General features: G+C 48.0%; 1 long non-coding RNA gene across 1 annotated transcript; it reads left to right on the top strand.

Annotated features, from left to right (window-relative positions):
* The first annotated feature begins 15,435 nt into the window (after window positions 1–15,435).
* Window positions 15,436–41,803, top strand: LOC109459886 (uncharacterized). Its single transcript, XR_016021528.1, has 3 exons — window positions 15,436–20,271; window positions 27,581–27,681; window positions 33,808–41,803. It is a non-coding gene; the product is annotated as an uncharacterized LOC109459886 (long non-coding RNA).
* Window positions 41,804–71,549: the final 29,746 nt, after the last annotated feature.

Genomic DNA, 71,549 nt, shown 5'->3' with positions numbered 1-71,549 from the left:
ACAGGGAGAGATAAAAAGGTTAATATTTGGTAAACAAATGTTTGTGGGCCGTCTAGCAACCAAGAGTGACAAGGACTTTGACCAAATGGCCCTGCTAGGTGCCTCCCTGAATGCCACACCTAGTTCAGATTACACTGCGTCCCTGCTGACAGTTCTTCCGGAACAGACCCAGGTCTGCTGTGGTGAGGTCTTTCAGGCAGTTTGGGGGAAGGTCAAAGGTTCTCTCTGAACCTCTGCACAGTGACTGTTCTCAGCTCAAAATAATCGCCCGCCCTGAACCCCACACCCACTTGCCCTGTTCTGTTCTTTAGAGGCAAGTAAGTACCTTCTGGCCACATGTGGGGGGCGGGCAATGAAGCCCCAGGTCTTGAAGGGAGGGGTCACTCTGGAAGGCCTCACAGCCCCGTCAGAGCCCCCCCCACCCCGCCTTGCTCCAGTCTCTCTCCCATTTGCTCTTCCTTCTCACAAGTCAGCTGCCTTTCTAACAAGTTTACTGATTTTAAAGGGAGTTGTAACCTTGCCGTGGATGCTTTCAGGCCCAGGAACCCTGAGATCTATTCTCCCCCTTAACTCAGTGTCTTTGAGGCAGGTGTCCTGAGCATGTCGGTGTAATTCATGCTGAAGTAGCTCATGGTGTCCAAGCATGTGGCATATTTAAAAAGGGACCAAGAGATCATCACTCTAGAGAGCAAGTCTAACCGTAGGGACAGACGGCTGGCAGCTTTACATGGACACTGCCTGAGGCAGAGCCAGGCCAGTCTCGCAGGCCACACGGTGCTTCGGCAAGGGGACAAGGCCTGAGAAGAAGAGGGACTCACTCCGCCCTGCTGGCCAAAGCGGGAGCTCTCTCTGTCTTTCTGTTTCTTGCTTTGTCTCACTTTGTCCCTTTATCTCCATCTGCCAGTCCCCACCCCATCCCCACTTCAGTGTGTGTGCGTGTGTGTGTCTTTGTGCCTTAAAATGGCATTCTGAAGTCCCTTTTACACTGTTGACACCTCTTCTGATTCTTAGAAGCTCTTTTCTCTCTTTCCTTCCCTAACTTGTTTCATTTAAACAAAAAAAGAAACAAAACCTGCACCTGCAATAATGTAGCAGGGGACTTCACTCAAACAAAGTTTATTTTAAACTTGGTATAACACAAAATGTTACTTAAATAAAACTTACTTTCCTGATTATGAAAGCAGGATATATTCATTCCAGAGAATTTGGATTTTATAGAGAACACAAAAAAGAAAAGGACAGTTATTTCTTATTTTACGTCCTTTAGTCTTTTACATACTAAACACACATGCACACACTGTTGAGATATACTGTATGTATTGTTTCATAATCTGCTAACTTCTTTCACATTAACATTATATGACAAGCATTTTCCCATGCTAGTTTTTTTCTATAAAACTAGTTTAAACTACTACATAGTACTGGACATTTAGGGTCACCACCCCTTTTTGCTGTTAGCAACAACGGTGTGTTGACCCCTCTGGTACTTGTCTACACCCACCTCCATGGTTATTTCTCCAGCATAATGCTTACAAATGGAACAGCTGGATTATAGGGGTGCACAGGGGTGCAATGGTCTTGAGGGCAGTTCTGAGGTACGCTCCATGGCTCTCTGTTCAGTCTTATGGGAAAGTAGCCAGGGTGTTGTTCTACCTGAGGGCTCAGGAGCTGAAACGTAACTTAGGTCAAGGTGTTAGCTGTAGCTGCCAGAGGTCCGGACCATGTGGCCATCGGTCAGGTCCGGGCCACTGCCTTCTGCTGCCTTGGGGGCTGCTGATTATCTGGGGAGAGCCTGGCTCTCTGAGGGCTGTACAGAGAGGGGGATGTGGTTTCTAGAGCTAGGATTTAAAACTAAACTTAATCAAAGTCATAGGGACCCTCCGTTTCCTAAGTGTCAGTTAGATCAGATGGGTCAAGAGTGTCGAAATCTTCCAGTTCCTTTCTGTCTACTTGTTCTATCAGTTACTAAGAGAGTGTTGGAATATCCCACTCTAACTTTGCATTTGTCTGTTTTTCTTTTCTCTCAGCTTTTACTTCCTGTGTTTGGAAGCCCTGTTATTAGGGGAACACATATTTGGCCTTGTTATGTCTTCTTGAAGAATCGACCCATCTGTCATAAGGTGATGTTCATCTTTATCCCCGACAATCTTTGTTGTCCTGAAGTCCACTCTGCCTGCTATAAATAGAGCCTCTACAGCTTTTCAAAATTAGTGGTGTCTGTATGGCATCTCTTGCACCAGCATCTTACTTTTAACCTATTTATGTCTTTATATTTAAAGCACATTTCTTGTAGACAGTATAGATTGAGACTTGCTTTGTTAAAAAAAAAAAAAATCTACCTGACAATCTCTGCTTTTTAATTAGAGTGTTTAGACCATCTATGTGATGTAATTCTTGATGTTATTGGTTGCAACCTATTATCTTGCATTTTTGCCCCATTTGTTCCATCTGTCTTTTGTTGCTTCTTTCCTTTTTTCTGTTTTATTTTGAATTACCTGAATGCTTTTTATAAGTTTACTTTATCTCTGCTCTTGGCTTATTAGATACATCTCTGTATTTTAGTATGATTTTTTAGCAGTCACTCCATCTTTTACTTACCAGTCTCCCTTCATGCATCGTGCAAGAACTGTACAACAGTACACTTCCATTTCTGCCTCTCATCCTCTGTGCTGTCACTGGTGTATATTTTATGTCTATATATGCTACAAATCCCACAATACTTTGAAGTCTTTTGCTTTAGATCAGGGATTGGCAAACGTTCTCTGTGAAGAGCTGGATAGTAAATATTTTACACTTTGAGGACCACCAATCTCTGTTGCAACTACTTAACCCTGTCATTGCAGCCCAAAGCAGCCATGGAAAATCAGTAACTAAATGAGCATGACTGTGTTTCAATAAAACTTTATTTACAAAAACAGGCAGCAGGTAGGATTTCACCTGTGGGCTATAGTTGACAACCCCTGCTTTAAATAGTCAAAAATTGTGTCTTACAGAACAAGATGTTTTTTACTATTTACCCTATTTGTCACCCCCCCCCTTTATTATGAGATTACAAATTCCATTTGGCATAATTTTCCTTCTGCTTGAGAAAATTTAACATTTCTTATAGAGTAGGTATGCCAGCAATACATCATCTCAGCTAGAGTTTCTGGGCGGGAATTCCCGCCCATTCTTGTCAATTTTTTTTGCTTTCCCGTTCATGAATCCCGAGAAAAGTTGGTCGGAAAACCCAGGTGGTTGGTAGTATCGGCCTTTGTGGAAACGATTCATCATGGAGAACAGAAAACAGTTTATATCTCGGGATTCGGGAATGGGAAAGCAAAAAACATTCCTGAGAATGGGTGGGAATTCCCTACCGGAAACCCTAATCTCAGCTTTTGCTGGTTTGAAAAATCCTTATATTGCCTTCATTTTTGAAAACTGTTCTTGCTCAGGTATGTTTTTATTTTTGTTGATCCCGCACAGAGTTCTCTGAACTTCTTGGATTTGTGGTTTTTCATTATCTTAGAAATTCTTGGACGTTATGCCTTCATATATTTCTTCTGCCCGATTTTTTCTTTTTGTTCCTGCTGGGACTCCAATTGCATGCTTGTTATTTGGTTTGAAATTGTTCTATGGGGTTTGGATTTTCCAATCGTTACCACCCCCACTCCCACCCCCTTATCCACACCCCACCCCACCCCCACTCCAATCCCCTCCACCACCAGCATCTCTGCTTATACAATGTTTACTACGGGGCTGTTATTATTCTAAGCACTTTACATATATCAGCTCTTTTAATCACTACATCAAGTCTATAATCTAATGGTATATGTATTACTATTACTCTACTTTTACAGGACCTGGGAGAGGTAGCTGGACTAACGTGGAGAACCACAGTACAAGTAGCCCTCGGAAGCCCTGGTCTACCCCTGCCAACGCTGTTCCGATATGAACTTAGTAACTCTTGCTTACCTTTGTTTCAGGAAAACACATTCAACCAGCCATTCATTCATCAAGCATTCATAGACTGTTCCCGTGTGACCAGAATGGACAAGAACGAACAGCCAACAAAGGCTGGTAACAACCCCGCCCCCCATCCCTTTCTTCCTCTCTCTGCCATTGGAAGGGTCAGTTGCCACCACCCCACCCGCTAATCTAAGGATACAGGCTCTCAGCTTCAAGACGGCCCCCGGGAGGTCAGGATTGCCTGTGATTTGAGGGCCTTGGGCTGCAGGGACTGCTTCCCTGCCTCCACATGCTTCCCTCCTCAGTGGCTTCCTGCTTCGGAAGTCTGAATGACAGGTTGACGGGCTAGTCGGTTTGTGGCCCCAGGAGCTGGGCAGCTCAGTCCCTCCCAGGATTCTGCGTTTCTGAGATTTCTGAACAACAAACTCTTTTCTTCTTTTTCTACATTCCAAAGTCCCAAGAAATAAGTTTGGTGGCATTTGATTTGCTGAAAAATCATATAAACGGAAGTTTCCTCTTTCCAGTTTCTCTCTGGGATAGTTTCCAATGACAGAATTAATGGATACAATTTGTATTGTATTTTATTTTATTTCCCGCCCCCAACTCTGGTTCAAGTCGTTCTCAGTCTAGTTGTGGAGGATGCAGCTTCCGGCCCATGTTGGTATTATGAGTCTTGCACTACAGTCAGTTGCTGGCCGCACATGGCTGCCCAGCTCCAGGTAGAGCGGTTGTTCACAGTCTCAGCTGTAGAGGGCACAGCTCCCTGGCCCACGTGGGAATCAAATGGGCGACCCTTGTGTTAGGAGCACCGCCCTCCAACCACGGAGCCATCAGGCCGCCCAATGGATACAGTTTTTAAAGTGAGAATTAATGTGCGCCCAGGCGATTCTGGTTTACACCTGCTGTCCAAGTATAATTATCAACTGCACCTCCATTTGCTCACAAAAGGCTTATTAGAGGAAAAATTATATCGTCATCTGAAGTTGAGACCTCAGATTCAATTTGTTGTAGCTGAGTCTCTTTTCTCATCTGTTAAATCAGTTGAACAGCAATTCTCATAAATGTTATGAAGGTAGATTAAAGATTAGAAGGCAGTGCTTTGAACTTGCTGGAAGAAAGTCGCTCCAGAAATCGAAGGTGGTTTATTATTCTTATTATAAATTTTATTATGCCTGCTGGCTTGTAACAGATGCACTCTGATTCAGCCACTAGCTAAAACTTTGTCAGGATTATCGTTTTCTATATCTAATTATATATTTTTAGAAATTCATCTGTTTTTTGAGATGCCTTTTGTTTTTCAGATGGTAGATTGTCCTTCCTTCTCTCGCATGTTTGTCCCCTGAACTGCCCCCTGCAACCTCTGCACCTCTCTTTGAAAAGTAGTGGACTGCTTTTGTGATGGGGGTCCTTGGGATCTGTTGGGGAGTGTGCCAAACCACAGCATGGGTTGTTCCACTGTCGGGGTTCCACAGCAGGGGTTGGCTAAGTTTCCTGTAAAGAGCCAGATGTAAATGTTTTAGCCTTTGCAGGCCATATGGCTTCTGCTGCAACTTAACTGCCTTTGTAGCACAAAAGCAGCCATAAATACTTATCAAATAGTGATGTCTGTGTGTCAATAAAACTTTGTTTACAAAAAAGCCCATGGTCCGTAGTTTGGGGAGGAGGGGGGCCTCGTTAGAGGACTGTTCAGGGGCCCTGGTTAATCTGGGCTTCCATCTCAATAAGCCATTCTCTACCACGTGTAGGAGACAAATTATATTTAAGAGGCCTCATGGATACCCCCTTCAGGTGCTAAATAATTACTGCCTTCCTTCTTTTGATAAAATGGGGTTTTCTTAGAATGGTGACAGGTAAGTACAGGTTTATTTATTATCAAACAACTAAGGAAGTTAAGATTTTAGGCATTGACCACTGTCAGTTACCTAGGTAAGATCCTAGGTAACTGACAGTCAATTGGGAAAAAAAAAATCTAAGTGACTGGCAGGCAAGGCCACGCCAAACACTGGCGGTGGGTAGGAAGCCTCACCACATAGACCTTTTGTCTTCCTTTTTACCTTTCACACTGCTGTCCACCTTTCATTTCATATTTACCTTTTATGGGGACAGAGCCCCAGAGAGCAGTTTCCAGGCTCTTGGCCTCCCGTGGAAAGGTGCTGGCTCAGGTAGTAGGTGACAATCAGCTGTGACTAGTTGTCCATCAGCTGTATCCAGTGAGCCATTGGCCACTGATATAATTGCCGTGGCTGCGCTAGCAAATGTGGATTGCAGCTAGCAAGTTGGTGTTGGTTGGCAGAGAAGCAGATGGAGGATTGTGGATCATGTGGCTCCTGCTTCCTGTGTCTCTGACCCAGCTGCCAGTGAGGCTATAGTGGTGTGTTCCTCTATCTATGGCTCCGTGGGTGTTCCTTTTTGGCCTCACCATGTCCTGCGTTCTTATGTGGGGAGTGGGACCAGAGACCCTGCATGACACCTTCTTTGTGGAAGAAAGAAATACTTTTGTATTCGTATGGGTGAGTGGTCCTGCAGGAGACACTTGAGGGGTGCAGCTGGTGGCTGGAGGTAAATGTTCTGACCTGACCCTACTGGATGCAAGAGTGGGTGGAGCTGGGGACAGCATGACAGCACAGTTTAGTTTGGGGGCTCCCTTGGCAACTAGTTAAGGGGCTGACCCCAGGATAGCTTTGCTGGCTAATGCACAAGGCTTCCTGAAACTGATGCCATGCTAAGGTCCGGCTGCTTGCTGCCTAAAAAGTTAAAAATCGAGAGACAAGGTTGGTGGGAAGGAAAGCAGGTTTACTCCGAATGTCGGCGTCTGGGAGGACGGCAGACCCCTGTCCAAAGGCCGTCTCCCCGTTCCTAGACCAGGCAGAATGGTTCATAGGTACAGAAGAAGAAGAACAAAGCGAAGGGGGAGTCGGTCAGGCAGGGCCGAGGGCGGACATCCTTCCTGGGGTCTGGTCTGTTTTAAGATAATGTTATCTCCAGACTCGGACTCGGCCATCGCAGCCTGGGGCTTTATGCGCCACCAGTAAAAACTGCAAGGGAGTTGCAAATGGACTCCAGGTCCGGGCACCTGAGGAGGGAGAAATTGCCCTTTCCAGGTTAGGATTCTGCTGATTAAATAGATTAACGAGGTATGTGTAGACTTAGGAAAGGGAACAAAACAGAGTTTTTAAGTTATTAGTGAGGGGAGAAACAAAACAGCTGAATATCAGGGTGGATCAAACTGCAAACTAGCTAAGTCTAACTACGTTATTGATGTGCCAAATTTCACTTATAAGACCACAGCTCCAATAGGGTCATGTGATGTCATCATTGCATTATGTGTCTGACAAGATGGTGATTAGGCAGTGGTTAATAGGCCCTTGTGTCCACTAGTCTCAGAGGGCATGGTCAGTGGGCACTCATTGATTCCTTTGTCATGTAGCGTGGGCTGCCTTCTTTGTAGGCTCTGGGTTTCTATGCCAGGCCAGTGCTGAGTGCAGTAGCAAGAGGTGGCCACAGGCAGTGGCTCCTTTGACAGCAGCTCTTCTTGGAGGAATGCTCCTTTCTGGCTATGAGTGGTAAATTGGCAGCTCCCAATTTACATGTGTGTTGGGTGCTAATGAGTTTGGAACCTGGAATGTACCCTTATAGGAACAATGCTGTACATGGTGGTGAGGATGCTGCCAGCTCACATACCCTACTCAAACCACAGAGAACTGATCTGTTAATATGACAAGACCTGCCCAGAGTGTGTAGGGAACCTGGGGAAGATGGGCTAGCAGACATTGTGGGATCACATACCCCCCACTCAGATCCCCAGGAGCATGAGAAGCTCCCTCGCTTTGTGCCTGTCCCCTGTGCAGAGACTAACTGGGGCTTTCAGGCCCCAAAGTCTGGGGACATGAGGCGGGGCCCCAGGGAAGTTGGGGGATGAGCTGCAGTTGGGACAGAGGTCCTAGGGGTGGGGGGGCCACCAGGCTGCTTCCAGTCCTCAGCTGACTCCTTTGTGTTATGTATGTTATGTATACCAATTATTATGGTATATGTATTATGTATACCAGTGTTTATTGGTTTTCTTAATCCAGCAGTAATGCATGCCCATTTGAGAAAACTTAGAAAATATAGATAAGCAGAAAGGAGAAAATGTACCTACCCCATAGTCTCACCAATTTAGAGTATAGACATGCAGTGTTCTTCTGCGTAATATTCTTCTGCACCTTTCTATACATATTTACATCTGCGTTCATACACGGTGCTGTCACTGCTCCACACCTCACAGCACATCCTAACATCTCCTCATGTCATTAACTCTTTTCCTACAGCATGTCAGGGTGGATAGATGCCCCATCATTTATTGAACGGGCCTCCTGTTGTTGGACTATGAGGTTTTTCTAGCAGAATTAACCCTGTGATGAGGCCCTGAGGTTGTGATCTTTCCACTGACCCACCACTACTTCTTTTAGATAATTCTAAAGGGAAAAAAGGGTGTGCATGAGTTTAGGCATTTCATAATTTATTGCCAAAGTACATTTAACACCCTGTGTGTGAGAAGATTTACCGCTATGTCATGTAGGGTGTCAGGCGGGGTCTTTGGTCCCGGGCACCACATAAGAACACAGGACATGGTGAGGGCAAAAAGGAACACCCCCGGAGCCACAGATAGGGGAGTCATACCACTATAGTCTCGCTGGCGGCTGGGTTGGAGACACAGGAAGCAGGAGCCACACTATCTGCAACCTGCCGTCCACTTCTCTCTGAAAACCAACCTCACTTGCTAACTGCAATCCACACTTGCTAGCTCAGCCACCATCTTCTTACTAGCCCCCATTTGCTGCTAGCATAGCCACAGCAGGTATATTAGTGGCCAATGGCTCACTGGTTACAGCTGACGGCAAACTAGCCACAGCTGATGGCCATCCAATCACAGTTGATGGCCATTTACTTTCTACGTGAGGGCCAGAGCCTGGAAACTGCACTCCTGGCTCTGACCCCACGCTGTACTTTTCCAGCCCTCGATAGTCTAACATTGAAAAACCTCTTTGCTAAATTGATAAACAAAAAATGGTATCAGGTTTTGTTGCATTTTTTTGAAGCACTGATGAGCTTGGACATTTTTGCATGTTTATTAGCCCTTCTGTGAACCGACTGTTTCCTTCTTCATATCATAACCCTGATTCCCCAGTTGTCACAGCCCTTTGGAATGGAAGTGAGTGGGTCCAGGTTTTATGGCCCTTTTAGTGTAAACACATGCAAACTTCCCAGGATAATTAGTCCTCTGTCTCTGGCTCCTGAGTCTTGGTCTTCTTCCCTCCTCCTTTGACCTGATGCCTGATGTTCAAAATCACTAATGGTCCCATCCTGTCTCACCTCACTCAGTGGGGACCCAGTTTTGTGTTGTACTTTGCCTGCTGGGAACTGTGAGCCTGTAAGTAACAGGAATGGAGAGTAAAAGTGGATCAGTGAAAGGGTAGGAAATCATGGAAGGGCTTAAAGCCAAGAGGTTGGAAATATCCATCTGCTGTGAGCAGGCATGTGTGTGTTGTCTCCAGTTTGGGGATGTGGAAATCAGCTTGCTGTGCGACCCTGTATCCCATAGCTGCGGGCCCCAATTTCGCTGGGGGTGTTTACCTAAGAGTGGAACTATGGGTCAGAGTGTAGGTGTATGTTTTGCTTAGTAGATAATGTTAAAAAAAAAAAAAAACATTTACATTTCAACCAAGCAATGTATGAAAGTCCCAGTTGCTTTAAACCTTTGTTGACTTTCGGTATTTTCAGTCCTCTAATTTCAGTCATTCTGGAAGGTTTCATATTTCTTTTTAGTAAGCTACTTTGATGCAACATATTATACAAGGTCAGACAACTAAGTTCGCGAACTTGTTGCAACAATGTTGCTAATCTTTTTTGATATCAGAAAGATTATTCATTATGAATTTGTACCAACTGGACAAACAGTTAACCAAATTTACTATTTGGAAGTGCTGAAAGGCTGTGTGAAAGAGTTAAATGACCTGAACTTTTCGCCAAAAATTCATGGCTCTTGCATCACAACAATGCACCAGCTCACACGGCACTGTCTGGGAGGGAATTTTTAGCCAGTAAACAAATAACCATTGGAACACCCCCCACTCACCTGATCTGGCCCCCAATGACTTCTTTCGTTACCTGAAGATAAAGGAAATATTGAAAGGAAGACATTTTGATGACATTCAGGACATCAAGGGTAATATGATGACAGCTCTGGTGGCCACTCCAGAAAACGAGTTCCAGAATTGCTCTGAAGGGTGGACTAGGCACTAGCATTGGTGCACAGCTTCCCAAGGGGAGTGCTTGGAAGGTGACCGTAGTGATACTCAGCAGTGAGGTATGTAGCACTTTTTCTAGGATGAGTTCGCGTATTTTTACTTTGTCCATTTTCATTTAGTTTAGTTTAAAACAGATCTTTTAATCTTTCTAATCTATTGATGCTACATTTTACAGAAACACCCTACTTTCAAGATTTTCTACAACACTTTCTAATAAAAAATTCTGGGTCTATTCCCTTTGTGATCATTTTCACCCTTTTATGCACTACCTGTAAATACTTGCTCTTCATGTCTACACTGCACGTTTCCTTTTGATGGTATGTTTTTACTACTTCTCATTCAACCTAGGAAATGGTATCCAATATCTCACTTTTAAGTTTTGTCTTTTCTAGCACTACTAAAATGGTGGGGCATAAATATTAAGCTGAAATAAATTCAGCATCGGTGATTCTCAAATGTCCTTTCTTCAGAAGTTACAGTGTGAAGATTGACTCAGGCTCATATCCTGGCCACACAGCTCATCACCTGTGTGACCTTGGCGAGTTACTTAACCTCTCGGAGCTTTGGGCCCCCATCTGTAGAGTAGGAATAACAAAATCTGTTTCTTAAGATTGTTGGGATAATAAATGAGACAGCTTCCATAAAGTGTCTAACGTGTAATACGTAGTCAGTAAATATTAGTTTCCTTCTGTCTGAAAGCAAAGACACCAGCAGCGTCTTTATTCCAGTTCCCTCATCAGTTCACAAAGCTGTTACAAATGGGCATTATCTTACTCACCTGCTGACTGTACCTAGCTGGTTGGCAGGAAACCCAACTATTAAGCATTTTGCTATGGGTTTACCCTGCACCAGGTGAGTATAAACATCCTGTATGACACTTCTGATCTTGGGCAAGGACAGAAACAACTCAGTGTGAGACTGTATCTTTTGATGCTCAGAATGTCACCCGTCAGAATAGGGCTCTTACAGGTGTGGTCCTGAGAGGCCCCGATTTGTGGTTTGGAGTCCTCTTTGGGCCACACTCTGTGCTTACTTCTTCACACTCCTCCGACACTCACATCTACCTTCTAGGGGGTGGGTTGCTGGCTCCCAAGTGTAGCTGGAGCTTTGCTAAGCAGCCTGGAACATGAGGGCTATTTATGTTCTGGGCCCAACATCATTCCCACTAGCCAGAGGTCCAGCTTTGACCAGGTGGACATGTTGGTGCCCCATCCACGTGACCCCTGATGCTACTGATTGATGCAAACACTTCAGAAGTGGACAGCGGAACACAATGGGGTAAGAAATTCAGGATGCTCAAAACTGCTAATGACTGCCAAAGAGAAGGCAGCCTGTGCTGCAAGAGGTGACTTGGAAATTCACAACATTTGCCTTCCTCTTGTCCCCCTGCCACCAATACCACACAAGTGCTAAAAGGGACTGGCATCGAGAGGACGCCGGCTTGTTTGGTAAGGAGCAGTCATTGTCAATCCAGTGTTCAAATACAGCAGAACATTTTCAGTGGACAAAAAGGAACAATTTCGCTGCACGGCCAAACAGCAGTGCCGTTTGGGACAAGCAACACTGACACGGAGCAGGTTTTCCACGTTCCTTTTTGAGACTGTCTAGAAACATGCAGCGCTGTGACTGCAGCCTATTGTGTAGTCCCAGATGCGGCCCATTCTCTCAGTCTGCTGGAGAGCATGACTGTCGTTGGGGTTCCCAAACCTGCCTTGTCCCCTGAGCTGCAGTGCCAGCTCTCTAATTGGCCCCCAGCCAAGGCTGCTTGGGAGGCTCACTAGAACATTCCAAAATGACTTCATCATCTCACTTCGCTCGTCAGCTCCCCTCTTCATCCCCCTTGTTTCTGCTCAGTGCACCATCCTTCTTGGGACCATTCTTTCCATACTGCTCAATAAAGCTGTGCTTTATCGCTGCGGGTGAAATCGCTGCAGGCAGACACCCAATGCCCATGTGTAATAGTAATAGGTTTCTTCCATAGTAATAGGTTTCCACTGGGGATGCCCAGGGTGAAGGCTCCATTTCCTATTTCCTACACCCGCTTGCCCCAGCTGTGGCAGCATACTCTATTCTGGCTGAAGGGCTCCGAAACTTCCAGTCTTATCCTCAAAGGGAAGGGGTGTGATCTCCTCCTACCTCTTCCTCCATCCTGCTGCCTAGACCATGGGCAGGGCAAGCCACTTTGGAGACCACCTACAAGGACACCAGCAGAGATGGCAGAGCAAGAGATGGGGGCATCCTGGCCTTAGAGACCTGAGGCTGCCTTAGCAGCTGTGGGCTGTCACATGTGTGGACTACCACGGGACAGAGAAATCAATGTCTACCTTAATTCCTGGTTACTTTGGGTCTCTGTTAGAACACTTGGGAATTATCCCAGTGAAAAGAGCACAAGAGCGGCTCAGTCCCCTAGGCTTTGTCTCAGAGCCTAGGCCACAGATGAGACTCTGATTTGAAGGCAGATTGTGGAGGTGACAATGGTGGCGGCAGGGGAAGCTTCCATGAAATCTCCTGCCATGTTACTCACTCCCTCCACTCCCCCACCCTCCCCACCCCCATCTTCTCTAGGCAGCCAACCTTGCCTGCTGTGAAGTGTCTCTGCGTGTTACCAGCCCCTTCCTCCCTCAGGTCCGTAGTGCTCGGGCCTTGGTGACATGAGGGGCTTTCTAGAAGCGTTCTCTGCCTTTCTTCTTTCTATACTTTGAAAGCAGATTAATCTTTGTAAAATAGTTATTTCAATATTTTTATTTGCCCCTCAGAGATCTCCAGTCACTCTTATGTTGATGACCGCATCTTCCAACTCTCCCTCAAGCGAGCTTTCGTCACCTGCTAGGCTAATCGCACTACCCTCAGACACCTGTTGGTTTCATTTCCACTTGAAGTCTTGTTTGTGATGCCCCCTGGCAGTGATGGCTTCCCCTTGGCCTTTTCCTGCCAACATCAGCCAGTCCCCCATTGCAAAGGCCAAGCCTGGTCCTACTCACTTTGACCTCTACTTTGTCCACAGCGCCACTCCACCTGCAGCTGGTCGCTTAATTATTTTCGGTATGATGTATCTCATACTAATTCCGATACCTCACAGAATCATCAGAATTTTGGCATTGTCAATGATTCAGCTGTATTTTCCCCCAGCTAGAATATAAATTCAGAGTTCTAATCAGACCTCTTTTTTTTTACAATGAGCCCCCCCGCCCCCAACCACAGCTTGGATCGTATTAGAATAAAACTCCAACTCCATGGCGGCAATCAAGTACTGCAGGGCTTAGGATGGGCTCCCATGCACCGTGTTTTACAGGCAGTGTCGGTGCCCCTAGACCCTTTGAAATAAGTCACAACCCTCTCATTTCCTGTTTAGAGTTTTGGAGAAAACATTGATGTGACAGCCCATGCTACATAGAGTAAGTAGGGGGTGCCCTGGCCAAGATCCCAGACTCCCGAGTTTCTCCCTTGAGTTGAATCAGTGGCTCCCAGTCCATCGCTGACTCGCTGTCAGAAACACACTCCCTGTGTCATCAGAATCAGGAGAGGACAGGCCACATCAGTGATCTAGACGATTTGGACTTTTAAGGGAGGATTTCTTTTTCTTGAAGAGCTGAGATAAACTCAGAGGTGATGTCTAATTTCAAACACGATGACAAGCGTGTCTGGCTGCCTGATAATTGCATGGCTCGTTTCTACTCCGGATATGGAGTGATCTCAAAGAAGGCCTTCTTGTTGCATTGCCTCCTGAAACCTTTCTCCAATTTCCTGCCTGGGTTTCATTTCCTGCCTGAGTCCTGCTTCTACCTGCTTTGTTTTTTTGTGCCCTGGACTACAGCTACCATATGGAGAGTGAGCTATTGCGGTGCCCTCAGCAATAACAAGGCTTTGCAGTGTGCTGTGCTTTTCCTTTCTTTTCTTCTCCTTCTCCTTCTCCTTCTCCTTCTCCTTCTCCTTCTCCTTCTCCTTCTCCTTCTCCTTCTCCTTCTCCTTCTCCTTCTCCTTCTCCTTCTCCTTCTCCTTCTCCTTCTCCTTCTCCTTCTCCTTCTCCTTCTCCTTCTCCTTCTCCTTCTCCTTCTTCTTCTTCTTCTTCTTCTTCCTCTTCTCCTCCTCCTCCTCCTCCTCCTCCTCCTCCTCCTCCTCCTTTATTTATTTTTTGCAAGAGGCAGTAGGCTTCATAGGTTTGGTCTAGCATTTCAAGGTAGGGAGGAAATAATGGGTACTCAGATGCCTTGGGCAATCAGAAAGTCCCCCTAGCCCAGCAGGATTTAAGTGGTGTGGCAGAATTTGCTTAAGAAAGAATTTAGTGTCTCAGGGAGTGAATGGCTGTTCTGCTGCCAGTAGCAGGTATTTGTGTAGAAGCTTAGCAACAGTACAGTAAGTCTGAGTCATAATGTCAATCACCTTTTTCTACCTGCTGTGTTTGTTTCCAGTGAGGGAGCTTTGAGGTCCGTGAAAGGAGTCACTGCTCTGCTCATGATCCGACTGAACAGAGGCCTGAGAGCAGCAGGAGCTGTGCTGGGATTTGGCGCAGATGGGGTTCCGTGTGCTGAGCCAGGCCCTGTGTGCGCCCGGGGCCCTGTGAGCCCTTAACCGGTCACAGTGCCCGCAGGGCTGGCACCATGAGCTAATGCTCCGAGAATATACATTAGCAGGAGGTAGGCTGAGGGGATGGTGTCATTCCGGCCTGAAAAAGCCTCCACAAATCAGTGAAAGTGAAGCCCCCGTGAACTCCCTCTGGTTTCTGGGGCCGCCTTCCCACTCCGCTCAGACAAGAGGCAAGAAGTGACCCCTTGAGTGGGTGGGTGTGGTCAAAGTGGCCTACCTCCCCTGCCCCTCTGTCGGTCCCAGTTTCCTCTAGGGCTGCAAGCGTCACTTCCTGACGGCACAGCCTCAGAATCCTTGCTGCAGTGGTAACAGTCAGCTCTGGATCTGACTCTGATGATGGTGATGACGGAGCCTTTAATGAAACAAATTCTGCCACGTTGGACAAACACAATGGAGCTCTCTGAACAGGGGACAAGAATGGTTTGTTCCTTCCCTCTACCCTTTGTGCTTTGTTAACAGAATGTCCCTGGCACGTCTGTGCTCCAGTGTGCTGCCAAAGCTCAGCCCTGCCCTTGCATGACACTGGGGACACTGTCAGCAGGCCAGCTGTATATCCTTGGTCTGCAGGCAGAGGACAGGGCTAAAACCCAGGATGTTTTCAGTTTTAAGGTTTAAAGTTGTCGCCTGTAGCCACCATCCTGCCTCCTCCCCGTGCACCACCTCCTGCCTCTATCTGGGGTGGAGACCAGTGCTCAGCAGCATGTCTTTATGTCCCCGGGTAAAGCCAATCTGCCCACTGATGCCAGGAGCCACATGGTCATCTTCATTCCCTTCAGCCCCCACCCCCAGCGGCTCATGTTTTCTGGAAGAACCCAGAGTCACACCAAGGTCAGCGATGACAAACTCGGCTCCATTCCTCACTTAGCTCTGCTATCAGGCAAGTAGACACAGCGTCATCTCTCGGTAGAAAACAAAATGGGAAATGGGATCTCCGAGCGACTCAGGGTCCGAGGAGTCGGGTTCAGACGTCTCTGCACCTTGGCCATTTGCATCCTTCTCGTCCTTGGGATGCCGATTCCTTTTAGAAAGCATGGCAAGTAACTTGTTACAGTGAAGCCCCTGAGCTGTCCACTTGTCCCGTGGCTGCTCAGCTCAGGGGTGAGGTAAGGTTTTCAGGGTGCCACCACAGAAGGCTACTTCTGGGAGGGTCCTGTGGGTTTCCTCCCCATGTGCCAGACGACAGCCACCTTAATTGTCTGACACTAACGCTTTATTGTTTGTCCAGTTTTGGTTACCAGGGGAGTAAGAATAAAGAAGGAGCAATGGCCAGACATGGAGATGGTCACTCCTGGAAACACTGTCCCTGTCTGCACAGGAGGGCTGGACTGTCTGTTCTCCCAGCTCGGGACGTGTCACCCACAGGCCTTTTGCTCACTGTATCTATGCTCTCTGCCACTTTCTGGCCGTGTGGCCATCTACAAGCCACTTTACCTCTCTGGGCCCCTTTTCACATCAGATAAATCAATAGTAATACTGTCTCGTAGAATTGCTGCAAAGATGAAATGAGATGACAAAGTCTTAGCACATAGTAACTGCTCAGATATTGTTTTTGTTACCATTTTCCGTCCATCTATGCATGGTTTTTATTTTTAGTCAAGGACCAGGTCTCATTTCTTCTCTTTGTATTTTGAACGCAGGCTGAGTGAGTTCAATCTGCTTTCCACATGTTTCCAACTGTGTTTTGGGAACGGCTCTCACAGCACTTCTAGGGAACCAGACGTTTGGCACTGCCCCCTCGTCAGTCGCTCTTCTGTCTTCAGAATGGTGTGTTTCCAACACGGAACAGCCTCCAGCATGGCAGCTTTGTCTTGTTCCTTTGTGAAGCATCCCCATTGAGGTCCCCGTGGCCACCCATTACTTGACGTGCTCTCCAGAAGCCAGCAGGGGGAGAGCGCGGGCCGGGGTTTGCGACCGACAGGTGCGGCTGCTCTGAGTTCTGCGGGGGGTGCCTGCAGATGTCGCCGCTGGGAGGACAGAAACCGTCCCGGGCCCGCAGATTCACCGCGACTTGGGCAAATAGAAGTGGGGGGAGACAGAAAGTGGTGTGTTATGGCTGCTGAGAGCTTTGCAGTCAGACATACCTGTGATGAGACTTCTTACCTCCAACAGGAGGCTTAATCTCCCCCAGGATGGTTTCTTTATAGGTAGAAATGGGGAGAACCCAGCTTGCCCTCGTGGGGATGTTGGAGAACTCGCTGCGGGGCTACTAGCAATCTTAGCCATGAAGGCACTTAGGAAATGCCAGGGATGATTACTCAGTGGACACAGGCAATTTCGGGGCCCCCCTATTGTTCTCTGGCTCCTTTCCCCTCCTTTCTGCTCTGCTTTCCCTCCCTGTCAGTCACTGTCTGTATCTGAGGCCTGGGACTGACACTTGCACTTAAAACAGAGTCTCCCCTGCCGCATGCCGGCAGGGTGGGGATAGCTAGAGAGGGCCAGTAGCTGAGGGGCTAGGAAGCCCTGCAAACCCTTTCCCACCTCCCCTGCACTCTTCAGAGGCAGTCTACAAACCTCAGATGGGCTCCGTCTGGGTGACTTGGAAGGCAAAATGAGCCACAAGCCCCGCACCAGACCTGCCAGGGACATGGGGTGTCGGCAGGAATTAGACCCTGGAAGAGTGTTCTTTCTGACTATGTGGACAGTGCTATGTGGACAGCTGGGCATTGGGACTGCAGTGAGCAGAGCTGCTCCAGGGGCCTGGGAGTCTGGGCGGGGAGGGGCCCAGGCTCCCCTCCACTGCTCATGCATGGGTTGAGGCTGCTGGTTTGCTTTGGGACACATCTGGACTCCTCCGTGTGCCCTGTCCTCCACGTCCAATAAGGCTGGCTCTGTGCTGCTCTTCCAGCTTGGTTTGGTGCTTCTTGTCCACAGGGCTATGTTTGGTTTGTTCCCATTTGAAACTGGGGTCTCTTAGTGGAGGAATAAGGGCCCTATGGGGTGAATGACTTGTCCTGATTTTAGCCCTGAAAGTCCTGAGTCCCAGGAAACCCCTCAGTGTCAGGGAGGGTTGGCCCCCTGGGTATAGTGCTCAGCAAAAGAGCTGGGAGGCTCGAGGGTGTGACCAGGGCCCCAGGGCACACAGTCCCATGGAAAAAGAAATAACCATGCTGTTTCCTCCCAGTAGCTTTCTGGGGCATTTCTCGCAACACCTGATGAGCCACGTCAAGCCAGTGTCTTCAGAGTTCTGCACTGAGAGGTGTCGATGGTGTACTCCTTGGACTGGCTTCTTGCCTTCACCCAGCCCCTGGGAGCAGAGCTCTGGAGCCCCGGCCCCGGCCTGGACAGGCTGCAGGCTGCTCGCGGACCTTTGCCTCTCACTGGTGCCATAGCCCCCTCTGCTGCCTGCAGGAGAACCCATTAAAAGCCAGGCCTCCTTCCATACCTTTGAAAAGTTCAAAGGAGCCCACATCCTAGGGCGTTCTGGCAGCAAAGGGTCCCTGGATCTGAGGGTATGGACAACTCCTGCACCCTGCTCTGTGCTGCTTGCCAGTGTCCTGTGTTCTAGGGAGGGGAGGTCAAACCCCCACCAAGACGGGCTCTGTTCTGGTGGTTGGGGTCAGGCAGTGCCTTCTGACCTTGAACTGCATCTTGAAGCAGGAACCCTCACAGTCATGAAACAGATGTCAAGCCCATCCCAGAGCAAGTGGGTGATAAAACCAGACTCGATGACGGTGAGCTGGCCAGCCCTGACAGTTCTGCACCATCTCACACCTGCACGGCCACCCAGGCCCCTGTGTCTGACTGGCAGTGGAACACTCGTAGGTTTTTCTGAGCCCAGGCACATATGTGTTCTGTGCTGGGAACAGGGCTGCAGGTGCTCAGGCACAGCTCTGGGGCATTGGCCAGACTTGGTTCTTCCCCAGCAGCCAAGTTGGTAATGTTTGTATATAAACATCTTAGACGCTGAGACTTCAGACCACTAGAGAGTTTCCCAGGAACATGAAACAGCTCTGTGCTGTCTATCCCAGTCAGTGGCACTTTCAAGGAGTTCTGGAAATTTTTGTTGGATGGATGAAGAACCTCCACTCACAGAACAGAAAACCAAAGTACCTGCTCTCATCACTAAAGGGATCTACAAACAGGATAGGGCTAGACGGGAAGGGAAACTCATTTTTAATACTTTCCTCCTCTTAACAACTGCCACTGTCGTCTACTACCCACTAAGCCAAGTGGCAGGTGAATAGGACGCACTTATGAAATTGCACCAATGTCGCTGGAAAGCTGGCTGGCACCCCCGCCCCCCACCCCACCTCTCCAGTCCCTCCATCTGACCTCTTGGCCCCAGACTCTGCCTCAACCCTCAGGGTCAAATCACCTTAAGATGGCTCAGTGTGTCAGGGTCCAGAGCTCAGGCCCTCTGGGTTCCCCCCCTCCCATGTGTGACTGAGCCCTCCTGTAGCCAGGAGCAAGTGTGTGGCATCTGTGTGCACGTGATTCACTGCATCTCGGGCTGGAGTGTCTGCCTGCTACTTCATGTATCCAGCCTCTCGATCGTTTGGGCTGGAGGGGCCTCTACTCCCCCAGCACATGCTCATGTACACACACATGCGCACACATGTGCACACACGTGTACACACATACACAGGCATATGCAATACATGAACACATGCACAAATTGCACACACACACAAACATGCACACACACATGCACAAATATAGCTGACTGTTGAACAACACAGGTTTGAGCTGCATGGGTCCACTTATATGTGGATTTTTTTTCAGTAAATATAAAGCAGGCCCCTCATAGCCCTGGGTTTTGTATCTGCAGATTCAACCAACCATGGACTGGAAACAGTATTTGCGACCTATGGTCAGCAGTCTGTGGATGTGAGGGTCAACTGTGTGTGTTGTTCTACGATATTCTATTTAAGGGATTTTGATATTCTGAAACCCTCCAACCCGCAGATACTGAGGAATGACTGTAGTTAATTTTTATGGAAGTCAAAAGTTATACACAGATTTTTGACTGTGCAGGGGTTGTACCCCACATTGTCGAAGGGTCAACTGTACACCTGCAAACATATGCACAAACTCACACCACACACACTCACACACAAACACACACCCATCACCCCCAGCCCACTTGCCCCACACACCCTCCCAGCAGTCAAGGGTCTGGGCTGTGTGAAAAGAGGTCAACTTTTCATTGGTACTTAATCCCAACATGCTGTACAACAGTTATCCTGTAGGATTTTCAATGCGTTTCTGATAGAAATTGCTCTAAATTTTACTGATAACAGTAGTTTAATGTTATAAAAATATATTTCTTTTTAGGGTCTGCAGCTTCTGAAGCATGGTCGTCTGCTCCCAGAAGGCTCTCTGTTACCCGTTTTCTTTTCTGACCCCTCTCCTAGATCCTGCTCTGGCAAGTGCCACCCAGCCCCGCTGGGGCTATCAGTGTCATCGCTGAGTTGTCCTCACTGGGATGCGAATGCAGTTACTCAGAACTCAGGTGATCTGGCCACATGTTCGAGCGTAACCAGTCTTATACCATGGCTACCCTGCTGCCCACGCCCAGCGTCTCCTAGCAGTGTGGGGGGCGGGGGTCTGTGTGTGGCTGTTGTGCCCTCCTGACTAGCCTTTCCTCTTCCGGGAGGGGTGGTGGCTTTTGCTGTCACAACGTGATGAGAAGAGCTCTGAGAGGAGCCTGCCTCACTGGTTTTGCCCCCAGTTCTGTCACTTCTGAGCGCTCTGTTCCCCAGTTCCGGATGTGGGCATAGTCCAACCTGCCTGTCAGGGCTATTGTGACGAGGAAATAAGATATTTTGGTAAAACATCTGATGCTGGTTTAATCATCTGCAGTTGTGACCCACTAATGAAATTAATTTGGTGGGTTGTGACCAGCATTAAAAATAAATAAATAAAACAGAACAGATATTGGGTATGAAGTTTCTTTTGGGGCTAATGAAAATTCTTTTTTTTTTTTTTTTTTTTTAAATTAAATTTATTGGGGTGACAATTGTTAGTAAAATTACATAGATTTCAGGTGTACAATTCTGTATTACATCATCTATAAATCCCATTGTGTGTTCATCACCCAGAGTCAGTTCTCCTTCCATCACCATATATTCGATCCCCCTTACCCTCATCTCCCACGTCCCACCCCCGCCCCCCTTACCCTCTGGCAACCACTAAACTATTGTCTGTGTCTATGAGTTTCTGTTTCTCATTTGTTTGTCTTGTTCTTTTGTTGTTTTTGGTTTATATACCACATATCAGTGAAATCACATGGTTCTCTGCTTTTTCTGTCTGACTTGTTTCGCTCAGCATTACTCTCTCAAGATCCATCCATGTTGTCACAAATGTTCCTATATCATCTTTTCTTACTGCCGAATAGTATTCCATTGTGTATATATACCACAACTTCTTTATCCATTCATCTATCGAAGGACATTTTGGTTGTTTCCATGTCTTGGCCACTGTAAACAAAGCTGCAATGAACATCGGAGCGCACATGTCTTTATCTCTAAATGTTTTCAGATTTTTTGGGTAGATACCCAGGAGAGGGATTGCTGGGTCATATGGCAATTCTATTCGTAATTCTTTGAGGAACCTCCACACTGCCTTCCATAATGGCTGCACCAGTCTGCATTCCCACCAACAGTGTATGAGGGTTCCTTTTTCTCCACAGCCTCTCCAACATTTGTTACTATTTGTCTTGTTTATGATAGCCATTCTGACTGGGGTGAGGTGATATCTCATTGTGTTTTTGATTTACATTTCTCTGATGATTAGTGATGTTGAGCATTTTTTCATATGTCTATTTGCCATTTGTATGTCCTCTTTGGAGAAATGTCTCTTCAAGTCCTCTGCCCATTTTTCAATTGGGTTGTTTGTTTTTTTGTTGTTGAGTTGCATGAGTTCCTTGTATATTCTGGATACTAGCCCCTTATCAGAGGTACTGTTTGCAAAAATCTTCTCCCATTCAGTTGGTGGCCTCTTTATTTTGTCAATGGTTTCTTTTGCTGTGCAGAAGCTTTTAAGTTTCATATAGTCCCATTCGTTTATTTTAGCTTTTACTTCCATTGCCTTTGGAGTCAAGTTCATAAAATGCTCTTTGAACCCAAGGTCCAGAAGTTTAGTACCTATGTTTTCTTCTATGCAGTTTATTGTGTCAGGTCTTATGCTTAAGTCTTTGATCCATTTTGAATTAACTTTGGTACATGGTGACAAATAGCAGTCCAGTTTCATTCTTTTGCACGTGGCTATCCAATTCTCCCAGCACCATTTAATGAAGAGGCTGTCTTTGCTCCATTGTATGTTTTTAGCTTCTTTGTCAAAAATTATCTGTCCATATTTACGTGGTTTTATTTCTGGGTTCTCAATTCTATTCCATTGGTCTATGTGTCTGTTTTTCTGCCAATACCATGCTGTTTTGATTATTGTAGCCCTGTAGTACAAGCCAAAGTCAGGAAGTGTGATACCTCCATTATTGTTCTTTTTCCTTAAGATTGCTTTGGCTATTCGGGGTCTTTTGTGGTTCCAAACAAATCTGATGATTTTTTGTTCTATTTCTTTAAAATATGCCATTGGGATTTTGATGGGGATTGCATTGAATCTGTATATTGCTTTGGGTAATATGGCCATTTTAACTATGTTGATTCTTCCGATCCATGAGCACAGAATGTCTTTCCATTTCTTTGTGTCTTCTTCAATTTCTTTCAAAAATGTCTTATAGTTTTCAGCATATAGGTCTTTCACATCCTTGGTTAAGTTTATTCCTAGGTATTTTATTCTTTTTGCTGCAATTGCAAAAGGAATTGTTTTTTGTATTTCTTTTTCTGAGATTTCATTGTTAGTATATAGGAAGGCAATGGACTTTTGTGCGTTGATTTTGTAGCCGGCAACTTTACTGTATTCGTTGATTGTTTCTAATAGCTTTTTGGTGGAGTCTTTAGGGTTTTCTATATATAGCATCATGTCATCTGCAAAGAGTGATAATTTAACTTCTTCATTCCCAATTTGGATGCCTTTTATTTCTTTCTCTTGCCTGATTGCTCTGGCAAGGACTTCCAACACTATGTTGAAAAGCAGAGGTGATAGGGGACATCCCTGTCGTGTTCCTGAACGTAGAGCAAAGGGCTTCAGTTTTTCTCCATTAATTATGAGATTTGCAGAGGGCTTGTCATATATGGCCTTTATTATGTTAAGGTATTTTCCTTCTATACCCATTTTATTAAGTGTTTTAATCATAAATGGATGTTGTATCTTGTCAAATGTTTTTTCTGCATCAATTGATATAATCATATGATTTTTGTCCTTTATTTTGTTTATGTGATGTATCACATTGATGGATTTGCATATGTTGAACCATCCTTGTGCCCCAGGGATGAACCCCACTTGGTCGTGATGAATAATCTTTTTAATGCATTGTTGTATTCGATTTGCTAGAATTTTATTTAGGATTTTTGCATCGGTATTCATCAGAGATATTGGTCTGTAGTTTTCTTTTTTTGTGCTGTCCTTACCAGGTTTTGGTATCAGGGTGATGTTGGCCTCATAGAATGAGTTAGGGAGTACTGTCTCTTCCTCAATTTTTTTGGAAGAGTTTGTGCAGGATTGGTATTAGATCCTCTTTGAAGGTTTGGTAGAATTCACTAGTGAAGCCATCTGGTCCCGGACTTTTGCTTTTGGGAAGGTTTTGGATGACTGATTCAATTTCGTTACTGGTGATCGGTCTGTTTAGATTTTCCAGTTCTTCATGGTTCAGCCTTGGAAGGCTATATGTTTCTAAGAACTTGTCCATTTCTTCTAGGTTGTTGAATTTGGTGGCATATAGTCCTTCATAGTATTCTTGGATGATCCTTTGTATTTCTGTGGTGTCCGTGATAACTTCCCCTTTTACGTTTCTGATTTTGTTAATCAGTGTCTTCTCTCTTTTTATCTTAGTAAGTCTAGCCAAGGGTTTGTCAATTTTGTTAATCTTTTCAAAGAACCAGCTCTTTGTCACATTAATTTTTTCTATTGTCTTTTTGTTCTCTGTTTCATTTAGTTCTGCTCTAATTTTTGTTATTTCCTTTCTTCTGCTGACCTTGGGTTTTACTTGTTCTTCTTTTTCTAGTTCTTTAAGGTGTAACATGAGGTTATTTATTTGGGAGTTTTCTTGTTTCTTGAGATAGGCCTGTAGTGAGATAAATTTCCCTCTTAAAACTGCTTTCACTGCATCCCAAAAATTTTGGTAGGATGTATTTTCATTGTCATTTGTTTCTACATATCTTTTGATCTCTCCTCTAACTTCTTCTTTGACCCAGTCCTTCTTTAAAAGTATGTTGTTTAATCTCCATGTATTTGTGTTTTTTCCCGCTTTCTTTTTACAGTTGATATCCAATTTCAAAGCCTTGTGATCAGAGAATATGCATGGTATGATTTCAATCTTCTTAAATTTGTTGAGACTGATTTTATGTCCCAATATATGGTCTATCCTTGAGAATGTTCCATGTACACTAGAAAAGAATGTGTAGTCTGATGTTTTAGGATGAAGTGCTCTATAAATGTCAATTATGTCCATTTCATCTAATATGTCATTTAGGGCTACTATTTCGTTATTTATTTTCTGTTTGGATGATCTATCCATAGCTGTCAATGATGTATTAAAGTCCCCTAGTATAATTGTGTTTTGGTCAATTTCTCCCTTTAGTTCTGTTAGTAGTTGCTTGGTGTATTTCGGTGCTCCCTGATTGGGGGCATAAATATTGATGACTGTTATGTCTTCTTGTTGTACAGTCCCCTTCACCATTATGAAATGTCCATCTTTGTCTCTTGTTATCTTTTTCACCTTGAAGTCTGTTTCATCTGATATCATTATGGCTACACCTGATTTTCTCTGGGTACCATTTGCTTGGAGTGTCAATTTCCACCCTTTCACTTTGAGTCTATGCTTGTCCTTGTAGCTGAGATGTGTCTCTTGGAGACAGCATACGGTTGGGTTTAGTTGTTTGATCCAATCTGCTACTCTGTGCCTTTTTATTGGTGAGTTCAGTCCATTTACATTTAGGGAGATTATTGATATGTGAGGATTTCCTGTCATTCTATCTTTAGTTTTCTGGTAAGGCTGTGTCTCCATTGTTTCTTTGCCTTTTTGTTGTTGTCTATTATTTCTGTGTGGTGGTATTCTATGATGTTTCCCTCTGTTTCTTCTTTTATTTCAGTATATATTTCAATTCTGGATTTATTTTGAGTGGTTACCCTTAAGTTTATGTAAAAGAAAGTTTGATATTTAGAGTATTCCATTTTCTTCAGCACGCCTACTTTCTCCATTCCCATATTCCGGTTCAGGCCTTTACTCTCCCCCTTTTTGAGTTTTGGTTGCCACAAATTGTCCCTGTTGATGGTGGTCGAATAGCCTCCTTTAGTATTTCTTGTAGTGCATTTCATGTATTAGAAAATTCCCTCAGCTTCTGTATGTCTGGAAAGGTCTTTATTCCTCCTTCATATCTAAAGGATATCTTTGCTGGATATATTATTCTTGGCTCATGATTTCTCTCTTTCAATAGTTTGAATATTTGGTTCCACTCCCTCCTGGCTTGTAGAGTTGCTGCTGAAAAATCTGATGATAATCTAATGGGCTTTCCTTTGTAAGTTACCGTCTTCTTTTCCCTGGCTGCCTTGAGGATTCTTTCTTTGTCGTTGATTTTAGACTTCAATACAATGTGCCTTGGAGAAGGCCCGTTGGGATTGAGGTAACTAGGTGTTCTATTTGCTTCTTGGATTCGAGGGTCCAGTTCTGTCCACAAATTTGGGAAGTTCTCATCGACAATTTGTTTGAATATATTCTCTGTTCCCTTCTCTCTTTCTTCTCCTTCTGGTATGCCCATTATTCTTATATTGCTCTTTCTGATGGAGTCAGAATGTTCTTGTAGAGTTCTTTCATTTCTTTTAAGTCTCAAGTCTCTTTCTTCTTCTATCTGTGTCATTTCCAGGATTCTATCTTCTATGTCACTGATTCTTTCCTCCATCTGGTCAACTCTACTACCTAAGCTGGTTATTTCATTCTTAATTTCTTCTATTGAGTTCTTAATCTCCAGAAATTCTCTTTGGTTCTTTTTTAAAATTTCAATCTCTTTCGTAAAATGCTCATGCTGTTCTTTGATTGAGTTTCTGAGTTCATTTAACTGCCTATCTGTGTTTTCTTGTATCTCATTGAGTTTTTTCAGAACTGCAATCTTGAATTCTCTGTCGTTTAAGTCACATATTTCTGTATCTTTAATTGCCTTCTCTGGAGATTTTTCACTTTCTTTCTGAGCTATCTTGTTGCCTTGGTTATTTATGGCGATTACTGGTTTACTATTTCTCTTCCTGGACATCTACAGGAGTGACTTCTGCAACAGGTTGATAGGAATAGGTCTTTCTTTTGTTTTCCAGTACTTGTTGGTAGAATGTTTTATTATTTCTCCAACTACAGTTTATTTTTCTTCTCCCACACAGTAGTGCTGTTTTCTCTGCACTATTCCTGCTTCTCACACAATGGGGGGATTCCCTGGGAGACGGGCTTCTCCTCTGTTAATAGTTCGTCTAGGTCACAGGGCGCAGTGTCCTGGTGGGTATGCGGAGAGCTTTGATGTTCCAAAGCTCTTCCAGCTCGAAAATTCTTAAAGTTCCAAAATTAGATTATGGTGATGGTTGCACAACTCTGAAAATATACTGAAAACTGTTGAGTCATACACTTGATATGGGTGAACTTTGTGGTATGTAAACCTCAATAAAGCTACATGTAAGGAAAGATTAGCAAGCCCTAAAAAATCCTTCAAGCTGTACATTTGAGATTTGTGAATTTTACTATGTTATGTTAGACCTCAGCTAAAAATGAAATATAAAAAATAGAATAGAAAATATCACAGTACCTCACAGGTAGTAAGAGCAAACTTTTTAAAATGAAACGTGTGTGTGTGTGTGTGTGTGTGTGTGTGTGTGTGTGTGTGTGCTGGGCTTCAATAAAAATGTCTTTCTTATTACGGGTAGTTGCCTAAAATGTTTATAGCCATTGGCCTACATTTACCCGGCCAGTAGGAATTTAACAATGGTCATTTACACCTTCCTTTTCTTCCTTTCCAGAAGTTCAGGTCACACCCATACTCAGCCATTGAGCTCAGAGTGCTGGCCCATTTCTGACACAGGAGAGCAGAAATTCCCACCAGCCATAGAGCCCCGCCTCCATGTATGTATATACACACATTCACGTGCAAGGGCCCGTGCGCATGCACACACACTTAAGTCAAGCTCTCTTTTCCAGTTAAATAAACATCTCACCCTCAAAAAGAAGAACAGATAGCTGGCTTGTCCCCAAACAAAATGTGCCTCTGGGCTTCTGGTTTCGGAGGTTTTGTAATGTTTACTTTTCAGTGTTCTCTTCTTGACTCCTTCCCTCCTTCATTTGGTTTTAAATACCACAGTTTAAATTAGCTGCCTGCCTTTGGGGACCCTGGGTGGGGGATTGTCTTGACTGACAGACGGGAGGCTCCCCAGCCCCTTCACCCTTTAGGATCTTTAGAAGTGAGAGCAGGTGAAGCTTGTATCCAGCAGTTGGAAACACAAATTGGCTGTGTGGTGAGTGGAGGGCAGGGTCTCAGGCACGGCCACCACAAGGACATGGGTGGACTGTTGCTCAATCGAGGTAAGTAGATTAAATCATCAAGTGCCTGGTGACCTTCTGAAGGTATCCAAGTCGCAAACAGCCTTGCTAGGACTGTTTCACAAGGGGTTTACAGGATGGCATTTCTGTTGCTTTTCGGTGATTCTGTTTCCCTTTGGCTGTTTGCTCACAGAGCACCTTTCACGACCTCAGAAGAAGAAAAAGCCAAGCTGTGGATGAGGGATGTCAGATGCCCCCAGTGAACTGTGGGAAATCAGGAGAGTGACTGCGGAGGTATTAGAATTTACTCTGGTTTTGTAAGTCCTGACTTCGAATTCCATTTCCTGTCAGAGCTCAGCATACTAATTTGTGTCCACATTACAACTGACTTGGAGTCACAGCCTGTGACTGTGACTAGCCACCCTGAGAAAGCCATGTCAACTCCTTCAGACCACCTGGGGCCCGCAAGCACCCAGAGCAAGGGTGGATATTTTTATTTATTATTTCACTTTTTTTATGTGTTGTTACCTTATTTTTACCATGTAGGTGGTCTATGGTAGATGGTAAAGGGTAGCTGTTACTGGTTAGCTCCCAGACCTCAGCATAGGCCAATGGCTATAAACATTTTAGGCAACGACACACAGTAAGAAACACATTTTTATTAAGAAAAGAGCTTCTAAGAATCAAAAGAGTTGCCAACAGTGCAAAGAGGGGCTTCAGGATGCCAGTTTAAGACACAAGGACACACACAAACATACACACATACCACATGCACATACCACACACGTACATACACGCACTACCACAACACTCACACATACACCATACACACACCACACACACACACATTATCTGTAAATACAGGAATGGACACTGGTTTCGAAGGGTGGTAGCTTGTAAAATTTAAGTGGCTTTTTTTTGTTTGTTTTTTAAAAGAGGGCGCAGCTCACAGTGGCCCATGTGGGGATCGAAAAGGCAACTTTGGTGTTATTAGCACCATGCTCTAACCAACTGAGCTAACCGGCCACCCCAAGTGGCCTTTTTAAAGAAAAAAATACAAAGGATCTTACTTTGTAAAATTTTCCAGAAACACGACACCGTTAATGCATGGCCTGAAGTCTGCATCCAGGCATGTGTGGTCCCCTGTGAGGTCTCCCACTTTTGAGGCTCCCTGAGAGCTGGTCCCTTGTCACCCACTTGCTCAGTTGTGCTTGGGTTTGATGGGATTGAAACACGGATAATGGTAATTGGTTGCTAGGATGGGACACTCGCCCCAGTGAATGGGCCCGCCCATCTTTACTGGCCTCCTCAAAGGCCAGGAAAAACATTTTTTTAGGAGCGACTCCAAATGCTTTGGTCTTGAAGTAGAGAGATGAGAAAAATGGCAATAATGGAGCGGGAGGAGCGGGAGGGAAAAGAAAAAGGAGGGACAGGGCCGCAGGTGGGGTGGGGGTGGCAGAGTGGCAGTGGCTGCAGACTATTTTCCTTAGGTGTGGGTGGAAGCTGAAAAGTCAGCAGTTTCAGGCTGAGCAGAAAATGCCTCTTCATAAGATTGTGTATGGGCTGGTGCTGGGCGGCTGCTTATTCATGAGAAGGAAATTGGCCAGCTTACTTCTGGGAGTCCCACTGGAATGAAAGCGCCTGGTTTGTGGTTACAGCCAACATCTCTGGGGTGCAATTGCATCCGCCTCTTTCCTGGAGTCTGGGAAGTAGCCTGGATCCTAGGCCACCTGCAGCCATGCTGCTCTGGCAGAGTGGTTAGGAATGGCCGTGGCAGCTAGATGTCTTTAGGGTCAGGGTCTTGTTGTCCTGCTCCTGTCCTCTTCTGTGTGTCCATCTTCTGTCCTCAGAGGTGCAGGATCTGTGCATGGGGAAGGGAGAGACTCAGGGGCCAGTCTAGGATCTTGGAGAGACCCTGGGAATGTTTCTGGTTACAGGGACAGGGCGTCTGAACACAATGTGTAGCCTGGATTGGGTCCTGGGTTAGGGAAATGGCTCTAAAGGACATAGTTAGACAATTGAAGAAGTCTGTATGGATTATAGAATAATAGTCACAGTTTTACATTTCCTGAATTTGAAAAGCATGCTGTTACTATGTAAAAGAATATCCTGTTCTTAGAAAAAATGCTGAAATATTTAGGGGTAAAGGAAATGATGCCTCTGCGACTTGCTTTCAAATGGTTCCGAAAATGATAATTATTATATACGTAAACATATATGTGTATATAGGTAGACAGAGAAAGCAAATGCAGCTAAATATGAACAGTTGGTGAACAGGGCATAAGGGATCCTTGGTACTACTCCTGAGCTGGTTCTCTGCAGTTTGAAATTATTTCAAAATAAAGTTACAAAATAAAAAAGCAGATGGTACGTTCTTGGGACCACATTTCTCGGGGTGTGTTTCCCAGCTGTCTGTGTTAGAATCCCTGGGGTGTTTAAGATACAGACGTGGGGTTTCGACCTATGGGAAGTCTTCTCTAGCAGGTTTGGGGTGAACCTGCGAGAGTCACCCGTCCTCCCAGACAGAGTCTCTCTATATTAAGGAATGGATTTTTCTTCATCTTTAAGAACAAATTCTGGTGCGTTTTAGATACTGTTTTGTAATTTGCTTCATTCACCAGATTAAAAATGCCTCTCAGAGCTCATGCCCATCAGTTCATGAGTGCTTCTGCATTCTTCCTGTGACTGTGTAGTGTTCCTTGGTACATGTGACTTATAGTTTTAGCTCACTGACTTCCTCTTACTGGTCATCTAGGTTGTTTCCAAACTTTTCCTATTATAATGTACATAAGAGTGTAATGCAGGTTAAACTCCTAAAAGTAGAATTGCTGAGTCAAAGGATATGAGCTTTGGTCGTTTTGATGGAGACTGTCTGATTTCCTTCCATCAAGGTACGAACTGACGTGGCCACCAACCACCTGTAAGTGCCTCTTTCATCACATACTTGTCATAGATTATCTTTTTTTTTTGACATTTGCAATTTTATAGGTAAAAAATGTTGCCCTGTTGAAATTTTAATTTGCATTCCTTTTATTGTAAGTGGATTTAAACATCTTTTCATGTTTAAATCTAATTTCATTTTATTTTTGAGGCACTCCTCCTCATCCCTTGCTCTTTTTCCTTTTTATTGAAAAGGAACTCTTTATATATTTAATGATGTGAGTTGCAAAATGTATTTTCCAGTTTGTCGTTTGTCTTAGCTTTACTTATGTTGGGTTTTTCCCTGAAGACTCTAAAACATTTGTATGTGGTTGAATGCATCAGTCATTTCTTTTACGGCTTCTATTTTTGCTTCATAGTTAGAAAGATATTCTTTATGCCAAGATTATCTCTAAAAAAATCATCTCATGGAGGCTTCTAATACTTTCATGGTTTTTATATTAAAAATTTAAATCCATGCTCCATTTATCCCGGTGTAAGATGGGAAGTGTGAATTCAACTTCATTTTTCTGCTGATGGTTTTCCAACATCATATTTTTGGCACTGATTTGAAGTGCTATCGTTCTCATTCAGTTTTCATTTACACTTGGGTTTATTTACGGACTTTTAATTCAGCCCCATTATATGCCTATTTTTCATCAGTACCACACTATTTCAGTTATTAATTATAATATGCCAATATTTGCCTGGACCAACCCATGATTGTTCTTCTTTTTCAGAAATGTCCTGATTGCTTTGCTTGCTTATTTTTATATATGATCTTTAGGATTAGCTTATTTAGTTAAACAGTCTTGTTATAGCTTATTTGGGTTGTTTATTATTTATATAGTAATTTGGGGGAGAAATGACGTTTACAATGTTTCCCAATCCAAGAATATGATAGGCCTTTGTTCCTCCCCCACAATATTTTTTATGTGTCTACAGTACCATTTAAATTTTTATATAGATTTTTATTTATTTCTTATTGAGTTTATTTCTAAGTAGTTTTTCTTTTTTCTATTGTAAATTTCTCTTTTCTTTAATACATCTTCTAACTAGTGATTAGCATATGTTGAAGGATATTGAGTTAATTATTTCTGTATAGTAATTTAAAATTCAGTTTCTTCACTGAATTTTCTTGTTTGAGAATAAGAAACACTGAGTGGGAGTTGTAATTATTAGAAATTAGTTTTTTCCTTTTAATATTTATTCATGGGATAAATTTTTTATCACTGGTCAAGTTTTTTGCGCAAGTGGCTAATGTTGAGAACTTTATTTTGACAGAAGTCGTGAACTAACCTGTCATGGACATGACTCCAGGTGTGCTGGTGTGTTAGGAGTTTTATGCTATCTATGTTGATGCCAGTGTTTTGTGTCAAATCAGCAAACATGAACTGTTTGTCCTTTGAATTCTATGGTTCACTTCTCTTCACTAGTTGAATTATCAAACAACACATGGGCCTATTCGCCATAATCCATTCATTACTTCTAATGACAATCTGTTTCTTCCTGTTTAAAGAGTTATTGCTTTTGGTATGGTCTGAAATTTCTTTTGGCGACAATTTTTATACACTTCTGTTTCTATTGTCACTTTTGTTTCATATTCCATTAATTTGTGTATGGATTTTCTCTTAGTTTTTTAATAGATAATTTCAAAGATGAGAAAAGAAAAACCTTTTCATATATGTCCCAATTAGACATGTATAGTTATATTCTAAAACGTCTTTCAATTGCTGTTATAATGGCATATTTAAGCTTTAATAAGCTTTTAATAAACATTTTGTTTCATTTGTTCTACTTTCTCTTCCTTGCATTTGAAAATACATTTTAGACTCCTTAAAACATTGTCACTCATGTAGCAGGGCTGGAATGGTGCATGACCCTGATAGTAGCTGGGGACTCATTCAGTCTGGATTTCGTGGTTTGTGGTCACCTTCGTGTGTCATCAGCTGCTGCTCGTGTCCTGGTGGGTGCTGGCTCCCAGGAGTATCTTCCTGCCAATCATGCAGGTACAGGAGCCAGCTCTGTGATTATCTGCTCTGATATAGAGTAGAAAGGGCAGCGGTCTTAACTGATTGCAGTTAGGAGAGCTCATCTTTGCAAATATTTGATAACAGACAACCACATGAAGCCCAGAGCCAGCCATAGACCTCGGGCGGTGGCCCAGGCAAATGGCTGAGGCTTGTCAGCCTTGCATCTGCACAGGCCTGGGGACATTCTTGTTTCTTGTAGAGAATCAAAGGTCCCTAGGTGACTTTTGATCACAAAGTCCATCTCAACTAGGTACTTGGAATGTCTAGGTTTGCGTAATAATGAAAGCTTCTATCTTGGTTCAAAGTTGGGCTTATCAGCGGGTTTGATCCAAGTACAGATTTGATTTTTGGTAATTTCCAGTGGATTCTTTTTTCTTTTTCAGGTAGAAAATCATATTGTCTGATGTAATGGTAATTTTGTACCTCCTTTACTGCCCTTTTAGCTCTAATTTCTTTCTCTTGTCTAATTGCTTTGGCTAGTATGCAGGTTAACATGGCAGGCCTGAACTGCTGTCCTTGGAAAGGTCTGCTACACGCTTGGCCCTTGGCTGGCATCTGGGACTGGATCTGAGGAGTGTCCCACCATGCCAACACTGATAAGAGTGGCTCCCTGTGCCTGAGCTATTTTTACAGGCAATACAGTTTATGCTAAACACCTGCTTTCCTTCTGGGCATCTGGAATCTGGATACTTGCCAAGCAGAGACAGTTTACATGATCAGCCCCCAGTAAAAAACTTGGACACTGAACGTGTAATGAGCTTCCCTGGTTGGCAGTGTTTTACTTGGGGGACTTCATCCCATGGATCTCCTCTGGGAGGGGACCCTTCGATCTGGGGCCTGGTCTCCTTTGGACTTTGCCCCAGGCACCTTTTCCCTTTGATGACTATGCTTGTGCCCTTTTGCCATAATAAGTCACAGCCATGAGTAAAACTGTACACTGAGTCCTGGGTGTCCTAGTAAACACCTGAACCTGACGGTGGTCTGGGAGAACCCAACACAGTTAGACATTCCATTTGCGGTGGAGTCACATTTTAATGGTGAGAGTTGCCCCTCTCCCATCCATGGTAAGATCAGCTCTTAGCACGCAAACCAGCACACTCAAAAGGTCCTATTCCTGTCTTCAGCTGAAGCCTTGTCTCAGAGCCTGGCTGCCTGTTAAAAATGCAGAGCTTGTCCCCCACTCCTGACTGAGGAGGCCTGGGACATGGAGGACTGGGATGCCACATAATAGCCAGCACCCCAGCAATCCTGGAGTGGTGTTCACACAGCCCATGCATCTGCCTTCTCGTCTCTTGGAGGTTTGTTCTAAGAGGTTTCTCTTCTGTTTGTCTCAACTTCTCTCCTGTACCCCACACTTAGCCCAGTGCTTTGGGGGTATGTGGGGAGCAAGGACAATTCCCTGTACCGTCCACTCACAATTGTTCCTCTTCACGGAAAACCTGCTTTCCTTATCCTCCTTTTGTGGCAGATGTCTTCTGGACCCAGTTCAACACTCAAAAGGCCAAGAGGTGGTCTTGGTTCCCTAATGGGAACCACCCATCATCTGCTGCAACTCCAGCTACTACTTTCTTCCCTCTAAGGGGCACCTGACTGGAACTGCCCCATTGTGTACTGGTGGTTGTTGCTGCTGAGGTCCTGCCCTGAGACCCCATCTATGCCTGCTAAAAGCTTCAGTTTAATTCAGGGATCATGATCACCCATGGAGAGTTCTTTATAAGATCTAAGCCACAGGCAGTGATGATCGATCTGAAGGTATTGGGACTTGGTGGGGAAGATGGTCAATATCAAGGGCAACCTGAGGAAACTGGCACAATGATCTGAATACAAAGTAATGAGACATTGGCAAGAGTAAAGGCTAATTGGGACCTTGGCTGAAGAGGACACATTTGCTAACAGTGAGAACCGAGTCAGGACCTTTTCAACCATGAAGTCAGTATCTCATTTTCAAAGCCAACAGATTCTTTCATGTTCCTCTTCTCATTCCCAATTCACTCTGCACACCACAACCAGAATATGCCTCCCCCAAAGGCCACCTTCATCAAATGACTTTCCTACTCAATAGCTGATGAGTGGCTGGAAGTATAATTGCTGGGTTAAAATATGCCTATTTATAATTTTGATAGATATTACCAAGTTGCTCTCCAAAGGTTGTGCTAATTTATACTCTCACCTGCAGCTTCTGAAAGAACAGCTGCACCCTTGGCTACAAAACTGGGAGGAGAGGTCTTTCTACCTACCTATGTTCTCACATAGCAGTAAGGAGCAATGAAGGAGCAATGAGATGGGATTCAAGACATTCTGGGAGAGCCAGTTTGGTGTAGAACAAAAATAAGAAGAGTTTTGGGGACCTAAAGACTTTGATTTTAATATCAGTCCTGCCATCCACTAACAGGGTGAATCATCTGGGACAATTTATTTAATCTCCTTGAGTAGGGATAATACTGCTCCCCTTTGTAGTGTTTCTGTGAAGGTTTAATTGAGATAATATATGTGTCATGTGTTTGCCAAATCCTGTTTCCCTTTATTCTTCCTAGCCTGCATTGCCCAGCCTCCCTTGCAGCTAGGTGGGGCCACGTGACTGGATTCTAGCCAACTGGATGTGGGCAGAGGGGATGAACATCATCTACAGGCCATTTCTGTTCCTCTGGAGTAATGGGGTCATGTGTTGAGATGTTAGAGGGCCATGGGCCCTTAGAAGCACCCTGTACCTCTACATGGAGAAGCTCCGCCATGTGTCTAGTCCACATCAGATTATCCTAGATCAAAAAGCAGATGTTGCTATTATAAGCCATCGAGATTTTAGGGTCTGTGGTCTGTACAGTCTGGTCAAGTCAGCCCTCACAAAAATGAGAGCTTAGTTAGCTCTCCAGCTGCCCTGCAAGCACACATGCCCTTTCCAGGGTCAAGGCTGAGTCTGAGGCTTATGTAGTGACCTTGAGAAGATCCTTTCTGGGGCCTGAGCATCTTCATCTATTAAATGGGAGTACAGAGTTCACTGAACCCATGTCCTTGCCATACTCAACGGTTTAGACACAGTCCAGAGCAGTGCATATGTGCAAATCCTTGGTCCCCCCAGGTCAAATGCCATTGACTCTCACCAGTAAGGCAGCAGAGCATGGGGCCAGGGCCAGGTGCCCTACCTAAATTTTTTTGTTGATTGCTGTATGAACTTGGGCAGTCTACTCAATCCATGTGCCTCAGTTTTCCTTTTTATTTTTTTTATAGTTTTCCTTATATAGAACTTGTACATATGTTGTTAGACTTACACCTAAGTATTTCATTTTTTTTTGGAGTGCTCATGTAAATGGTACTGTGGTTTTAGTTTCAAATTCCACTTATTCCCTGCGATCAACTTTTGTATGTGAACCTTATATTTTTCAACCTTGCTGTAATCGCTTATCAGTTGAAGGAATTTTTGTTATTATTGATTTTTTCAGCTTTTTCTACACAGACAATCATGTCATCTGTGAAAAAAGACAGTTTTATTTCTTCCTTCTCAATCTTATACAATTTATTTCCTTTTCTTTTCCTACTGCATTAGCTAGTACTTCCAGTACAATACTGAAAAGGAATGGTGAGAGAAGATGCATTATGTTTTACATGGAGACAGTAATGGGACCTACCCAATGGGACTCTTTGGAGGCTTAAGGAATTAATGCATGTAAAGTGTTTACATGAGACCTGGAACTTAGGAAGTGCTAGGGAAATGTGTGTTAAAGAAATGAATTACCTAGACAACCCCTAGACTTGTTAAGTGAAATTTCCACCATGAAACATTTCGGGCAGGTGCTCACGTCAGCTGAGTGAGCTGGGGACACAGGACACGGGAGTTAGATCCAATAAGCTATCATTGACAGAGTTGCTTTTCCTGACCAACAGGTTTATTGCCTGATCTAAACATTGCAAGGCCAAGAAATAACAAAGGCTCATTGTGAAAACTCTCTATTGTTTCTAATTTAATTACAGCTGAAGCCAGAGCCCCTTTCTTCATTTATTGTGGTTACACCAGCCTACTCACTTTACCTTCAAGCCACCACCCCTTCCTTAGGAAGGGTGACCCCAAAGCTGCTTGGAAGGCAATGTCTGTATGCATTTACACATGAGCTCTGGGGCCACATGGAGGACGAACTGCAGGAACCCATGCTGAGGCTGGGAAGGGGCAGCCCTCAGAACTGCTCTTAACCTCCTACCAGGTCGTAGTGACAGTGGTGGAGAGACTAATGGCTGAGCTGTGCAGAGTATGGTCCTTCTCTGTCATGTCAGAGGATGAGAGGGCGTCCCCAGACCTTTCCATAGGTGATCTTGGCACTAAGTGCTACCAGCGTGTTCCCAGGGTTGTGTGGCAACTCAGCTCTCCTAAGTAACTCCATCTTGGATGGAGAGAGAGGTGCCTCAGCCTGGCTCCGTTGCTGATCTGGTCTATTGACTTTCTTTCTGACCTTGGAACAGTCATTCAACCTCCCTGGGTTTTTCCTACCTATCTCTAAAATAGCCATTTGTGAAGTCACGAGGTCCCTGGGCAGTTAGAAGCCCACAATGTCCACCAGTGGCTCATACTTGTGCTGCTGACAAAGCAGTCAGTCTCTCTCCCTCCCCCCCTTGCTCCCTTGATAGGAAGGGGCTGAGCTCTTCTTTGGAGCACAATCACGAGATTTAGAAAGTGATTGAAAAGTCTTATTGAGAGAAAGTCTCCAGAAAGGACTTGCCAATAACGTGGTGGCATCTTCAGGCCTTCATTGGGCTCTACCTTCAATCAGCATTACTACTGGCAGTCACCAGACAGGGACAGGTGCCACCCCTGACGCTGGGGGGCTGACAGGGCTAATAAATTAAGATTCTTGGGTATAGAACCATACAAGATCCAGCAACATGTCTTTACAAGAGTGCCGTCTGCGATCTGGTACCCTGAAGACAGCAGTGGTTTTCTGTGGTTTCACAGGAGCCTGACTAGGAATAAATTGCTGTGGCCTCTTCATCGGAAAGACCCTGCCTGAGACCCTTACTGCCTGCTGGCAGGGCCGGCCATCTGGGACAAAGCTACTTCCTGAAGCTCTGGGAATGGAACTAAATGAACCAGGCAGAAGAGAGGACACAGTCGGTGCTTGATGATGCTGCTGTGGCAGGCGGGAGGGGAAGGCTATTTCTCCGTGGTGCAGTGTGTCACCCTCTGTGAAGTGACCTCCTGCTGCGTGCTGCTCCTCTCTGCAGCAGAGACTAATGTCCATTGCGAGGCCACCCTCCACCTTGGCCTGGAGAGGGAAGCAGGGTTGCAGCCTAAAGTCCGAGACTTGCTGCTCACTCAGGCCTGCAGCCCACCTGGGAAGCTCAGCTGTCCAGGGGCTGCAGAGTGCCGTTCCCTGTGTGCTTAGCACTCTGCACGTCCTCAGTGGGTGGCCAGCTGAGGGTCTGTGTCTATCCTGTGTAGCATTTAACACATGGTTGTGCTCAGTAACGGGGAGGGTTTGTTGTCTGACTCTAGGACCCCCGGCCTTGTTCCTGAAAACAGTCAGGGCAGAGCCACTCAGGGCTCGGACAGGGTGGGGTGGATGTGCCCTCTCCTATCTTGTCACTGGGCGTGGTGACCTCACTGTTCCCCAGTCCGTCCAGGTAAAGGGGAAGAAAGTAGGCACTTCCCTCCACCACAATTGCCGACAAAGCCTTTTCCTAGGTTATGTCTTTGACTTAGGGATTCAGATCTAGGCTTGGGACTCAGTTAAGAGTCTGACCACACTCAACACTGCAGGGGGAAAGGGGATCCAGGCTCAGGGTGGATGAACTGAGGACCTCAGGGAGGTTTAGCCAAAAGGTAGAAAGGGGGAGGTGAGGTGGGGGAGGAGGTGGACAGACCCTAAAGGGCTCCTTGCCTAGTGCTGAAACAGGGAGGGGACACACCCACTGCCAGCCCACTCACCCAGCTGGTTCCCCTTTGGCACATGGCCACTACCCACCCACTATGCTGAACTGTGGAGGGGAACCAATTTGCTCTTTGTGGTTTGCCCATCATGGCTGCAAAGTAAGAGAGGACTGAGTGTCTTTGTGGGCTGGTCCGTGGGACCGAGCTGACTTGGGAATGGGACTCTAGCTCTGCATGGAAGCTGACTGACACAGGCTCAAATAGCAAACAATAGCTCCCCAGTAAAAGCCTCCGGGTTTGTGGTTGCATCATAGAAAAAACACATGGCTTGGAGCCAGACTGGCAGGACTGAAATCTCAATTCCATCACTGAGCGTTTGTGTTGTCTTGAGAGAGTCTTCTCCAATTGTTAGAGTCCCCACTGGTGGGAGAAAAAGAATATTCCTTCACTCAAGTTGGTGACTGTTACAGATGCTGAGCTCAGGGCGGCAAGAAGTGCACGGTGGCTTTTATGGTGGAGGGCAGATCCTGTTGTCTTTGTGTCTCCTCTCAGCAAGAAATGAAGTCTCCCAGGAGAGACATGTTCGTGGCAGAAGGCACTCAAATATGCGTGTGCCAAATGGGGAAAGTGGAGTGTAAGTGGAAACTGCCTTGCAAAGCGAAGCGTGACTTAATGTTATCACTCGGGGAGGTGACGGAGCCCCATACAGTCCAGATGACTGCACTCACGAAGTCTCCAAGTTTTCAGCTGAGCCTCCAATGTGCAGTGTGCCGGGCATGACTTCACCCATAGGGTTTGTAGTCCCCACAGCATGCTGTTGGCTGTTTACAGGCCCCTGAGCGCTGATGGTGGAAGGGGGACTGGGCCAGGGCTGCATTCGCTACCTCATTTCTGGGTGAGAAGGGGCAGGGTTTCCTGCCTCTGGGATAATTGTGTGATTGCAGCGTTTTTGGTCTGTTGGGCTGCCTGAGCTGACACAGGGTCAGCCCAGCAGCAGTCTTGGTGGCTGGGGAGGAAGAACAGAGGAAGGGAAGGGCTGAGAACTCCAGTCTTTGATTTCAGACCCCCTCCCCACCTGCAGGATGCAGGCAGGCACAGGACATGTCCCTCCTGCCACCAGTCCTCTGTCTCCCAAGAGGCCCTCCACGCAGCTGGTCCTCTCTCTAAGGCTGCTGCCTCCTTTGGTCCTCACACTGTAGGACAGACACCCGTCTAGCCCACATCAGCCTGGTGGGTTCTGAATATCCAGATCTAAAGACACAGTAAACTGAGGACGTGTGTTTTTTGGTCACGAGACCAGGAACAAACGTTTTCTCTCCACTCTGTCATGCTTTTCTCAAAGCACAGGAAGCCTGATGTGTGCCAGGGAGAAGCGTCGAGTGCCTAAGGCAGTTCCTGTGGGCACAGTCCTGGGTGGAAACAGAGTTCCACACACAACCTTTGTGAAAGGGTGACGGCCATGCTGGCGGGGCCACCTGCCCTGGAGACGCCGTGGAAGTTCCTCTGGGCAAGGCCAAGGCCCTGCTTCTGGAAAAGTGGTCTTCACTCTGTGTGGGGCCACCTCGGCCACCTGGCCCTGGTCAGCACCAGGAAGTTCTCTCCTCCCAGCCTCCGTAGATGCACTGATGCCTGGCTGAAGCCCAGTCCCCTGAAATGCACCGGCTGAGACACACACCATTTGAAGCAGCATACTATTTTGTCACCACCAACTTTGTGCCAGGGGCTCACCACATGCTGCCCTCTGATCCTGACGGTGGCTCTGTCAGGGAGACACTGCCGGGCTCCCTTCCCAGTGTGTAAGCTGAAGGTTACACAGGCAAACAGACTTGCTGAAGGTCACATGGCCGCTGGGACTGGTCCCCACCACAGGGCCCTGACGGGCGGGAGCCTGGGTGTGACAGCACAGTGGATGCGCACATGAGTGGGACAGTGCCAGTGGGAGGGGCTCGTGCCAGAACTGCACTCAGAACCAGGCCCCTTTCTGTCCTTTCTGCTTTTAGAATCTGTACCCTGGGCCAGCAGCCCTCCCTGCACAACCAGTCAGCGCAGTGGGGAGCGTTTCTGCTGTTTCCGCTGATAAAGTGGAAGTAGTAAAAATAACAGGACTCGGAGAAGTATGGAGCATTAACGCCCACAAAATAGTTACTGCTTTAGAAAGTCTATTAATTGAAGGACGTTCTATGTAATGAAAGTAAGATTCATGAAAGCCGAGGAGACCCACAAGGTGTGTATAATTTCAGAAGTGAACGTGGGAGACAAACAGTCACTGAGTTCAGCTTACCTGCGCCTCCCATTGAGGAAGAAAACACTGGACTCACAGATCTCAGCTCGGTAAGGCTTCGATGAGTGAGTGGCAAGTCTCTCAGCCAATGAGCTTTCAGATTGGAAGCATTACATCATGGAGGCAAGTGCTCATTGGTTGTGTGGCCTCTGAGACCCAACCCTTATCCTCTGGCTTGTGTAGAAGCTGGGTCTGGTTGGGGAGAGAAGGTGCACTCAGCATGAGGCTTCATCCAGCTTCTCACAATCGTCGGTTTTCCAAGGCCCGTGTGTGGGTTTTCCTACCCAGATGGAGCATGATGGGTCTGTCCCCACTATGAGGACCGCTGGGAATGCCTGCCTGCTCACGGACACTGCAGCTCATGCATTCTGCAAGTGGGTCTCCCTAGGTCCCTGCTGTGGGATTTGTGGTGTCAGCACACGACACACAGGTGCCACTGGATCAGGAAAGGATTTCAGCAGGTCGCTCCAGTGCTCAGGAGCTGGAACTAGGTGTATGTTTACCTCTGAAAAGCAGCTGGGATCCAGACTCCTACAGTCTGCAGGCTCCTGCTGGGGGGCGCTGTGGCGGCACCTCTCCCTGGGCCTACCACACAGGAAAGCACCGGGACTCTGCATGTAGATGGAAGGCGTTGCCTCAAGGGGTTTCAACCGAGGGGGCTCTTAATTCCTGCTCCAGGAATGCGTTCCCAGCTGGGGTATGTCATCTGTTTTTGGACAAGTTCTTAGAACTGGGAAGAAGGGTGAGGTGTGCTTGGCTAGTCTATTCTTTTCACATGTTTGAAGTCATGGCAGTAAACCGTGCAGAGGGGAAGAAATTCAAGGCCACAGAATGACTTTCTTTTCCTCTTGCATTGTGATATGTGAGTTTACTGGGTTTTAAGTCAGAAAAGCTGTTGTCAAGTCCCAGCTCCAGATTACCTGATAAATGACTAGCTCCAGGCCTCTTAGGGCTTTGGCTCTCTTACATGTAACACACTGTTGATAAAAACACACATCTTACACGGCTGATATGAGCTCCAGTCCACGCTCCAGTGCTAAAGGAGGGATGTGGTGCCAGGAGCAAACAGGAGCCGACCTGCAGACACGGAGTGTGTTCTGCTGGTTTTCATCCCCCTGACTGATACACAAGGTGGTGGTCAGAGCACTGGGAGGGTGGGGCTCCGTGCTCGCAGCTGCCCACATGTAACTGTGAAGCAGTGTGGCACCAACCCTCAGGAGAACTGCGGTTCAATCAGAGTGGAGTTGTTTTAGTGAGGGCAGGCCCGATGCTGTAACAAACGCCTTCAATGTCCAGTGGCTTAACGAAATAAAAGCTATTTCTATCTTTCTCCATAGTCCAATGTATGTACATCTGCGTGTGTGCATGTGTGTGTGCATGTGCATGTACATATGTGTGGATGTGCATGTGTGTATGTGTGCATGTGTATGTGTGTGTGTCACCCCTCAACAATCTTCCCACGCTCTTCAAATATAGTTTCCTCTTTGTGATTGATAAGTGGGTTTCTGAGCAGAGTTTGGGACCCAGATTTCTACTGTCGAGCCCACCAAGAGATGACTTGAGAAGCCAGCAGGCACAGCCATGCTCTGATAACCCGACTTCTAAGCCCGACTTGCTACTCTGTCCCCATGGGAACACTGGCCATGCATCTGTCCCCCCTTGGCAGGGATTTAGCTTGGAACCAACTGCAGCACAGAGCTTGGGACTCTGCCTGGCTCTCACCTGTCCTGGTGTGACCTGGGATAAATATTTACCTTCCTGAGGCCTTTCATTTTCTCCCGTGTTTAAAAGGTGGAAAGTCAGCCCTGATTTCTACCTGTTCCTGTTGACTCTTGTTGAAGCAAGTTTATTAAAATCCTTTGTCCCAGACCAATGGTTCAGGATTTGTCATGATCGTGAGCACTGTGCTTGTGAGACCCTGCCCCCCACCCTTATGCTTTGCCATCGGAGAATTGATGATGAATTTGACTTGCGGTAGGAGATCTATCAGGACCCTTCTGACCGTTTCCTGACTGTATTTCCCAAGTCATGGCACTGAGGCCGATGTGCCCGCTCCTTCTCAAAGTCCCATGGGAGTGGGACTCAGGGCCTGCCTTGCTGAGATGGCAGCTACATTCTGAGCTGAAGTTCTGGAAGGATGCGCCTTACACAGTTGAGGCGTGTGTGTGTGTGTGTTTGTGTGTGTGTGTGTGTGTGTGTGTGTGTGTGTGTGTGTGTGTGTGTGTAGTACAGGGAAATGGGCCCTTTGAGATTCCGGCGGTTAAGTCCAACCTGAGTACTAGGTATTTTATGAATATGAATCATCTAGACAGGAGGGTGGTCTCCCAGACTTGGGTCCATGTTTTGAACTCCTCTGTGCACCTGGTAACCTGTGCTGGCACTCGAGAGTAGTCGGACATAAGCACCTAGACAATGACTGCTCCTCTGAGCTCCTCCAAAGCCAAGGCAGCCTTGAGGACAGGTCTCTAGGCTCCTCCACACCTGGCACCATCCCCTCACCCTTCTGTTTGCTGGGTGCCATCTGCCAGTACATGAGGTGGCAGCCTGTGGTCACTTGCCTGGTGCTAGCCCCCTGCCCATGCCTGCTGGTGTCCACAGGAAGGCTGGAGTTTCCATCGTTGGCACCTGTGCTGAGGGCACCTTCTCCTTCTTGTGGTGGGCACTTTATGCTAAGCATCCTGAGGAGGGACGTGGAGAGCCACTGCTGGGAGGCTGTGGTGTGCACGGAAGGCCAGCTCGCCCTGCAGCCCTTGCGTCTGCTTCTGAATGGGGCCACCATCTCCCAGACCCCTTCACAACCGAGATTCCAGAGGGGACTCAGGACCACTGGCTGGGTGGCATAGGATGCACCTGCACTCTGAGCTGAGTCAAAAGGGGAGGGAGGCAGAATTTGGACCCCTGTCTGCTCAGGCCTGAGCCCCGTCGCTCCGGAGCTCGTGACCGGCACAGTGGCTTCTCTGTGTGATTAAATGTGTAGGGGCTGGGCAAGGAGCGGCTCCTGTCCTTCTTGGAAAACCAGCCTTGTGTCTGTTCCTTCAGCTGTAAACCATTTACTGACCCGTCAGAAACCGCTGTGCTTGAACTCGCTGGAATAGATGCTGTGCTGTATCTTATACAAAGAAATTTGTCATAAAACACACATCTGAGGTGGTTTAGCTCTCAGTTCGTCCTCTTGTAAAGGAAAAAGGAAGCATGAAGGTACTGAAGGCCTGGCATAGACAGGCGGCGGGGCTCGAGGGGGAGAGTCAGAACCAGGCCAAAGCTCCATGTGTGCTTGTGGGCTGTCATGATGTCCCTGCAGGCAAGGGGACATTCGCCTTGTTATTTAGACTCAAAATCTAAGAGGATGTCACCAATTCTTGAAAGTCCTACCTCTGGCCACACTGTGTTCTCTCCCATGAACTTGACTTCTCTGTTGGCTGATGTAAAGGGGCCATGGTACTGACCTCGTGGGTTGTCAAGGGGTGTAAATGCATATAATGATGCCCATCTGCTTTGCCTGCATCCATGCTCGGCACAGATGCCACCTTTGTAATTGCAAAGCTTCTGAACTGCCCTTCCCCAAGACATGACATCTCCTCCATTGTCCTCCCGAAACCCCTCTTTCTACCCCAATTGCCTCACACTTCCCTGTTATAAGGTAGGTTCAGTCACCTCACCTGCTGGTCCCCCTAGAGGAAGTGTGAGGTCACTTGATTATTCATTACCTTGCCTGGTGAGAATAGGAAGGCCCATAAATGCCCAGTATCTCAGGTCACCCAGTCCTACAATGGGGCAGGAACCTCACCCACATTAGGTGCAGCCGTCACTGAGGGTGTAAGCTCAATTTGTGTGGACATTTGGGGCAACTCTCAGAAGCAGAGCTGGGTTAAGGAGACTCTCCCTCCCCTCTCCTGTCCCTCCCTTCCCTCCCTTCTCCTTTCTTCTCCCTCCCCTTTCCTCTTCCTCTCCACCTGCTCCCTCCCTCCACTCTCCCTCGCCTCTCTCCCCTTCCCCTTCCCTGTCCCTCCCCTCCCCTTCCCCCTCTCTCTCCCTCTCACATGCTCCTCACAAGTGATTCACTTTTCCCTCTGCCTCACATGAAGTGACCTCCTGGGCACAGCTGACTTTTTTGTGGGAGCCTTTTACCTTGTGTCATTTCCTTCCTTTTCTGAAGAGCAGATCCATTTGGATGTCTGGTCAGAGTCAAAGAGGAACCAGTTCCTGGACAGAGCCATTCTCGGAACTGTCAGCTGTCCTTTATATGGAAAACCCAGACGTGAGCACACACCTCTTTTTTCCTACTCAATTGCTGATTAAGCACCGGGGTTGTTATGACAGAGGGGAAAAGCGTGGTTTCTAATTTTGTCAGAGAGTGAATACTAGTGTCTTCCACAAAATGCTTATCAAGGCATTTCAAGCTCTTTTGTCAAAGACCTGTCTCCCCAACATGCCCACCCCTGCTTCCGCCTGCTCCAGCAAATCTGCTCCTTTACTTGTTGATGTTTTCCTAAAATGCTGTGCTGTCATTTCCCCCTTAATTGTCTCATGGAACCACTTACTGTATTTTTTCTGAGTGAAGGATGGTGAAACCTGACAAAATTGAGCCACCAAGACAAGAGCTTAAATCACTTGCTTTGAAGGAAATCTTCCTGGCTCACTGCAGCCCACTGCTGTCCCCACCTTCATTGAAGTGCCTTCCCATGAAGTCAGTCGAGCTGGAGCTCAAGACACTCACCAGCCTGCTCTGCTGCTTTGCCTGTAAAAGAAGCTCTAGCATGGGGCAAATGGTTTCAGTTATTGAGAGAAGGGCAGTGTGTCTTGATGACATGAAGAGTTGTCGAAACTCGTTTGCTCTCTGATTTGTTGCCCGGAAACCAGCCAGGCCCCAGATGCAGGGCTGATGGGGTGGTGTGGATGGTAAACTGCCTACCTGAACTACCTGAGTCTTCTGGGCCAGGTGACTGTCCCAACCCACGGACCTCCAGATCCTTTGCCATGAGCCTTCCACTGCATCATGGAGCAAATTCGGGCATCACTGTTGGCTACTGGCTATGGAATGCCCCAGAATGGATGGTCAATACACAGCCTTTTCTGCATAGAAGACATAAGAGACATTGCCTGGCTCCGCCATCTCTCTTTCCTCTGCCCTGAGACCAGTGTGTCCCTGGGAGGGGCTGCTCCTTATATCCTGGAGTCCTGACAACCTGGAGTGGGCTGAGGCTGAAGCCAACACTTTTGGCTCTGACACAAGTAAGAAATAAGCCTTAGACATTATAGGCCACTGAAATCCCAGAGGTGTTTGCGCCACTGAAATCCTGGAGGTGTTTGCGCCACTGAAATCCCAGAGGTGTTTGCTGGGGAAGGCGTCTGATGAAGAAGGTAAGCTTCTGTGTGTGACCATGAGTTGATAGACAGGGGGCAGGACAAGAGAGCTGGGCAAGGTCAAGGTGTGTGGGTCGAAGGTTTGGGGGTATAATTGAGGTAGCGGGTGAGGGGTGAGGGGCTTCGGAGCAGCTGTGGGAAGCAAGAGTGGATGGGGGGTAACAGAGCTCAGCGCTGGGGTCAAGGTTGAAGAGCGCGCTCCCCGTGAGAGCTCAGCGGTGCCTGCTCCGAGTTCAGGGGGCCTGGCTGTCATCTGCTGCTCTACCATGGTGAGCAGGGGCAGACAACCTCAGGGGCCAGGCATTCTTTCCTCAGAGGAGAGGGAGCTGCAGAGAACGAGTCCTGGACACAAAGGGAGACACTTTGCATGATCCCCTTCGCTCAGCCTGAGCACCAGCAGGGAGGGCTCTGCTATCTTTCACCTTCAAATCCTACCAACACAAACGGCTGATGGATTGTTACCTGGGACACTTGATTAAGTGAACCTAGAGCTTTGTACCCAGGGGAGCAGCTGGAGGACGGAGGGCTGAGGGGGCAGGAAGGCGTTATGTAAATACTGGCTGAGTAACTGGGTTTGTGCATTCAGTAGATAAGAGCCGAGAGGCTGAAGACCAGTGAATAATAACCGAGCTCCTAGGCTGGTAATGGCCTGATTTGAAAGTCTGAGCAGGACAGCCTGGCACAGGGTGAAGGATGGATTTCCCTGGTGGGTCTGTGGCTGCTGAGATAATGCCTGATGACAAGGGGACAGCAGTGCAGGGACCTCAGAGTCCAGATGCCCTCCACAAGGAGCTCTGCCCCCGGGAGTTTGAAATCTTAATGAAGCGTCAACATTTGTGGACAATCTAGGGGCTCAAAATGCCCAGGCTCTTCCACTCAGATATTTTTGTCACAGTTCCACTCTGAGGAGTCCCACTTTTTGTTCTCATCAGGCCGTGACTTTGACCTAGGAGACAGCCTTCTCTGTGGACACAGCTGCCACTGAGGCCTGGCTTCCACCGCACACACTGAGACAGCAGTTGGCCGCCCTGAGTTTATATTCTTGTTTTTAACACCCTCCAACGCAGTTAAAAGCCGTCGACTTCCTCTGCAGTTCTTAGGTTATTACCGTCACTGTGCCATTCTAGTGCTGAAGGCACCCCGATTCTAGTGCTGAAGGCACCCTGAACCAGTGTTGTCTCCTGCTAGCACCTCTTTCCAGTCGCCCACAGATAAAGCCTCCATCTCTCACCACTGTCACACTGTAGTTTTTTTCGCAGACAGCCTGTAGGTACCAGGTTGGAAATGCCCATCCATCCCAGTTTGCTGACAGCTATCACCACAAATGGATGCTGGATTTTTGTCAAATGCTTTTTGTGTGTCAGCTAACATCATCAAACAGTTTTTGTTTTTACTGGTCATTTTATATATTCTTGGATTTTATTTGCTAAAATTTGGGATTTTTAAATCTATGTTTATGAAAGATAATAATCTATAGATTGATTTCCTGCCGTGTCTTTACCTGGTTTATTTTCAGGGGAGTGCTGGTCTTGTAGAATACATTGGGAAGCAGTCTTTCCTCTTCAATTTTCTGGAATAATTTGTGCAGACTTGGTGTTATTTCTTCCTTAAATGTTTGGTGGAGTTCACTTGCGAAGGCATCTAGCCGTGGTTGCCTTCGTGACAGGCTTTAACCACAACTGCACACTACAGGGGCCGTGTAGCGGTCGTGTGGCCACTCGCAGGCCACTGTGGGGGCTTCGGCTTCCATCTGAGTGAAATGCTCACTTGTGTTTTAACAAGATCACTCTGGCTGTTGTGTGGAGAATGGGGGACGGGGGTGGGGCAGAGCAGAGAGACTAGCCAGGAGGCCATTCCACTAACTCAGGTGACAAGTGATGGTGGCCCTGGTGGGACCACAGTGATCATCTAACCCCAGGGTCTGGTGTCCCTGGGTTTCTGAGCTGCTCTGATTAGCAGGTGGGCTCTGTATGAAGTCTCAGCAGCAGCCCAAGTCTCATGTGCATGGAGACTGGCCTCACACATGGTCTCAGGACCACAGGCTCCCCCAGTGCACATCAACTTATGTGTTCCTTACCGGGTTTCTATCTTGAATTCCTGATTTGCGATCCACATGCAACATCAGCAGCAAATATTTTCTGAACACTCACTGAGTGTCAGACGTTGTTTGCTGGTTATAAAGATGAATCGACATGGACACTCTTCCCAGGGTGTGCACATTCTGTTTGGGGACATAGGTGGGAAATGGAGGGTTCAGTGGGGACCCCTGACCCAGCATGGGGAGGAGGGAGTAGTCTAGGGCAGATTGCCATAGGTCGGTAGGACTCTCCCACGCCACTCCTGGTGCCGAAGCCCTGGTTTTGAATCTCACCTGGAGGATGCATCCTGTTCTTTCCAGACAGCTGGGCTCTGCTCTAGGTCACAGCCCATCCGACTGAAGACACACCATTGCTGCCCTCCAATATTGTACTTTCTAGGGACTCCAGGTGCCATGCCAGCCCCCCTACTTCACAATCCCAGCCACAGCCACCAGCTGGCCATGCCAGGGTCACCCACACTCGGTCACTGATTTGGGGGATAGGCCCAGAGGGTGCTTGTGGTTCTGTTTTTTTTGGGTCCTTTCCTAGTAGCCTTGCTGAGATCCTAGCTGTCCTCTTGACTGAGCTCACTTAGACTAAGGTAGGGTCCTTTGCAGATGGTACGCTGACCTCCACTGCCAATATCCCCAAAGAATTCTAATTGTTCCATTGTTCTGATTTCAGTGATGTGTCCTACCTGTCTTTTGGCCTACACTTTGGTGCTGGTGACATCATGTTGGTGTTGTTCGACTCTAGACCCCCAGTGGGCTGGTTTGGGGTACCTTGTATACCCTTCAAAGTGCTACACACAAGATGCAAAAGACAGATTCTCAGGGATCAAAGAGGAAAGGAGCTGGGTGGTAGAGGACCTGGTCCTCTTTCCTTTTTGGAAGTTGCCCGGAAGAACTCAGCGTGTCTGCTGGGTGAACCTGGGTGACCAGGGTGTCCAGATGTGTTGTGACAACAGATGCCTGTGGGTTTTGATGCATTTTCAGTAGGTTAAGAGTGTAAGGTGAAAATACCTAACTTTAAAAAACAAATCTTTTTCCTTTGGGAAGAACCCACTCAGGACCCACATCATTCGTGATGTCTACCTAAGGCTCAGTTTTGTCTTTCAGTTCTTCACCAGACTGACTCTGGATCTGTCCAAACCAGTTGGAAACTTAATCATGGCCTGCCTTGCAGTCTTTCTCCATCATAAACTTTGTTTCTGCAAATAGATGGTGAAGGCCTTGAGGCCGAGGGCTGTGTCATGTTTCTTTTTATCACCCCCTATCCTGACACCCCTTTCCTAGAGGTTTGCCAGACTCACGCTTTAAATTCTCACTATGCTCTGGACTGGAATTATGAATGTCATCTGTTACTTCATCTCACTCTTTTTTTGAAGTGATGTATTTTCAATTTGAGCCACCTTTTAGGTAGTTTCTGAAGCTCATGTGAGAGAACTGGACTGTCTGAGGGGTGTGGGTGCTTTCCCCTCATGTTCTGATGTGCAAATGAGCTTTTAGAATTTCCTAGAAGGCACATTAGGAGGAGACACAAGAGACCCGCCATCCCTGGTCTAACCCCAGAGGAATGTGTGCACAGAGTAAGAATGTGGGCAGGACAGAGTGGGCAGGAATGAGGAACGGATTTGGTAGCTTTTGCTGTCCGGGCAGTGGACGCCAAGCTGAAACCAATCTCTAGGCAGGAAATGCTCTCACCGGGCTGCAAGGTGATAAGAATGTGAGACTTAGGTAGCTGACTTGGCTTGGGTTTTAATGAGATGCGTGCACCTGTCCATAGCTTTCAGTCTCTACCTGGTCATTCTAAGGCTCCACCCCTGCCTGGGTCTCCTGGCTTGATCCACCTTTGGACCTATTTTCTAACGATGCTGATATCGCCTTGTGTGCTGCATTTCAGTCCTGGCACTAACCACCTGGACTCAGAGTAGAACCCGTAGATTATAGGGCATGATCCTTTTGACCGACTAGCTACAAATCTGGGATGTGCCCAGGATGCCCCAGGTTTGATAATTCACTAGAATGACTCACGGAACTCAGGAAACTGCTATACTTATGATCACAGTTTTGTTATAAAGGATATGAATCAGAAAGAAATGAAGATGTACACACACAAGGAGCGTCCTGGAGTGCCCCAGACGCAGAGCTCGGGCGCTCTCTCCCCACGGAACCTTCCCAGCACATCAGTGTGTTGGCCAAGCAGGAAGCTCCGCCAACATTCAGTGTCTAGAGTTTCTCCTGGGGCTTCATTACAAGTGTGATTGATTGACTCATGGGCCATGTGACTGAACTCAGTACCAGGCCCCACCCCTCCCTGGACGTGGGGAAGTTGGCAGACATCAGTGATTCCAAGGCCAGCCTTCTAATCACACAGTGAGTCTTTCCAGCACGCCCCACCCATCCTGAAACTATCTAGGGGCTCACAAATCACTTCATTAGCATAAACTCAGGTGTGACCCAGGCTCATGAATAACAAAGACATTCCTTCCAAGGATTTAGATCCTCCCAGGAACACAGGACAGAAGCCAGTCACATTCTTTATGATATGAGGCTGGCTTTCAGCCTTGCTGTTTTATTTTCTAGATCCTAACTCATCATTAGCTGGGCGCTTGAGGGAGTCATGACCTTCTCTAAAGAAGGAAAGAGCCAGATCTGCTTCCTGCCCTGACTACTCAATGGGAGGCAGAGGAGGCTGCCTGGAGGCCCCACCGCCATACCAGCTTTCCTGGAGCCATGCCTCCCGGAGCGCTGCCCGACACCGTCTGGGCCTTCACACTGGGACCAGGCTCAGAGAACAGCCTCACCTAACACGGCCAGCCACTGTGACAGACAGAAGAGCATGGCCAAGCTGGCATAGGCCCTACGGCTTCTGCCCAAAATGACACATCACTGCCATCACATTTCATTGGCCGAAGAAGGGCTTTTGTCCAGGGATGACTGTGACCTGAGGCAGAGACAGGACTAAAGGAGGGGGTGCCAGAGGCAGAGGGAGAAGCCACATGAGCCTGGGCAAGGGGGACCCAGAGGTCCCTGAGGCTCTGGCTTGGGTCACACGGGGTCAGGAGGAGCCAACAGAACTTTCTCTGTGTCTGCATGATGGGCCCGAGGCCACCTCTCACTCTGGGCTCTGGCTGGTGGGGGAACCTGCAGAAAAGATGAGGTCTTTGCATCTCATCAACAATCAGCCCATCCATAAGCAGGTGGCCTCCTGACCTGAGAGGCTGGCAGAGGTAACGGGGAAACCTGGGGACCCCAGTGTGCAGGCTGAGCTGTGCAGGAACTGTCAGTGCCCTGTGGTTTCCCCACCTGGTTTGTTGTGATGGAAGCGATTCATGTGCCATTCTGGACAGATCACACGTAGTGTTTTCTGGTCTGGTCTCTGTGCAGGCAGGAACTAATGCTTCTACTGGCGCAGAGTGAGTGGCAAACGGGTTTCATGAGCTTTGAGTATTTGAGCTGTCACCGTGGGCAGGGGGCCTAGGCTGTGGGTGTCTGCTGCTGTCCAGCGCTCACATTGGAAACTCACATTTTTTGTTTTTAAACAGCTCAAAGGATTCTGACAGCCCAGAAGCCAGGGTGGAGGTAGGGAGGCTAGAAACCAGGTGCTTCTACTGTATTTCCATTTTTGCCGGGAACCTGGGCAAGTTGTGACATGTTCTAAGGATTTATCTGCTGCTCAAAGGCAGTGATGGGGTGAAGGTGAAGGTCAGCTAACGGGACCTGGGAGCTTGTGGAGAGCTTGTTATAGGAATTGTACAGGCCACGCTGCCTTCCGGAGAGACTGACAGCTGTGTTTTTCCTCTCTGCCATGTCAGTGAACAGGGACCAGGACTGTTTGCATAGAAGCCTCTTTAGCCTTCCCTGTTCTTCACCAACCACAGTGGGTCCACCTTTGCCAGCTCCATTCCTGGGCCTTTCAGGTTTAGAATCAGGGCCAGGGGGAAAGAAGGACAAGGAGGCCGGTACTGGGGATATGGCTGGGGCATGGGTGTGAGGCTGAGACCTGCTGACAGGAGAGTGGGGAGCTGGTGGAGCACAGGGGCTGCGGGGAGACCAGTGTATGCGAAGCTGTGGGGGACAGGCGCCTGCAGGGGGACGGGCATCTGCAGGGAGACGGTGACTGTGGGGGGGATGGGCGATGTGGGGAGACGGGCGTCTGTGGGGAGACGGGCGTCTGTGGGGAGACAGGCATCTGCAGGGCTTCTGGGAGCAGAGTGAGAGCAGTGTTGGAGCGTCAGTGGAAGAGATGGAGAAAGAGAGTTTAAAGAAATGTTTGCTGTGCTTTAAACTCCACCTTATGCTGTGCTCTTGAAAATCTAAATAGTAGTTAAATTGATTTTAATTAAAATTTCTAGTCAAATGGCTTTCTTTGAATTGGCATGTGGGGCGTGAGGGCTCCCCAGAATCTGAACTGCTCTGTAGCCTGGGTCACTGTGGGTACTCTTTGCTGGGAGGATGGGGGGGGGGTGCCTGGCGGTCCCAGCTTTACCCTAGAGCACACTGGGCAGGGCTGGCCACCTCCCCTGGCCTCAGCTTACCTGTCAGTAAAACTGAAATAGCTGTGCCCACTCCTCCTCGGTCCAGCTTCCTTGTTGGACTGAAGGCTGCTCAGGGTCAGGCCCTGTGCACACTCTGGTGAGTGTGGCCCCGGAAACTCACTGCTGGTCTCAGGGCAATGAAGAAAGCGTGGTGTGGCAGTGTGACCTCTTCTTCAGTTCAGAACAGGAACACTCTAGCCATGTCTTCTTTAAAGCTTTTCTTCACCTTCCAGTTCCATGCTTCCTACCAGATGGCGGGCCTCCTGCACCCTGAGCCCTCTAAATCGGAAAGTGAGCTGTGTTGCTTCTACCATAACCAGCCCCTCCCCCACTCTGCTCTCAGACGGTCCCACCTTGGGCTTCCCTGGCACTTGCATCGCCTTGCTCCTGTAAAGGGGGAGACACACCTGCCCTTCCAGACCCTCACTCCAGGGTCTGGGTGTGATGCAGGCTCTGCTGACCCAAGGTGCGTGATGGAACTAATTTGAAATGGAGTTCAGTGGAAGACAGGCAGGGCTGCTGGGGCACCTAGAGAGAGCCCTGCAGCTGTGGCCCTGGCTTGCCGGTTTGGTGGCAGGGAGGCCCCTGACCCCAGCAGGAGGGGAGGACAGGTGGCTTGGTGCCTGGTCCTCTGGTGTGGCTTGGGGAGACGAACCTCCCAATGAGTCTGTGAGCTGTTGGATTGCTTCCAGGCCATCCCTTTCTACTTTCAGACAGACCTGGCTCTCTGCAGCCCAGCCCTGCTGACACCTACGAGAACCCTGATTTGGTGGGTGGCCTACCCACAACTAGGGGTGGCTTTGGGATGCGAGTCTAGCATTGGTGCCACAGGGCACAGATGTGCCTGGCTGATCTTTTGGCCTTTTGCCATTTGCCATCTCCTTTTTCCCCTCTGGAACCTGGTTGCTAACATGCAACTTGGGGAGAAAGGACTTGAAGTAAGATGGTGGGGCAGGAGGTCCAAGAGCTCTAGACCCAGCAGCAGTGCCTCCAGCCCCACCCACTCTGCCTTCCTCTGCTTCTGCTGCCCAGGACTCTGCAGTCTCACTCCCCTTGCTGCTGTGTTCTGTGAAAGCCTTTATGCTTTCTCTGACATTGATTTTCCAGAATAACCCAACTGGGGGGAGGCCTGATGCTTCCATGTCTCTAATTTCCTGGGTTTTGTTTGAAGGCTGCTTGTACTTTTGGATAATTAACTTCTCATAGTGGTTAAGGTGGAGGGACAAGGGCGTGGGGGAGATGGGTGAGAGTGGGGAGGCTTTGCAGTCAGACTGAGCAGCTTTGAGTCTGGGCTCTACCACTCACTAACTCTGTGACCTTGGAGAAGTGACTTAACCTCTCTGATTTTCAGTTTCCTCATCCACAGATTGGTAACAGCAGTAGTTCCCACCCAACTCACTGGGCTGTTATAGAATTTGAATAAGATGATGCATATAAAATTTTGAATAGTGTGTGGTACTTATTAAGAGCTAATGAAATGAAAAAGCTCTTATTGTAATTAGCTTCAGTTTTTGCATCTGTAAAAGGGACACGTAGGTAGTAAAATACCATAAGCTACTTGATATGAAACTGGCTCTGGGACAAGAAATTTTATGTAAGGCAAACCCTGGTGGGCTTTGTCCCTTGGGCTTGTCAGCCCAATCAAAAGTGAGAGGAGGAGGTCCCAGTGGATTGTGGGAGCGACCTAGGACAGTCAGAGCCAAGTTCCTGTATCAGATGTAGGATGCTTTCTCTCAGGCCCTGCCCTGCCCTCTCGATGGCCATCTCCCCCTGGCTGCTGACGGACTGTGCTGGGTCCCGCTCACCCTGCACGGACTTGGGCAGCAAGCAGGCCCAGGACTCTCACTTATTTCTGCTGAGTATTTGCATAAGAGTCTGCTTTGGGATAAAGAAATTCTGGATCATTAATTGGGACTCACACTTAGGCCACAGGCCATCTGGTAGAACCCAAGTTGGGTGTAAAAGGCTCTCCTCGGTCCATCAGAGAAAGGAAAATCCACTTTGCTGTTGATTACATAACCCCCCACACACTCAAGTTTGGGGGATCCTTGCCAGTTTTGTACTCCAGGCAACTTGGATCAATACTGTGGCCTGGTGTAAAGGGGGGAGAAACTCATGCTTGTTCCCCTAAGTCCCTTCTACAGATGTTTTGTCAGCTTCTTCTAGACCCATGAGCCCTTCAAATTTGATCTCTAGATGAGATATTTGGGAATTTATCTGAAGAAATGAACTCCACCATTTACACCAACAATCTGCAGCTCAGACTTACCCACAACTCGAACTATGCTAGAAGGAAGTTCAAGACTCCTTTAAAAGCTCAATTGGAGGCTTTCTTACTCACCTAAAGGTAGCTTTGGGCTTCATTGAAAAGATAAGTATCTGTGGATGGGCCGGGGGAGGGGGGACTTGTTAGACACAGACCCCTCCCATTGGCTTGGTGCCTTCCGTGATGTGCCTGGCAGATTTGGCTTTGAGGGCTGGCTCCAGGCCTCGGGGGGGCACCCTCCCCTCCCCAGGGCCCCTTTCCCACCATGCCACCCCTCAGAAGCCTAGTGCCTCCCACATCTGTTCCTGGGCTGGTCAGTCCCCAGCTACACAGGCAAATGTCTGATCACAGCTTGTCTGCCCCACCCCCATTTTGAAAGCCCCTCAGACCTGGTGTCTGCCATGAAGGACTGTTTATTAGAATTAGCTTTGGGGGGTGTTTGTCTAAGTCATCTGTCTTACCTGTTTAGTCAAAATGTAGCCTATATTTAAATTCCTTTTCCTACGTATGTTCTTCAGTTAAAATTGCTTTCTCTCGTTTCCCGCTTCCCTACCGCCTCCCTCAGGCGTGCGCCGCCTCCGTCTTCCTTCTGGGCGCCTTGTAGCCCCGGGAGCCGTGTGCTCCTTCCCTGGTGTGGAGCTTCTCATCTTACATCTGATTTACAGAGAAAACTGGCATTTCAGACCCTCCCATGCTTGCCTGAAATACCATCGAGCGAAGTAATAGATCTCAAAAAAATTGAAAATAACTTTTCAGGCTCCTCCAATAATTCTTTTGTCTCCACTTGCAACACATGGAGCCAAATAGCAGATGGAATACATCCTTCAATTTTAAAAACACCAAATGTCTCTTTCCTTGTTTGACTTTTTTATAGTCACACTGGTTCTCCATCTAGCTTGTGTCTCTTTTCGACCTCCCCGATCTCCTAGCTCTGTTTGTCATGAGAACAACCCCCAGAAACACGAAAACCTGGGCTTTCAAGATGTGCAACCATGTGGGGAGGACAAGCTGACCTAAAGGAGAAGCAGTGCACTCAGTACAGGGGGCACCACTTCGGAACTGAAGCTTTGGGTTCAGGAAGAAGAATGTGGGTTCTCCCAGCTTGGGGCACACAGCTGTGAATGGGACACTGGCTCCCTGGGGTAGGGCTGGCCCTCCCTAACTAATATAATAGCTTAGATAAGACATAAAATGTAGAAGCCAACTTGGAAATGCGCTGCCTAGGTCTTGGCTGCTCTGAGGGCCAGTTTTCTATCACATTTTGATTTAAGGGTGGATTAGTCATGTGACCCACATTTATAAGGTGTGGTTGTAGGTAAACAGTAACATTTAACACCAGGTATAGATGCCCTTGTCCTTGAGACCCTAGGAAGTAATGACTTCATGAGAGGCAGAATTATATTCCAAAAAGAGTACAACCACCAAGACAGACATGCCATGATGGACAGGTCACCACCATCTGAGGACAGAAAAGAAGTGAAATCTGCATGAGGGGCCAAAGGAAGCAAGATCAGAATTTCCCAGCATAAATGTTGGGTGTTGAGGAATTTATGGGAGGTAACAATGAAGCATTTAAAAAAGCCTATCTGTATGATTCAGAGTCATGTTACTCATATGTCTATTCTATAATGACATGTATTTTACCTAAAAGTTTAAAAATGACTATCTTTGTAATTGCTTATAAAAACAATTACAGTCCTAGTCACAATTCTATTGCTTAAGACAACAATTTTTAGGTCAGCTTTTTCACACTCTCCTTACAAACTATTAATACTCTCTCACTAAGTCACATTATTAATAATTTCTTAATGGAAATAGAAAGCTGACCTAAAATATGTTATCTTGGATAAAAGAACTGTACATAGGATTGCAATTAATTGTTAACGAACCAGCCCCGTAACACTTCAGAGACTGAACATTGGCCAGACTGTCAAACCCCTCTTCTGACCCTGTGCTCATGAGAAGGCCCACTGAGTCCACACTCAGTCCTTGCCTCCTGCTCCAGTGTTGAGGCTGTTATCACCTGGAAATGGCTGCTTTGTTGTTATTTCTTTCTGAAGAATAACTATTCCCACTCAGAGAGCTGCAATGCGCCCCCGGCCCTGGGATCCCCAGACCCTGGGCAGAATGACACTTTTATTCCAGAAGACCGACTTCCCCTGAGGTTCCCTGGGGCTGTCCGGCCTGCTAACTCGCAGAGCACCAAGTTTCTGAAGTCCAAGTGTCTGGCTCTGTGCCGGGGGAACACAATCAGGGGCAGACTGCAAGCCCTGCCCTGGGGACCCATCTTCTCAGAGGACCCCACCCAGCTGGGGCTGTGCCATGCACTCAAGTGTTTCTGTGGAAACCTAACCCCAAAGTGATGCTGTTTGGAGGTGGGGCCTTTGCGAGGGGCTTAGGTTTCCATGAGGTCCTGGGGGGGGGGGTCCCATGATGGGAGCAGTGTCCTCATAAGAAGAGGAAGAAATGTCAGAGCTGTCGGTGCCACGCAGGGACACAGTGAGAGGGCTGTCTGCCAGCCAGGAAGAGCCCTTACCTGGAACCGAGTCAGCTGGCACTTGATCTTGGACCTCTAGCCCCCAGGCCTATGAGGGACACATCGTGGTTATGCAGCCCTTGGTCTGAGGTGTTCGTTATACAGCTCAAGCAGGTTAAGACAGAAGGTGAGTGCTGATGTCACTGTGGGGCTCACGGGCATCATCTCTGGCACCGACATTCAGACTCACTCACAGATGAAGTCTGGGCTTCCTGACACGGGGCTGCTAAGGCCCAGTGTGACAGCCCTTTGCTGATGCGGGCTTTTTCCAGGTGAAGCTGGGGAACAACACTGTTTATGAGGAAGGAGTGAGGGCCATTCAAGAGTTCATTTTGCTTCTAAATTGGAGTGGTTTTTAAATACAGAGGTTTTCAATATAGGGGTTTACTCCCCTCCCCCTTTCTTAGTACGCAAACCACATTATGCTCTTAGCTGCCATGCACTTTTCACTTGTCTGTGGGCGTGGCTGAGCTCTCTGGACTCATGGGCCCCTGGGAGGCCTGGGGTGTAAGCAGCGGGCAAGAGAAAGACAGAGGGACAGAGGGGTGCTAGGGAAGGGACACGTGACAAGGCAGGAAGATGCAGTGGCAGAATCGAAAGGAGAGAGGCTGAGGAGTGAGAAGATGAGCCTTCTGGGAGTGGGGGTTGTATAGTGTGCCCTGGTCTCTGAGCAGCCCCCTGCCAGCATCTGTGGCATGTGGCTCATGGGTGCTGAGAGAGAAGAGGTGCTGGGCTTGGTGCTCGGTCTGGACAGACTCGGGGGTCTGTCTTTCTCATCAGTTCAGCCTCCATGTCCCTGACCCAGCATTAACCAGGCCACTGTGGTAAGGTGGGTGCTATACCAGGAGCTGGGGATGCAATGGTGTCTGACAGGAAGCTCGCTGTCCCCATGGCATCACACACCAGCAGGAGCAGACCGTGATTCCTGGTCAGAGTTCAGGGAGTGAGCACGACTGTTACAGATGTCTGCACACAGCCACTAAAGGTGTGTGAGATGAACAAAGAAACACACTTCACAGTTTATGAATCACTTATGAGGTAAGCCAGGAGGATAAAATATAAGGTCATGTGTCCAACTTCCACATTTCCAGCAGCTTGGAACAATTTCTTGCCTGAGATGAGAGGAGGAAGGCAGCCCAACTTCTCAGGCTTGCTGGAAGCAAGGTGGGTTTCGTACCTTTGGGAGAGTCACCATTTTGTCCTATGTTGGGGGCTGGAGGAACAGAGCTGAGGAATAAGTGGATGGGAGCGACACTCCTGATTGGATCGGTGAACGTGGGTCACCTGCCTGGCCTCTTAGGGTTATGGCAGTCTCCGTCCCTATAGAGCAGGGGTGTCCAAACTGCGGTCTGCAATCCATTGTTAATTGGCCCGCAGCAAATTCCAAAAACATATTTAGTTTACTTAAATAAACCAGTTGAGGCAATACGTACTTCACCTCGAGTGAGTGGCCCGGCTGTTTGGGTATTTTACCGCATATGGCCCTTGGTGAAAACTGTTGAAAAAAGTTTGGACACCCCTGCTATAGAGCATATCTTTCAGGGGCTGGGTAGGGACAGACCTTAGGCAAGCAGCTCTCAATGCCTCACTTGGATTTACTACCTCACCTGTCACCATCAGAATGGTCCAGTCCATGTCTCTGTGTATGTTCTTCATCTCTCGTCTCAACACTACCAGATGTGACATCGTGACAGCACACACCTCATGTTTGTTGTTACCACTGCACCCCCAAGTGCCTAGCATGTAACAGTTTCCAATACATTAAATAAGCAAAAACAAATATAAAATTACAGCTGGTGATGAGTGCTAGGAAGAAACCAAGCAAGTTCACTGGGAGAGGGAATGTGATGGGGACAGACAAGAAGTGCTCACAGGAGCTGCGACCAGGAGGCCAAGGAGGAGCTGGTCCTTTGAAATTGGGTGGGGTGGTGGTGGTGGTGGGCATGGGGCTGTGCCAGGCAGAAGGACAGCTGGGTCAGCCCTGTGAAGGGAGCACGGATAGAGGAGGGCTTGATTCCCTCTGCTGCCTGCCCGGGGAGAAGGGCTGGGTTGGGATGGGGAGGTCCCTCTCAGAGGTGGCATTGGAGCTGGCCCCTGAAGGATTTCTAGGGTGTGGCCAGGGAAGGACAGGGCATTTGTTGCTGCTGGGAGGAACTGCAGAAGCAAGGCCATGAGGTGTGAGTACGACCATTGTGTCCTAACAGAAATAGCCTGTGTGCACGGCGTGTTGGGGCTGTGGGAGGGGTGAGCAAGTGGGAGGGTGACGTCTACATTGGGTGCCTCTCTGCAGGTTTCCTGGGGAAAGCTAGTGGCAGGTGCCAGGCTCCTCTGAGTTTTCATCTCTCTGCTTCTGTGCGGCCATCACTGCAGTGCACGGCTGAGCTTTGACTATGTACCTGAGCTTCCGAGTCCTATCTGTAAAACCAGGGGCGTGCTGGATGGCCTCTGAGCTTGCGTCCAGCTGTCATTCTGACTCTGGCACAAGCTGAATAATGACAGAAAACCAGCTTCCCTAGAAAAGCCCTTCATCTCCAGGAGACTGTCCTGCTGGATTGCTTCCCTCTCCGCACGCTCACAATGGGTTCTTCCCTCCTTTTGGCTGGTCTCAGTTACTCGGAGACAAAGCACAGGTTGAACACTGGGCATCGTGTGACATGCTGGCAACTGGGGCTCCTGCCAGGTCCAGTTTAACTAGTGTCATTTCTGATGGTTTCTGAGAGGAGAATTGTTAGGTCCTGCCTGCCTGGTGGAATATGTCACTGCCCCAGAAATAAGATCGTCTGAACTGAAATATTTCTGGAAGGCTATGGAAGAAATTACCTGGGTCAGGTTAAGAAGAGATGGTGAAAGGCAGGGAGGGTTCCCACTTTGGATAATATAACCTTGTTGGAAGGACTGTATGGGAGCATGCAGTAAACCTTAGGAAGTTGTTAGGATCTGCCCAGGTACAGAGTGTGTGATGGTCAAATGAGTCCCACGAGCCCTTCATAAAGCCCAGCCAACAAAGTCCTGTCTATTTTCAGGGCTGTTGCTGGTTGCCCAGTGTACAACCTGTACAACCATATAGGCTGCTCTACAATTTTATTCTACAGTGTGTATTTAACAATTGTTTTGTGCCAGGCATATGCTAGGTATTCAGATAAAAAGTGAAATGCAATGGGTCGCAACCTTAAAGGAAAGAGACAGACAGAACCTCCCTGTAGGGCAGTATGGGAAATGCCTTGATAGAATGCTCAAGGAGGAGGCTATGGGAGGCAGAGGAGAAGCCTTGAGCCCAGACTTGGTTGGAGTAGGGGAGAGAAAGAGGACTTGGCCAGGGAACCAGAGAGACTGGTACCTAGCATTTGCTCTCCTGGCTCAGAGAACATGAAAGTCCCTTCAAAACCCACCGCGGAAAGCTCGTTCTTCTGACAGCACAGTATTACTACAAATGAACTTCCTTCTCCTGGGGGAGACAGGCCGTCCTGTGGGTTTGGAACAGGTGGGACCAGAAGCTGTCCCCTATCTGCTGTAGTTCTGTGGGAGTAACCTGCGCTGGGAGAGGGATGCCATCTAACTCCAGGCTCTAACTCCATTTGGCCAGGATTTGAGTCTCACCCTGTTTTCAGGGATAATCATTGCTTAAACAAAGTATTAAAATGGTTCTCAAACCATGAAAGTATAATGCAGAGGCCACTGTCTTATCTGGAGGGCAGTGATCTTGTAACCCACCAAGACACCAATAAGTAAGGTGTCCAGGAGCCCAAGCAGTGATTGTCACCTCTGGATGAAGTGAATACATCCTATTCAGAGGGACCCCCAGTACTCACTCAGAGACGTATTTGCTCTTCACACAAAGTCCCATGCTGACCAACACACATCTCTCCCAGATGCACCCTCTCTCAGAGACTAACCAGCCCCCATCTACCTGCTGCCTGCTGTATGGCCTTCCCAAGGAACCATGCCTGTCTTCTGTCCCTATGTCCCCCCCTCGCCTAAATTATGACAGGTCTTTCAGCTGAGTCCCCTTCACCTTGTCAAGCCTCTGCCCACACCCAGCACCCCAAGGGGCTTTCTGAGCTGCAAACTGATCACGTTTTTCCAAGTAAAGTCATAGTTTTTCATTACCTCAGCATGAATCCCACATTTCTTCTCGTAGCTTCCAGGGCTCCCCCCTCCTCCCCGGCAGGCCTCTGTTTAGCTCTGGTCTCGTCCTTTTACTGACAGTCTCTGCTCTAAACATGGAGAATGCACAGCCCTCAGAACGGGCCGCTTGTCTGTGTCTGTGGCTTTTGCAGGCATGGCTCTTGTGGCTCACAGTATGTGTCCTCAACAAGTTAACTCCTTCTTTCCTTTTTTAGGACTCAGTCTGGTGAGGACTTCGGTGGGAAGCCCTCCCCGTCCCTTGCCCAGCTCGGGACGTGCTCTGGGTGTTTATTCGCACATGTTGGGATAGCCCCATGAGGGCACTGATGTCAGATGTCACCATTCTGCACTGGATCTTTCCTTAGACTAATATTATTGATGAAACACAGAGCCAAGCATGTAGAAGGCCTTCCACCAATACATGCTAAATACAGGATGAATCTGAATTCTTGGGGGAAATAGAAAAAGTAAGTCACTAGGGTTTGGGAGCCTTGATGAAGTCAAACACACTATTAATTAGTTAGGAATATTTTTAGGTGAGAGTGACACAAAACCTCAAGAAATAATGACTTGGAAAAGAAATGTGTCTCGTTTCATGGCACATGACTGCAGCAGTGGTGATGCCAGGAGACGAGCCATCTTCTGGAAGCTCTGCTTACAGCTACAGCCGGGTTTGTTTTGAGCCCGATTCTTCTGTGAACTGTCAATGAGAACTAGTGGACTAGTGAAACAGCGTAGATTCTAGTTGCCTGCAGCTAAGAACTGTGGTAAATGCCAGCCTTTCACTTGAATCCCACAAATGTGTCAAAGCGATAGAATGTCTGGCTTTACAGAAGTAACCGGGAAGCTTGTGAAAGGAGCTTCGGGCAGTTGGAGGCTGGAAGCTGCTCTGCAAACCCATACGCACTGTCCACTCCAGTCTCCTGTGTTCAGCTGCCAGATGTTGCATTTAGAAGGGGTCCCACGTCTCCCAGCGGAAATGTACTCACTGCAAGAAGACAGGCTGCATTGCCTAAACCACGCGGCTCAGGGGCTGAGCGGGACTCAGCTCCGGTAGACCAGGGTTATTTCTGCCCATCCACGCCGCCAAAGGCCAACCTAGTGGAGAAACAGAGAGGGATGATGTGGGGACAGAGCCCCAGAAAGTAGTTTACAGGCTCTCGGCCTCACGTGGAGGAGTGCTGGCTCGGGTAGTAGATGGCCGTCAGCTGTGGCTGATTGGCCGTCAGCTGTAGCCAGTTAGCCAATTAGCCGCTAATATAACTGCTGCGGCTACGAAGGAGAGCCGAGGAGAGTGGAAGAGAGTGAAAGAGAGTCGTCGGTGGGTTGCAGACAAAACGGACAGCAGGTCGCACGTCCAGTGAACCCAGCCTCCAGTGAGACCGTAGTGGTATGACTCCCCTACCTATGGCTCCGTGGGTGTTCCTTTTTGGCCTCACCATATCCTGCGTTATGTGGGGAGCGGGACCAGAGACCCTGCAGATCTCCCCGCACGACAAATGGCGCAGCGAGCAGGGTATGGTGCCAGCCAAAGCTCCCCGAAGGGCGGTGGAGCAGTTTGTGCGTATGAACACTCAGTCTCAGGAAGACCAGGAGGAGCAGCTGCCGGAGAGCTGGACCCCCGTGGAGGGGTGGGAGGACGTGGACGGTTCTCCCACCAGCACAGGAAAAGCCATGCAGCTGCTAGAGAGATGGAGCCCCGTGGAGAGGTGGAAAGATGTGGACGGTTCCCCAACCAGCACAGGTCGGAGAAAGCAAAGGTCGTTGCAGCCCTGTGGGCCGGGGAAGTTCCTGCTCAGGCAGCCCGGATGCAGGACTTGTAGTCCCAGGAGGTAACGCTTGCTGAGTTCTCTGTGGGAGATAAGGGTGAGGTCAAGGTCATCCCTCACCCCCAGGACAGCCCTGGCGAATGACTATGGACTATGGGGAATTGCCTTCCATCCCTAATTTAATGGACCGCTTGACTGTTTGTTTGGAAACTGTTGTTAGTGGAACTGGGGGATATTTGCTTTTGTCTCTTGACTGGCCACCATTGAGAATACGTAAGCACCTTGATTGTGAGTTGCTGTTGTTCCAGCAGGGTACCCTGAGAGGCACAGAGAGAGTGGCAGTGCCCTGAGAGCCCTGGCTGTGTCCAGGAAGTGTGGCTGTGCCCACAGAGAGTGGCAGTGCCCTGAGAAACCCTGGCTGTGTCTGGGAAAACTAGTGGTACCCTAAGAAGTCCAGGAAGTCTGGCTGTGCCCAGAAGCACTGGTGGTGCCCTGAGAAACCCTGGCTGTGCCCAGAGAGCCTGGCTATGTCCAGGATATTGCATTCACCCCCAGGCTCCTCACACAGGTCCCCTCGCGGAAGACGCTTGTTGCGTAGATTGTGAGGCGAGAGCCTGTAGGGGTGGAGTGTGGGGACAGAGCCCCAGAAAGTAGTTTACAGGCTCTCGGCCTCACGTGGAGGAGTGCTGGCTCGGGTAGTAGATGGCCGTCAGCTGTGGCTGATTGGCCGTCAGCTGTAACCAGTTAGCCAATTAGCCGCTAATATAACTGCTGCGGCTACGGAGGAGAGGGAAAAAAGAGAGAGAGAAAGAACGGGGGCTAGCAAGAAGATGGTGGCTGGGCTGGCAAGCGTGGATGGCGGTTTGCGGACAGTGTGGATCCAGCCTCCAGTGAGAGTATAGTGCCGCCAGAGAGAATATAGTGGTATGACTCCCCTACCTATGGCTCCGTGGGTGTTCCTTTTTGGCCTCACCATATCCTGCGTTCTTGTGTGGGGAGCGGGACCAGAGACCCCGCCGGACACCCTGCACGACAAATGGCGCAGCGAGCAGGGTCTCCCCCACGACAGATGAGAAAGCCTAATAATGGGACAAAGTTGAGTCTCGCTGTCAAATCAACTAATCCATGTAACTGTAATTTGCCCACTTGTCTAGGGTTTATACCCCAGGGAGTCTGGATCAAATCTACTCTGTGCTCAGAACAGCCAGCTGGACATGAGTGGAGACTGCCTTCTCAGTGGACAGATGGGATCAGAGCCCTGCTGACCAGAGCCTGGGTGACGGGACCACTTTTCACAGCCCTCAAGCAGGGCAGTGAAGTCACCAGTGGTGGATGTCAGAGGGATTTTTGCTTATGGGTTTTCTAGCCTCTTCCATTATGGCATTTTTACCTGGAAGGTTTAATTAGATCCCTCTAGTTTCCTATTTATGGGGTTTGACTTCAAATTTCAGTGTCTTAAGTGTCTTCCCAACAAGGGGCCTGTATCTGTGGAAGCTGCATTTCCTTTTCCAGGAGTGGGAGCAGCTGAGTGTTGGGAAGTACTGACAGGTCTGGTGGCCCCAGTATCGCTGGCCTGTGTGGTGACCTGTCTGCACAGTGGCTGGTGGACGATCACTGAAGCAACCACAGCTTCTGGAGCAGAGCCCTGCTCTGCAGGCTGCCTGGGGAAGGTGCTGTGGAGAGATCGGGGTACATGTGGCTTTAAGAATTAATGAGCTCCATGAGCCTCCCAGCGCCCTCTCTTCCAGGAGGCTTTGCAGAGCGATGAGTCCCCTCCCACTGAGGATCCTTCGCAGAGCCCAGCTGGTTTAACCCTTCCAGGCTCCTCAGAAGCTCTGGTCTTTGGGCATCATCTGTTTGTGAAACCCCAGCCTCCTAGACCAGCCCACCGGAACGTACTTGGAGGGGAGCCCAGGCTAGTGAGGGTGCTGTGTCTCCAGCGTCAGGCTTGGACGTCACCAGCCACTGTGGGTCTGTGCAGGGTGGAGGGGCTGCCCCTCTGCCTCCCAACCCCAGGGTATGCCTCTCACCAGCTCACCAGCTGCTGGGCCATGAGGATCCCCAGAAGCTCAGTCCTAATTTCAGAGTCGGGAGCAGGGAGTGTGGGCCGTAGAGCACGCGGGACTGATTCTGGAGCCTGGTTGGCCTGGCTCTGTCACCAACCAGCTAAGCTGGTGAGTAAGCGGCAGCTGCGTCTGTCCTCAGGCCTCAGGGCTGCGTCTGTAAACTTGCTCCTGACCTGAGGTGTAGGGGAGGGAAAGGGACTTTCCCTCTACCCTTCTAGGTTCTTGGCTGAAAACCCTGTAATAAATGTTTAACAGGAGAAAAACAAACAGAATTTTAATGACATGTGTCAGCCTAAATAAAGAAGTAAACTGAGGCATGCTCAAATGACAAGAAAGTGAATTTATTCGGAAAAGGCAAAGGAACTGCACTGTGCAACCACCTGTCTACACACAGGTGGTTTGAGCTGCAGGCGAGTCCTATAGAGTCTGGGACGGGTGGCACTTCTGGGCCAGGAGCACAGAGGGGGTCCGACCAGAGTCCAGGCAGCATGTTCTCTGGCTTCAGGGAGGCAGGGACTCTTGGTGGACGGTCACTGGTCAGAAGAGCAGTCTTGGTCTCTGTAAATGTCTTGCAGCTATTAAGCTCTGCCTTCTGAGGATGCCTGGTCCATTTCAGATCACAGTCCTGTCACACGTTTACCTCCTGTGTATGTAGGAGACACAGGGACCTGAGAAACTCCCCAAAATGGGCAGTCTGACTATCCCTCCCTCAGTGGAGAATGTTGAACCCAGATAGCGATTCCCACACTGCCAGTGGTCTGTAAGAGCTCCTAGGGCCACATTCCTGGGCCCTCCTCTGACTTACTCGGTTGGAGCCCCTGGGGTGGGACCCAGGGATCTATGTTTTAACATGCCTCCTGGACACCAGCAGCTTTGGGGACTGCTGGGTGATCTCCTGCTCCACATGGAAGCACTGGGCTCTGGGGCATTTGGTTCCCTTCCTAGGTCAGCTCTTCAGAATTTCACAGTGGACCTGCTGCAGCCCCCTGGCCACTTGCCAGCATCCATTGCTGCGGCACAAAGCGAAGCAATCTGTCTGGTTGGAAACAGACACAGCTGTGCTGCGGCAGTGTAACGGAGAGGGGACAGAAGGCAACCTCACAGACACCTGCGCAAATGTGATGTAACATCACCATCCCTCTGCTGGCCCAGAGGTAATCAGAGAGCCTCTCACTCTCCCAAAGGGCCGCTTCCCTTCAGTGCAACAGACTCAGGGACCCCAGCACCTCTGCTCTGAGACATCACTTTCAGAGCCCTCACATGTAAAAGATGAGTTCTCAAGACTGTTCTATTCAGCGTTTGAAGCTGTAGTTTGCTTTTAGAAAGCTGGTAAATGAGATGAGTGTTTTGCCCAGCTGTGGACATTCTGAGGTCTGGTGGGATCCTTGGGGGCTGGGCAGTGACATTGTCCTGAGCTTGGCCTGTCTGAAGAGTCCTGTTGAGGCCAAGAAGAGTTTTAAAATAAAGTTTTTCTTTTCTTTCTTTTTAATAAACAAACAGTGAATTCACACCTGTGCCTTAGATGGCAGGAAGGTGGTTAAACAAATGCCATAGAGTTGAATTCAGAGTCCAGTGAGTTTCATTTCACAGGGAGAAGGAGAACGGCGGCCCCACTGCCATGGGCTGGACTGGTCCCCTTGCCAGGCACACACAGCTGGGCTGGGTGCTCTCCTGTGGAACAATTTTTACCAGGATGTCAACACGGGACAAGACCACTGGGTGACGGTGATGGAGCGAGACAAAAACAGCCCCTCCATAGTCAGGTCTGAACCTATGAAAGCCCAAACACGCTGCACCTCTCTCAAAGAAGCCACTGCTTCTTTCCCCATTTCAGCCTAGAGCCTGGGCCTCATCTTCATTCATTCTGCGGACAGACCCAATATTACTGCCCCCCCGCACCCCCTTGTACCCCCCCCCAGCATCCGGCCCCTTCCTAAAGCCCAGCCATCACCACCCCTACTCACAGATGACTGGGGTCCCCTGGCGAGCTCTCCCCCTCTCAGCAAAGGGTTATAAACTCAACTGGTCCAGCGCCAGGGGCCTGCTGGCCTTTGGCTGGAGGGCACTGAAAATGGTGTACGAGGTGTGGACACAGCAAAGCCAGCACACAACACGGAGGCTACAGGGCGAGGATGAGCCTCTGCCCTGTTTCTGCGCTGGGGACCAGCGCATGCCAGCACGTCTGGGAAGGAGCACAGGCACGTAGGTGGGGGCTGTTAACACATTTTAGTGTCCGTGTCGGGATCAGGGGCTGGAGCTGCACACACAAAATGACTTCCAAAACTGACCAGTTGAAAAAAACAGTGTTTCTCCCATAATCTCAGCAGGTCAATGGTTCAATTCACTGACTGAGCCAATTCTCTTTTCCCATGTGTTCTCTCTCTTTCTCTCTCTGTCTCCGTCTCTCTTTGAAGAGAACATTTAAGTTCTACTCTCAGCAAATTTCAACCAGACAGTAATAGTGTTATCAGCTATAGTTGTCAGTCTTCTAATCAGAACCCAAATATTCCACGGAGTCACCAGCTGTCACCAGCTGAAGGGAAGGCCCAGACAATCACATCTATACTAACTGTCAAGTGGTGGACCTTGGCTCCTCCTCAGCATCCTCCCAGGCACTCCGCATGGCCCCCGGGGCTCTGGAGCCTTGGTCGTGCTCATCTGTAAACCCACACCCTCCGGTCACCGTTGCTTCCCACCAGGGACTGCTGGACACTGCATGCTCAGGGCTCAGGCAAAAGTGGAGTGCAGACCCTCCACCAACTCTGGGTTCCCTTGTCCTGTAGGCTCAGAAACAGTGCTGTTTGAACCCCAGTCTCACACAGCCCCTCGAGGACCCCGTGGGCTGTAGTCTGGGGCTCACTCTCCTTTTTCAAGAGAATCCAGGTAGGCGGTGGCACCATGTCCCCTCCACTCCCACCCTTGGTGGCCACTTATGCTCAAGCAGCTGTGTTAGGAAGTGCAGAGGGAAGCCACAGGCTCTAGACAGGCCAGCGTGCAGTCCCAAGTGAACTGCCATTGACCGGCCTGAGCACTTGACGTGCGGGAGCCTCAGTGTCATGTTCAGAAAAGTTAGGATATAATAGCATTCAAGGTGTCATGCGGGTGTCTGGTACCAGTCTCCACATAAGAACACAGGATATGGTGAGACCAAAAAGGAACACCCACGGAGCCATAGGTAGGGGAGTCACACCACTATATTCTCGCTGGCGGCTGGGTTGGAGACACAGGAAGCGGGAGCCACAGTATCCGCAAACTGCCGTCCACTTCTCTCTGCCAACCAACTTCACTTGCTAGCTGCAGTCCACTCTTGATAGCTCAGCCACCATCTTCTTGCTAGCCCCCCATTTTCTGCTAGCGTAGCCACGACAGTTATATTAGTGGCCGATGGCTCACTGGTTACAGCTGACGGTCAACTAGCCACAGCTGATGGCCGTCCAATCACAGTTGATGGCCATTTACTACCTGAGTGAACATCTTTCCATGTGAGGCTGAGAGCCTGGAAACTGCACTCCTGGCTCTGTCCCAAGTCCCTCCTTGTTGGACTTGTAGTGAGAGTCAAGCAAGACAGTCTAAATCTAGGGTCATCCTAGCGCCTAGTGTGTGCTAAAGGCTCCATGAGTGTTTACTGTGATCATTATTATCAGTAATCAATCCACTCACACGAAAGAAGTAAGGTAGGCGGAGGGAGGGGGTTGCAGGAGATGCTCTGTTTCAAGGTGTCTCTGGCCAAGATGGCAGGATACCACAGATTTTCTGCTCAGGAAGCCATGTGAAGCACAGCCCACTGCTGGTTCCCAGTGTGGGAGGGGAGGCTGAGCCACAGCCTGCCAGCCTCAGCCTTTGCAAGTACAGCCACTCAGCCTGGGCTTCTTTGAACGCCAGTTAGTCAGGACTGTCTCTATTTGGCTGCATACTTCTGTTTCTGTGGGTTTGCATTGGGCATTCACCACTGCATTTCCATCTGTGTTAATAAAGGTAGGAAGACCCAGCCACCTGGGAAAGGAACTGGAGGTGACGCCCCTGCCAATGAGATGCTAAGAGTGGGTAAGAGTGGGACAAAGACAGGAGCAAGGAAAATAAGACTCCAGCTCAGCAGATGAGGTGGAGGTGTTGACTGTTATCAACAGGTGGGCGGCCAGGTCAGACGGGAAGCAGCTGGGCTCATGCATCAATGGGGCTAAATCCGGGGCTGCAGTCCTAAACTTCCTCATTCCCTTCACCCCCTGCCCCCTGCCAAGATAGGATCAGCATTCCTCCCAGTTCACCTGGCCAAAGTGCCTTAGGTGAGGGGATGCAGAAAGCGCAGTTGGGGCTAGCAAACTTCATTCCTGGGTTCTTAGAGCCTGCCTCAGTCGGGCCCATTGAAGACCTAGGGCCGAGGGCCAAGAAATCCACTTACCCTCTGGTTTGCCTACTGCCTGCGTCAAAGACATTTCATTTCCCTCCTCTTTTCATGGTGATGATCATAGAGACTAAAGCAGGGTTGCCAGGTTTAGCAAATAAAGGTACAGGACGACCAGGTAAACTTGAAGAATATTGCTACCTGCCAATTTTTTGTAACTTACTGAAACAAACTGAATACAGGACATGGAGGGTGTTCTATGAAGTTAGTAGAGGACACAGAACAACATCATTAAACAGGGACACGGCCTGGTGCTACAGCGCTCACATTGAACAGCCATTTCTGAGCTCTGTGATTCTCCTTGGCTAGATCTCTGATGGAGCCACCAGCATCAACCAACAGGGTTTTCTGGGGGACACAGCCTGAGAATCGCAAGACCTGGTTTTCATTCTCAAAATCACGGCTCGGCATCATTGTCATATGTCAGCTGGAGGAGATTCGGAGGCAGGGACCTTCTCTTCGGCTTCTTTTGTATTCTGTGCAAACTCTTAATAGGTATTTAGTCACTGACTATTTTCCAAAATTAACTATTCTTTGACCACTATTCCTGTCCCTTTTCCAAAACACAATTCCATGCCTTACTGTGAGTTTTATGTGGTTTGTAACAAGCCCAGATAACGAAAATAGGTATGCATTGTTTTTCTAAATAATAATTAGCCAATACTCAGTTCTGCTGGCCCAACTGAGGCCAAAAAGATAATTAACTCCCCAGTCAACTTAGTTTTCCAAATAGTTGGCTGTTTAAAGGAACTCTTTGCTTAGGGACATAAGGACACAAAGTCCTTGAGGCTCAGGGAGCTGTTCTGAGGTTAATAGTGCAGGCCTGACAACAGAAATGGAGAACTCCTTGGGCAACAGCAATTTTAATTGTCACTCCAGTCAACACTTTATTGCTAATAAAATGCTACTGTGGCTATAGAAAGCCAGGCCTTTCAACGGAGGACTCATGTTTGATACCTTCATTTACATGGAGCACATTTGTCATTTATTGCTAATTCTCTTTCAAAGCCAAGTGGTGATCACAACACTGAACATTAAGATGGAGGGGAAAAGCTGCCAATAGGTCCACAGTCACCTGTTTCTGAAACATTTATCAAACAGCTTATGGTGCCAGGTAGTGTGGTAGGGGGTGGGAGAGACACACGGTGTGAGCCCCTAAGGTGTGCCCTCCCAGTTTATCATGAAGCCGTGGTCATTAGGTACGAATCCTGGGTCCACATGGAAACCCAGCTGTTTGGGGCAAACCCTGTGCTCTCTTTCTCAGAGCCTAACCCTGGGGTTTCAGATTCTGGGTCGGCCTCTGGCTGTGTTCCCACAGTGAACTCGCAGTTCTTCACACAGATGGGAGCTCTGATGGGCAACACCCTCCCTGCCCCCAGTCCTTGCAGCCTCCCTGCTGGTCAACCTTCAAGAGATGACACCATGAGGCAGGACCTCAGGGTCTGCCCAGCCCAGGTGGGCAGAGTGCCAAGAACTGGGGTTGGAGGAAGAGGAGGGGCAGGGGAGAAGGACCTTTATGACACACAACAGGCTACATTCCTGCGTGATAAATGACAACCTTTAACCTGCCTCCTCTGGCTCTCAAGAAGCTGGTGAGGCTTGAGATGTGGTGGGGAGAGGCCTAGTGCTCTGGGAAAGGCGGGCCTGCTCCTGGAGGCCCGGGGGTGGCAGCGATGGGGCCAGAAATGCCTCTCTTGGGAGAGGAAACGTGGTCTGTGTTCAACACTGGATTGCCACATCCTTCTAATTAGTACTTCTGTCCATCCAAGTCCACAGTGGAGGGAGCTAGAGCACAGTCTTCATCTTTTAGGGAGGAACTAAAAAGTTTCTTTAAAAAGTTAGCAGTTTTAGCCAGTACTTGGGTTATAGCCTGTGGTCCTGTTTGGGTGGAAATGCCCAGAGTGAGGGTAGAAATCTAAGATGATCATT

This window comes from Rhinolophus sinicus, chromosome 6, assembly GCF_057876585.1.
Source record: "Rhinolophus sinicus isolate RSI-liver-muscle chromosome 6, RSI-T2T, whole genome shotgun sequence".
NCBI lineage: Eukaryota > Metazoa > Chordata > Mammalia > Chiroptera > Rhinolophidae > Rhinolophus > Rhinolophus sinicus.
The sequence above is the reverse complement of the archived record's forward strand: the minus strand, read 5'-3'. Positions and strand labels throughout refer to the sequence as shown.